This window comes from Rutidosis leptorrhynchoides, chromosome 2, assembly GCF_046630445.1.
Source record: "Rutidosis leptorrhynchoides isolate AG116_Rl617_1_P2 chromosome 2, CSIRO_AGI_Rlap_v1, whole genome shotgun sequence".
Classification (NCBI taxonomy): Eukaryota; Viridiplantae; Streptophyta; class Magnoliopsida; order Asterales; family Asteraceae; genus Rutidosis; species Rutidosis leptorrhynchoides.
Window position 1 is genome coordinate 70,012,030 of NC_092334.1, and position 72,089 is coordinate 70,084,118.

Genomic DNA, 72,089 nt, shown 5'->3' on the forward strand with positions numbered 1-72,089 from the left:
GCGAGGACGTTCGAAAATCCGGAACCGGGACTAGAGTCAACTCTTAACGCTCGACGCAACGGACTAAAAATTACAAGTTAACTATGTATATAAATATAATATAATATATAATTAATTATATTAATTATATATATATTATATATATATATATAAAACTGTCGGCAGCCAGAAACTCCAAGGGTGTGAATTGAAAATACCTCTCCGCGACTCGCGGAGTTTGAAGGGCTTTTTGCCGCGAGTCGCGGAGCCCCAAATTTCAATTCTGGCTATAAAGCCAACCGAATTCTGATCGAATTTAACATCTTTTTTTCATCTCTCTCTCAATATATACGAGTAATATATATTTATATTTATAATTTATATTTTAATTTTAATTATAATTCTAATAATAAGGGTATGTTAGCAAATGTTGTAAGGGTGTAAGTCGAAATTCTGTCCGTGTAACGCTACGCTATTTTTAATCATTGTAAGTTATGTTCAACCTTTTTATATTAATGTCTCGTAGCTAAGTTATTATTATGCTTATTTAAAACGAAGTAATCATGATGTTGGGCTAATTACTAAAATTGGGTAATTGGGCTTTGTACCATAATTGGGGTTTGGACAAAAGAACGACACTTGTGGAAACTAGGCTATGGGCTATTAATGGGCTTTATATTTGTTTAACTAAATGAAAGTTTGTTAATGTTAATATAAAGATTTACAATTGGGCGTCCCTATAAATTACCATATACACTCGATCGGACACGATGGGCGGGGTATTTATATGTACGAATAATCGTTCATTTAACCGGACACGGGAATGGATTAATAGCCACTAGAATAATTAAAACAGGGGTGAAATTACATTCAAGGGTAATTGGTGTAATTGTTAACAAAGTAGTAAAACCTTGGTTTACACGCAGTCGATAACCTGGTGTATTCATTAAACAAAGTATTAAAACCTTGTTACAATTCGAATCCCCAATTAGTTGGAATATTTATCTTCGGGTATAATAATAATTTGACAAGGACACTTGCAATTTATATTTATGACTGATGGACTGTTATGGACAAAAACCAGACGGACATATTGAATAATCCAGGACAAAGGACAATTAACCCATGGGCATAAAACTAAAATCAACACGTCAAACATCATGATTACGGAAGTTTAAATAAGCATAATTCTTTTATTTCATATTTAATTTCCTTTATTTTATATTTAATTGCACTTCTAATTATCGCACTTTTATTTATTGTTATCGCACTTTTAATTATCGTACTTTTTAATTATCGCAATTTTATTTTATCGCATTTTTATTATTCGCAATTTCATTATCGTTATTTACTTTACGCTTTAATTTAAGTCTTGTATTTATTTTATATTTACATTAGGTTTTAACTGCGACTAAAGTTTTAAAATCGACAAACCGGTCATTAAACGGTAAAAACCCCCCTTTATAATAATAATATCACTTATATATATATTTGTATTTTTATAAAAGTAAACTAATATAGCGTTGAGCTTTGTTTAAAGATTTCCCTGTGGAACGAACCGGACTTACTAAAAACTACACTACTGTACGATTAGGTACACTGCCTATAAGTGTTGTAGCAAGGTTTAAGTATATCCATTCTATAAATAAATAAATATCTTGTGTAAAATTGTATCGTATTTAATAGTATTTTCTGCGTAAAATATAAGCTATTTTATATACACCTCGTTCGACATCAGTTAGTTTCATAAAAAAATACTTATTAATACAAGCAATTTTTACATATATCATAAAGCATAAGAACACTATATTACATATATTACACCACACGAATACAACTATCTTATTCCGACTCGCTCGTTTCTTCTTCTTCGGTTTTGGTTCGTTTTGCCAAGTTTCTAGGGATATATGATGTTCCCCTAATACGAGCCGTCGTTGTCCACATTGGTTTAGAAAAACCTGGTGGTTTAGAGGTTCCCGGGTCATTGTTACAACTTAAGGACTTCGGGGGTTGACGATACATATAAAGTTCATCGGGGTTGGAATTAGATTTCTCTATTTTTATGCCCTTTCCCTTATTATTTTCTTTTGCCTTTTTAAATTCAGTTGGGGTAATTTCTATAACATCATCGGAATTCTCGTCGGAATCCGATTCATCGGAGAATTGGTAATCCTCCCAATATTTTGCTTCCTTGGCGGAAACACCATTGACCATAATTAACTTTGGTCGGTTGGTTGAGGATTTTCTTTTACTTAACCGTTTTATTATTTCCCCCACCGGTTCTATTTCTTCATCCGGTTCCGATTCTTCTTCCGGTTCCGATTCTTCTTCCGGTTCCGACTCTTCTTCCGGTTCCTCTTCGGGAACTTGTGAATCAGTCCACAAATCATTCCAATTTACATTTGACTCTTCATTATTATTAGGTGAGTCAATGGGACTTGTTCTAGAGGTAGACATCTATCACATAATATCAAACGCGTTAAGAGATTAATATATCACATAATATTCACATGTTAAAAATATATAGTTTCCAACAAAATTTGTTAAGCAATCATTTTTCAAGTAAACACGGTCGAAGTCCAGACTCACTAATGCATCCTAACAAACTCGATAAGACACACTAATGCAAAATTCTGGTTCTCTAAGACCAACGCTCGGATACCAACTGAAATGTCCCGTTCTTATTGATTAAAAACGTTCCATATTAATTGATTTCGTTGCGAGGTTTTGACCTCTATATGAGACGTTTTTCAAAGACTGCATTCATTTTTAAAACAAACCATAACCTTTATTTCATAAATAAAGGTTTAAAAAGCTTTACGTAGATTATCAAATAATGATAATCTAAAATATCCTGTTTACACACGACCATTACATAATGGTTTACAATACAAATATGTTACAACAAAATAAGTTTCTTGAATGCAGTTTTTACACAATATCATACAAGCATGGACTCCAAATCTCGTCCTTATTTAAGTATGCGACAGCGGAAGCTCTTAATAATCACCTGAGAATAAACATGCTTAAAACGTCAACAAAAATGTTGGTGAGTTATAGGTTTAACCTATATATATCAAATCGTAACAATAGACCACAAGATTTCATATTTCAATACACATCCCATACATAGAGATAAAAATCATTCATATGGTGAACACCTGGTAACCGACATTAACAAGATGCATATATAAGAATATCCCCATCATTCCGGGACACCCTTCGGATATGATATAAATTTCGAAGTACTAAAGCATCCGGTACTTTGGATGGGGTTTGTTAAGCCCAATAGATCTATCTTTAGGATTCGCGTCAATTAGGGTGTCTATTCCCTAATTCTTAGATTACCAGACTTAATAAAAAGGGGCATATTCGATTTCGATAATTCAACCATAGAATGTAGTTTCACGTACTTGTGTCTATTTTGTAAATCATTTATAAAACCTGCATGTATTCTCATCCCAAAAATATTAGATTTTAAAAGTGGGACTATAACTCACTTTCACAGATTTTTACTTCTTCGGGAAGTAAGACTTGGCCACTGGTTGATTCACGAACCTATAACAATATATACATATATATCAAAGTATGTTCAAAAATATATTTACAACACTTTTAATATATTTTGATGTTTTAAGTTTATTAAGTCAGCTGTCCTCGTTAGTAACCTACAACTAGTTGTCCACAGTTAGATGTACAGAAATAAATCGATAAATATTATCTTGAATCAATCCACAACCCAGTGTATACGTATCTCAGTATTGATCACAACTCAAACTATATATATTTTGGAATCAACCTCAACCCTGTATAGCTAACTCCAACATTCACATATAGAGTGTCTATGGTTGTTCCGAAATATATATAGATGTGTCGACATGATAGGTCGAAACATTGTATACGTGTCTATGGTATCTTAAGATTACATAATATAAAATACAAGTTGATTAAGTTATGGTTGGAATAGATTTGTTACCAATTTTCACGTAGCTAAAATGAGAAAAATTATCCAATCTTGTTTTACCCATAACTTCTTCATTTTAAATCCGTTTTGAGTGAATCAAATTGCTATGGTTTCATATTGAACTCTATTTTATGAATCTAAACAGAAAAGTATAGGTTTATAGTCGGAAAAATAAGTTACAAGTCGTTTTTGTAAAGGTAGTCATTTCAGTCGAAAGAACAACGTCTAGATGACCATTTTAGAAAACATACTTCCACTTTGAGTTTAACCATAATTTTTGGATATAGTTTCATGTTCATAATAAAAATCATTTTCTCAGAATAACAACTTTTAAATCAAAGTTTATCATAGTTTTTAATTAACTAACCCAAAACAGCCCTCGGTGTTACTACGACGGCGTAAATCCGGTTTTACGGTGTTTTTCGTGTTTTCAGGTTTTAAATCATTAAGTTAGCATATCATATAGATATAGAACATGTTTTTAGTTGATTTTAAAAGTCAAGTTAGAAGGATTAACTTTTGTTTGCGAACAAGTTTAGAATTAACTAAACTATGTTCTAGTGATTACAAGTTTAAACCTTCGAATAAGATAGCTTTATACGTATGAATCGAATGATGTTATGAACATCATTACTACCTTAATTTCCTTGGATAAACCTACTGTAAAAGAGAAAAATGGATCTAGCTTCAACGGATCCTTGGATGGCTCGAAGTTCTTGAAGCAGAATCATGACACGAAAACAAGTTCAAGTAAGATCATCACTTGAAATAAGATTGTTATAGTTATAGAAATTGAACCAAAGTTTGAATATGATTATTACCTTGTATTAGAATGATAACCTACTGTAAGAAACAAAGATTTCTTGAGGTTGGATGATCACCTTACAAGATTGGAAGTGAGCTAGCAAACTTGAAAGTATTCTTGATTTTATGAAACTAGAACTTTTGGAATTTATGAAGAACACTTAGAACTTGAAGATAGAACTTGAGAGAGATCAATTAGATGAAGAAAATTGAAGAATGAAAGTGTTTGTAGGTGTTTTTGGTCGTTGGTGTATGGATTAGATATAAAGGATATGTAATTTTGTTTTCATGTAAATAAGTCATGAATGATTACTCATATTTTTGTAATTTTATGAGATATTTCATGCTAGTTGCCAAATGATGGTTCCCACATGTGTTAGGTGACTCACATGGGCTGCTAAGAGCTGATCATTGGAGTGTATATACCAATAGTACATACATCTAAAAGCTGTGTATTGTACGAGTACGAATACGGGTGCATACGGGTAGAATTGTTGATGAAACTGAACGAGGATGTAATTGTAAGCATTTTTGTTAAGTAGAAGTATTTTGATAAGTGTATTGAAGTCTTTCAAAAGTGTATAAATACATATTAAAACACTACATGTATATACATTTTAACTGAGTCGTTAAGTCATCGTTAGTCGTTACATGTAAGTGTTGTTTTGAAACCTTTAGGTTAACGATCTTGTTAAATGTTGTTAACCCAATGTTTATAATATCAAATGAGATTTTAAATTATTATATTATCATGATATTATCATGTATGAATATCTCTTAATATGATATATATACATTAAATGTCTTTACAACGATAATCGTTACATATATGTCTCGTTTAAAAATCATTAAGTTAGTAGTCTTGTTTTTACATATGTAGTTCATTGTTAATATACTTTATGATATGTTTTCTTATCATAGTATCATGTTAACTATATATATATATATCCATATATATGTCATCATATAGTTTTTACAAGTTTTAACGTTCGTGAATCACCGATCAACTTGGGTGGTCAATTGTCTATATGAAACATATTTCAATTAATCAAGTCTTAACAAGTTTGATTGCTTAACATGTTGGAAACATTTAATCATGTAAATATCAATCTCAATTAATATATATAAACATGGAAAAGTTCGGGTCACTACAGCCTGGTCGGGTCATGAGTTACTGATTGTCCAGTATAGCATAGAAGGACGCATGTGTTGCGTCTGGACGGTTATACAGTGGAATCAGTAAAGCGGACTATCGGTAGACTGTAGCTTGATCAACTAAGTCGTGTGCTCGTATAAGCCGCCAATCCTCATATTGTCATTTATTGTTATATGCTAGTTCAGGACGTTAGCATAATTGTGATCCCTTGCATGTTCAGTTACTTATGCTTGGTCTGTTAGATAGTATCCATTCACTTAGCTGTGTGCTAATTCCCCCACATTTTCCACCCTTGCAGGTTTAGGTACTTCTGATTAGGATGGGTGTTACGGACGGACTGAAGACATGTTTGACTATTAGCTGAACTCTGATGTTGTCAGATTTTGAAATGTTTTACGTAACATCGTTGTTTTGCAAAGCTGTATTGAATATTAACTAAGTTGGTTCTTAACTATAGTTGTAATATTAACTAAGGGTATTTAGGTAAATTCAGTCTTCCGCTGTGATTTAAAAAAAAATCAGGGTGTTACAAGTTGGTATCAGAGCATAGGTTTGGCAGCAAATACATGCATGTATATTGTTCTCAAACCTTGTGACTAGTCAAACATGTCAGTAGGGTGGGGTTAAGTGAATGTAGGATACGTGTGTGTTAGTAAACGGTTATCCACTAAGCTTTTGTGTAAGCTGTTTTGTAGAACAGGTATGGCAGAACAAGATGGAAACTCAACTGACCCCAATGCCCCTAGAATGTCTCTAGCTTCAAATGAAGGACATGTGTTAAATAAAGGTCCGCAGGAACAAATATTGGAATTACAAAGTCAACTACAAAAGGCTCTAAATCGAATTCACAGATTGGAACAACAACAAGTTCAAGAGAACTCGAGTATTAGTGTTCCCAATCAGACTGCCCCGTCAGTGATGGATGGGTACTTCGGTTCACCAAACATGTATCAGCAAATCAGGAATGCTCTTCAACAGCCGATGTTACCACCACAATATTTCTTTTCGCAACAGAATCAAGTACTACCACAATTCAATTCACGGTTTCCTAATCAGTTGATATACGCTTGTCAGATGGTTTCTAGGAATAGTATGATAAGATATGATATGCTGCAGCAAAATCAAGAGGTGGGTCAGTCGAGCTCTAAGTCGAAGAAATTGCTGGGAAAGAATCGTAAGCGAAAGTCAAAGCGAAATAGATCTGGGTCGAGTAAGAATTTATGGTGTTATGGTTGTAAGGCATCACATAGCGAAATGTGCTCAAGCATAACTAAAAGATGTTTAAGATGTTGTATAGTGGGGCACGAGATCCAGATGTGTTCGTGAAGTGAGGATGTATGTTGGAGATGTCAACATGTAGGGCATAAATCCACACAGTGCTCGAGTGTAGAAAAAGGTATTAGTGGTCCGAGTGAATTAGGGTCCGGGTTAGGGCAAAATAAGTCTTTTCGACGTTGTAAATCCTTACATGATGGGTCATGCTCAGTAATGACAAAAAGGTGTTTGAGGTGTGGTGTGATCAGGCATGAGTCCCAAACATGCTCTTTTCTGGAAAATGTTTGTTGGGTCTGTCATCAGGTAGGTCACCGATCAAAACAATGTTCGTCTTCCAAAAGTGTGAGTTCTGGAGCAGGGGTGCAGTTGATGTCAATAAGAGAGTCCTCTGCTTCTGCAGTAGGACAGAAGAGAAAGGATCCCTCATTGTCTACAGCTGGAGGATATCAAATATGTGTAGCGATGGATGACGTATATGACGACTCAACTAACGGTACGTGTCTATTACATATTTATTTGCTATTACAGTTGGTAATTAGTAGTTGCGCATAGTAAGTCGTCAATGTGGAATTGCATGCTAGACATTTGTTGTTTAATGTAGTGGAAACTATTTATATGGCCTTAGATTAGTTTTCTACTTAGTAGTACATAGTGTCTTGATTATTGTAACAGGTTGCCATGCCAGTTGAGACACGTTATTTGTAATGCATGCCACCTGTTGACGTGACGTGTTAGTATTGTTGTAACAGTGCCATGCTTTAGGTATTAGATAGTTATTCTGAATGCGATTGGCCTGTTAGTCCAGACTTAGTTTATGATGCTTTGCAAGATCCGTTAGTGGGAACTAAGACTTGTCAGAAATCTTTCTTTTTCTTTATCATTGGTTGTTAACTGGCGAGACGCACGTAATTCCGCAGGGACTGTTTTAGGGTCATAGTTCCCTTATGCCTTGACCAGAGACTTGATCCTTAGTTAGGGGACTTTTGAGACATAGTCTGTATGGTTAATAGAAAATGATAGAACCAGTAGATGTGACTGGACCAGTAGTATCCTTGTATGACTAGACTTGTTGTGTAGGACCCGTAGGATTGTCATAAAGAACTGTCTTCCTTTCTTGGCCAGACGTGACCTTGTGTGTGGTACTTAGAATGTAAGTGCAGGCTGTTTCCTAGTATTGGTTTCTTGGGTAGGAAGAGACGGACTTCGACTGGACTGAGGATTGAGTTTTGGGTGTGAGTCGATCATAAGACTAGGGTGAGTGTCCGACAGTGAGTGAGGTTGTGGTTAGTATCACTTAAGAATGAATCGATGTAAGTTGCTAATACCATGTTCAGGGGGAGTATCATGACAATCAAGGACTTAGAAACAAGTGTTGGAAAATACTAGCAGGTTACAAAAGAAGGATTAATTGGGTACATTTGAGAAGTGAAAATATGCCAGGATAGTTGTAATCAGATAACAAATTTAGAAACCCTGAGTTTAGAATATATTTGTTAATTAGTGGATTATAACTCTCAGTGATCAGAGTATATAGACTGCGATTGATTAACAGATTCGATTAAGGTCTTGCTCCGAAATACCCGAAATGAAGATATGAATTGGGATGATGTATTACGCCTGGCCAACGAAATACATCATGGTAAATCATACAGTAGTTTCGGGAGTCAGAGGAGATATAGTAATTGATAGTCTGTTTTGAATTTCAGATGATTTTGACCAAAAGTTGACTTTTCTGACATGTTGCTGACAAATATAATGTACCTAGACTTTGTGTAATTATTAGTTTTATAAGTTTGGATTGAGGATTCTAATGAAATCTTAACCTAGTCATGACCTATGAGAAATAACTTTAGCGATGCTAAACAGAAGAATTAAGGTTATTTGAGGCAATTAACTCTTAGATAATTACTTCCGGTATAGGATGATGATTATTCTATACTCAGGATTCGTGAATTGTTGATTATATTTGACTTGGAACTGTGTTGGTAAGCGGTTCTACGCTGGATGAGTGGACCAGTAATGCATTTCAGTCATTAAATTAGTGAGTAGATATCGTCACAATTGAGCGAATTTTGATGAAATTCTTATTTATCAAGTTTGAAACAGGTATTAAATTATGAAATTTGGGTAATTTAGTGTAAACCGAGTTAACTTAGCGATATTGTAGTGATGAAATTAGCTAAGTTGTGTGCTCTGAGGTAAAAATAGCCATTAATCAGTGCTTAAATTGGGTTGATTTGGGAAATTCGATGATTGTGATTCGGGGATAACCACAATTCATGGTTGACAGATATCATATAGAGGGTCATTAGTGGTGACTCGACAGGTTAGTGTGTAAAACTTAGACTTGAGATGGAAATTTTATGGTAATTCGTAAGATTGATGACTGATCAAGTTTGGAATTCGGACGGAATTAAACTTATTCGGCATGTTTCAATATTGAATTACTTTTGTAGGTAGTATAGACAGAAGATAAACTAGATCTGTGTGTAAGGAACGTTTCAGATGTTGTATAGTGTATATAAAATTGTAGTTCAGTGTATAGCGGGTCTTAACCCTTACGGTAGTTTTAGTAGACGATATGTTTGACTTTGGGCCAGTGAGTTATCTTTTGATCTACGAGTAATGGATAGTGCTTTGCAAGGTATATGACCGTAAGACCAGTTTTGGTTTAGGTCTAGTTGTGACATGTTGTGGTGGTTCATGGTACTCATGACCTTTGTTGACCTTGACTGACCAGATTCCGAGGACGGAATCTCTTTAAGGGGGGTAGATTTGTAACATCCTCAGATCGGGCCTAGAAGTAAAATGACCTTTTCGCCCTTAGGCATAATTGTGTGGTTAATTATGCTTTTATTTTTTTATTATGATCAGTGTTATTTTATTATTTGGTTAAGACCAATTTGTGACAAGGGTCACAGAACAGGTTCGTTTATTTAATTTGGACTCCGTTAGGGTAGTCAAATTAAGTACGAAAGATATTAGATAACTGTTAAATACCCGTGTGTTGTGGGGTATGGGTTTCCATAAGTGTGATGAATCTGCCTTATGAGTTCATTTTCTAGAACTCACTCAAGAAAACAAGAACGTACCTACACTTTTACCATCTCAAAACCCTAATCAAATCCAAGCTTGAAATTGAAGCAAGTGGCTTTAAGGATTGATTCATATCATCTTTGTGATCATTAATCCAGGTTTGTGTGTTTGAATTCGTGGTTTAATTCTTAGAAATTGGGTTTGAGTGTAAAATGGGTTTTTGATGAAATTAAGCTTGAATCTTCATGTTTTGTGTTTGTGATGCTTAATTGATGTAAGTAATAGTTGCTATATAGTTTATATGATGTTTTTCAAGTGGTTTTGTGACCAGAACGAGCAAAAATCGATTTTTTAGGTCAAAAACGCAAAAATCTGCGTGCAGGAGCTGTTCTTTAGCTCCCACACGAGTGACCACACTTTTGAGGGTCAACCACGCGTGTGAGGGCTCACTCGCACGAGTGAGGCCTCAGTCATACGTGTGAGCACATGGTAAGGTTTGTGGAAACTTGTTTTGGTCATAACTTTTAAACCGTAACTCCGTTTTTGATGAATCAAGTATCGTTGGAATTGTAATGAAAAATCCTATAAAATGGTAAGATTTTTAGAAGCTATATAAAAATTTATTTGGGTCAGAAATAGAGGTATTAGCGTGTGGGTCTAGTGAGCATGTGTTAATATGTTATTATGGGTTGAATTCTTGATATAGGCTTATGAATGAAAGAATATATGATGAATATAGGTTGGAATATGTCATTACATGTTTTTATTGATGTTTCTTGTCACTCTCATGAGTGAGCCTTCACTCGCACGAGTGATTCTTCACTCGCACGAGTGAGCTTTCACTCGTACGGTTGAGGTGGTCAACCGTATGGATCTAATGTTGTTCAATTGAATATTTGGCCAAGGACTAAACGTACGAGTGAGGTGTCAACCGCACGGTTAATGTTTCTCAGACGTGCGGATTAGTGTTACTCGTACGGTTGACAGGTCAGATTGATTAAGTGTTCAAGTGCTTGTTTATTGATACTATTGTCTTCTTGTTGGGATGATATCAAGACATTATTACTGACTGTGTTATGTCCATTCTCAGGTGGAAAAGATAAGGAGAAAGCTCAGTAGTCAGAATCTGAGCTGTTGCTGGTAATTGGTGAGTGGGTCTATCTCCGGATAGAGTATTAAGTAGCTGCCACGCTACTTGTTCAGACTCTTTATATTATGTTTATGTTATGTATGATTACCATGCGTAGTTAGATATTGCCATGCTAGTTAGGACAATTGCATGACTGTTTATCTGTGATCTTATGTGCGCACTGTTAGTTTGACACCAACCGAGGCAGCAAGGTTGGGAACCCTCCGAGGCAGCAAGGTAGGGTTGATGTGAGGTCGACAGTGGTAGCCTGGTCGGGTCATGAGTTACTGATTGTTCAGTATAGCATAGAAGGACGCATGTGTTGCGTCTGGACGGTTATGCAGTGGAATCAGTAAAGCGGACTATCGGTAGACTGTAGCTTGATCAACTAAGTCGTGTGCTCGTACAAGCCGCCGATCCTCATATTGTCATTTATTGTTATATGCTAGTTCAGGACGTTAGCATAATTGTGATCCCTTGCATGTTCAGTTACTTATGCTTGGTCTGTTAGATAGTATCCATTCACTTAGCTGTGTGCTAATTCCCCCACATTTTCCACCCTTGCAGGTTTAGGTACTTCTGATCAGGATGGGCGTTACAGACGGGCTGAAGACATGTTTGACTATTAGCTGAACTCTGATGTTGTCAGATTTTGAAATGTTTTATGTAACACCGTTGTTTTGCAAAGCTGTATTGAATATTAACTAAGTTGGTTCTTAACTATAGTTGTAATATTAACTAAGGGTATTTAGGTTAATTCAGTCTTCCGCTGTGATTTAAAAAAAAATCAGGGTGTTACACCAAGTATTGCCTTGGTTTGCATATTGAGCATATGCCTAATGGTTTATTTGTACATCAAACAACTTATATAGAAAATATTTTAAAACGTTTTCAGTATGGACAATGCAAAAAGTACTCCTATAGTTGTTATATCACTTAATATTGACACTGATCCATTTCATCTCCGTGAAGATCATGAAGATCTTAACGGATCAGAAGTTCCATATCTTAGTGCAATTGGAGCTCTTATGTATCTTACAAATTGTACAAGACCTGACATTTCTTTTGCAGTTAATTTGTTGGCAAGGTTTAGCTCAACTCCTACCAAAAGACATTGGAATGGGATCAAACACATATTTCGATACCTTTGAGGAACTACTGATTTAGGATTATTTTATTCTAACGAATCAAAACAAGATTTGGTTGGTTATGCAGATGCAGGTTATTTATCTGATCCACATAAAGCTAAATCTCAAAATGGATATTTATTCCTAAACAGAGGTACCGCGATATCATGGCGTTCTAAAAAACAAACACTTGTTGCAACATCATCAAATCATGCCGAAGTGATTGCATTACATGAAGCTACTCGGAAATGTTTTTGGTTGAGATCAATGATACAACTCATTAGTGATTCTTATGGACTAGAACGCGATAAAAGTCCAACAACTATCTATGAAGATAATGCAGCTTGCATAGCACAGATGAAAGAAGGGTATATCAAAAGTGACCGAACAAAACACATACCTCCTAGATTCTTCTCATACACTCAAGCTCTCATTAAGGACAACCCGATTGAAATGAGATATGTTCAATCCAGCAAAAACTCTGCAGATCTTTTAACTAAAGCACTCACAACTGCTATTTTCAGAACGCGTGTTCACAATATTGGCATGAGGCATGTTCAAAAGATGTAACAACTCAGCAATGTCTACTTGAGGAGGAGACAACTCTATACTGCACTCTTTTTCCCTTAGCTAAATTTTTTTCCCACTGGGTTTTCTTTAGCAAAGTTTTTAACGAGGCAGTACTAGTTTTTTGCTATTAAAATTGTCATCCAAGGGGGAGTGTTATAATAATGCATCAATTATTGAAGGTGGCTAACAATTTTATATATAATTTATAAAAGTCAAATATGTAACACTCTTAATGTAGTATAAATAGGCATGTATGGTAGCCATTTAAAGATGTACCAATTCTCTTGAAATATCAATATACTCCTTGTAGAGTACTCTTTGTTATTTTCTTCTCTCTTTGTTCTTATATATAATCATAATAGTTTGGTGTTTTCAGCTACTAGATATCATTTTGGTACTAGAGGTAACCCTAAATCCGAATTCGTTATATTATTTGATTTTATTTTGGTGTTAGGGTTTGAGTTATTGGTGATAATAATCCCTTAAATCTTAAGGATTTGGGTTTAATGAGTCCAGTAATGGGGCATGAAACCCTTGAATGTGGGTTTTTGATGAAATGACGAATTTGAGGTAAATTGGTCATTGGGTTGGGTGTTGAATTGTTATATAACTTGTGTGTGTCAAAACTAATCGTGGAAGTAGTCCTCACTCACTTTGGAAGTAGTTAATTTAAGCAATCAAGCAAACTCTCTTTAGTTTTGGAAATTGGAGTTAAATTCTGTAACTTGTGAAGATTAAGGCTATTAAAATCTAATGTAATTCGCTAGATGTTATGGATATGATAAAAACCCAAATAGTAATACTTACATGGACACAAAAACAACAGAGATATTTATTACTGCAAATTAGTCCTTACTTACGAAGCAGTTAATTCAAGTAAGCAATCAAACAAACTGAAAACAATGAAGAATCATACTCTCTTTGCTGTGTAAACTTTTTGTGTTTTTCGCAGCTTGTAGTTGGTACTTTCTATCTTTGAGGACAATTTGTTCATGTGTTACTGGCTTGCTGCTTCTTCTTCTACACCAGCCAGTAGCAAATCTAATGATGAGGATATGCAAAAGGATCACATGTTTATATCATGTATCTCAAATCAGCTGCAATATTCTCATAGTTCAGTTATCTTCACATACAAGCTAAGTTTCTTGTTTTATTTTATCGTCTCAAAATCTACTTATGTGGTATTGGCTTTGCAACTGACACTTCCTGTCTTATTGAGTTTTATTGATGCGTTTTATGTAGATTGTGAACAAATCATCACATTGATAAAATGTCCAAAAATACAACACGCTAACAACAACTTGACTTTTACCTCTCAAGAATTAGATATGCTGAAAAGGGTAATACACCAAAACAACTTGACTTGTACTTCTCGCTATCAAATATGGTGAAAATGATCATTTAGAGATTGTAAATTATACCATATATATGTGGTAATACTTAAAATCACGTGGATATCTTAAACTCCTCATACCTAGATCTATCTTATTAAGAGTAAAACTAAAATAAAAGGTAAACTTAAAATCTTGATAGTCTAAATTCATCTAGAATATTAGAAATACCTTATAGCTTGAACTAAAAACCATCTTCTCAATTCTATGTAATACACTAACACAACTTAATTTCATTCAAATCCCAAGTTTATCAAAATTCACCTAAGTACCGTTTTCTCATTTGTATCAAAAGAATCACGTGCAGTGGCGAAACTATGTGGGGGCAGAGGGGGGCGCCCGCCCCCAGTGGATTTTTTTTCAGTGTAAAAATTTTGGATTTTTCGACTTTGCCCCCAGTGGATATTTTTTTTGCCCCAAAATTTACATATTTTGCCCTAAAACCTTCAAATTTTGCCCAAAATTTTCCAACTTTTGCCCCAAAAACCTTTAAATTTTGCCCCAAAACCTTCAAATATTGTCCCAAAAAAATTGCTACGGTTTTAATTTTTTTTCGCCCCCGGTAAAAAAAAATCCTAGTTCCGCCACTGATCACGTGCAATGTATCTCAAATCAAACTTTAAACTTTTTTTCATAGAGATTAAGTGTCTTGTTCCAGCCTATAAACTAAGAATAAGAAAAAAAGAACAATTTTGGAACTTAAAGATACAATTAAAATGAACATGTATGTCAGAAACATATAATTTGGTGCAAGTTGTATTTTAGCTTTATATATTTATAATGAACTACATTCAAATTAGTTATTTCAATATATATACTAACCCCTAGTCATTCAATTCAAATAGCTCCAATGCAGAAACTATTTGTCTTTGGTACGTAGGCGAATACACGATTCATCGCCACTTTTTTCACGAGTGTTACCGGTCTTGCTCAAATTAGACGCCACCTCATTCGCCCGGTAGTGTCTTGATGCAGTGGCGAAACTATGTGGGGGCAGAGGGGGGCGCCCGCCCTAGTGGATTTTTTTTTTCAGTGTAAAAATTTTGGGTTTTTCGACTTTGCCCCCAGTGGATATTTTTTTTTTTTTTTGCCCCAAAATTTACATATTTTGCCCTAAAACCTTCAAATTTTGCCCAAAATTTTCCAACTTTTGCCCCAAAAACCTTTAAATTTTGCCCCAAAACCTTCGGAATTACTACGGTTTTAATTTTTTTTTCGCCCCCGATAAAAAAAATTCTAGTTCCGCCATTGTCTTGATGTGACAAGCATCGACATGTATGAATTATGAAATCCCAAACCATGGGATGCTTGTCACATCAAGACATTACCGGGCGAATGGGGTGGCGTATAATTTTTGCAAAAGCGAGGTAACACTCGTGAAGAAGAGGGGATGATCGTGTGTTCGCCCTCGTACCGAAGACTAATAGTTTCTGCATTTGAGCTATTCAAAGTGCAGGACTAGAGATTAGTATATATATTGAAATAACTAATTTTAATGTAGTTCATTATATTATAATATATATATATATATATATATATATATATATATATATATATATATATATATATATATATATATATATATATATATATATATATATATATATATATATATATATATATATATATAAATGAAATACAACTTGCTCCAATTTACATGTTTTTATCATATATGTTCATTTTAATTGCATTTTTGAGTTATAACTTTGTTTTTTTGTTTTTTTTATTATTCTTAGTTTATAGGCTGCAACAAGACACTTGATCTCTATGGAAAGAAGATCGAAGTTGATAAGAAGTTTAAAATTTGATTTGAGATGCATTGCACGTGATCCTTTTGATAGAATTGAGAAAATGGTTATTAGTAGAATTTTGATAGACTTGTAATTTGAATGAAGTTAAGTTGTTTTGGTGTATTACATAGAATTGAGATAATGGTTTTTAGTTTAAGCTATAAGGTATTTCTAATGTTTTAGATGGATTTACACTATCAAGATTTTAAGATTACCTTTATTTTAGTCTTACTCATAATCTTAATAAGATGGATTAGACTATGAGGAGTTTAAGATATCTACATGATTTTAGGTATTACCACATAAATATGGCATAATTTGCAATTTCCAAATGGTCATTTTCACCAGAGGTAAAAGTCAAGTTGTTGGCGTGTTTTATTTTTAGACATTTCATCAATGTGATGATTTGTTCATAAATCCTTGTCTTTTCGTCAAAGAAAAAACTAAGACAAACCACCCGTCTCAAAATTAACCTCTTCACCATATTTAATTAGCCATGGAGATTTGATTGCAACTGCAAGACGTCGCAAACAAAATTAATTTCAATCAGCCCGAACTACGTTAGTCGCTCAAGAGCATCTAACTATCGTTCTGCATTATGCTATGACATAAAACGCATCAATTAAATTCAATAAGACGTGAAGTGTTAGTTGCAAGGCCAATACCTTATTAGTAGATTTTTCATAATTGTTACCATAAACAATCTTAAATTATAAAACAAATCACATGTAATTACATTTGAATCAAATTTCTATTATACTTAAGAAAATAAATATACATGGATGGAACACAATAATAATGACCAACAAAGCACAATAGTAAAAAGCCTATTGGTGATGGTGGTGATGGGCCAGCCCATTCAATTTTTAGTGTTGGAATCATGGATGTAAATACTAGCTAAGACAAGAAAAATGCAACATCATTGCATAACATTTAATGTTTAGTAAATTTATTTATAATCAAAAGAAACAATATTATTTCCTTTATTTAACACACAAGATGTCAATAACCATACAACAAACAGCACATGTACAAACGCATAAAGAGTGTTGATCAATCCATAATTAATGAGTTACTTAATTAAGGATTGAGATGGAGAATGAAATGTTTGATGATTATTTTGGGCCCCGATGATCGTCTTTCACTTTTCAATCAAGTGATCAACCATCCCGGCCCGCTCTTGATTGTTAACTAGCATGATTCACCTTAACTCGATGTAAATCTTCCTTGGACAAAGTCACAAGTGAAAATTACAAAGGTCTGGGCAAATGGCAGAGAATCAACAACCTATAAATGAGAGGCCAAGCTCTCTATTTATAGTATTCGAAGTATCCGCGGTCTGCGGACTGTTTAACTATCTGCGAAAACTTAGCGAAATGACCCGCACTCTTTTATTAACGCGGCAAATAATCCGCTATCTTTATTTTCAGCTAATATTCCAAGCCTTTCGAGTATACTTCGCGTTACTTCTGTTTTTAGCCTTTAGTAAATAAATATACATATACAATGCTATGTATATGATCAAGTCCCCCCAGTTTATTATGATACATTTCGCGAAGCAAATGTATCATGATAAACTCTAAAAAATAAGATATGCAACTTTAAAAAATATTTGCAACAACTTTTAATAATTTATTCACCACTAATTTATTACTGTTGATTTTAACAATTACAAAGCATAACAATAACGGTAACTCTGCAGAGCTGTCTAATCAGCAACGCTTTAACGGCTATAAAATTACCGCTAACGCGTTGCGGTAATTTTAGCCATTTAAAGTTAATCATTACCTTTACGACTTCCTCGCCCAGATTTTTATTATAAATAGCTTGACAATTTGCATTAACAACTTTACGCTTTCTTCTTTAATTTCTTAATCAATCAAACTTCCTTACCGAAACTCACACGCATCCCTTGCAATTTAGCGATTCAACTTTTAATATTCTTCAATTTATCATCAGATCTACTTATATTATTACAAATGGCATCTTCGTCATCTGTTAACACACCTAGCGCCTTCGTTTCATATATGATGGAGGCGAAAATCTAAACCCTACAACAATATTATCCGCTTCTTGCGCAATTCTCGCCCACCGCACCATCAGCGGAGGATAGGGCCAATGCCCCTCCCAAAGGCATGATTACGATTTATGAGGCCGCCATTTCACATGGCAATTTACGCCTGCCACTTACTCCATTCTTTCGTAGTGTATGCGAATATTATAAGGTTGCAGTTGCGCAACTGCACCCAAACGCGGTTAATAAAATTGTGCTTTTTGAGGTGTACTGCAAAGCACTTAATAAGCAACCATTACTTAACGCCTTTCGCGCTTTTAACACCCTTACACCTTATGATAAGGGGTGGTATTCATTCCGCGATCGCCATGGCGTGATGACTTCTCCCAAGGATTTTATTGGGAACTGGCGTAGCTCATTCTTCTTTATTAACAATACCGCCCACATCGATAGCAACATACCCAAAGCTTGGTGTACCGAGATGGATGCCACAGTGAATGACAAGGTCACCCCAGATGACCTTGAACAAGATATTCTGAAGATAATCAAGAATGCGGGCTTGATTATGCGAGCGTACTCAAACGTGTCGCTTTATATTGGCGGAGTATCTATGTATTGGCTATGGGGCGATTGCGATGCTCTTTTGGTCGACACAGCCAACAATGATACTCTCCTTTTATACAAAAAAGCATGATATATCACTCTTTATATTTGTTTAACTATTTTGCGGTACCATTTTGTAGAGATTAACCTTGATCTGGTGATGAGGTCAGCGGACGTCAGTAGGATTAGACTAGCGCATCGCTTAAAAGACGGCGCCGACGAAATCATACCTATTGATGAACCGATTCTCAACACGCTTTCCATCCCTGGTGGCGAAGACCGCGGAAAGCGTAAAGCAGCAGCAGAGGGGGCTACTACTCCTCGCAAAAGACGTATTTGCTCTTTATCTGAACAAGAAACAGGTTAGTAAATTTCCATCTGCATTATTGTTTATACTGCGCTAATATTCTTGTCTCATTAATTTGCTGTATTCGCTTATTTCTTTTTAGTTGTGCTTTCAGACTCTACAGGGGAGCCGGAACAGCTATACAACATTACTGGGGATATCCCCGATGATATTTTAGAAGAGCCTGGCAACGAAGATTTGAACCTCCCTTCTGACGCCGAAACATCAAACCGCGAAGAAGAAGATGCGGATGAGGCTGCAGAAGAGGAGCAAGCCAACAAACTCTACCGCAAACTTTGCAAGTTTGTACCACGAAATGTACAGCAACAATACCGCCAACTCTCATTCGCTCAGGCTGAAAGACAACGAATACACAACTGTTTCAACGCTATTTGCTTGACAGTTGACAATGTTGAGTGATTCAATGAGATGTCTGACGAATATGAAAAGCAAGTCAAAATTGCTAACACTCAGCACAGGAAAGTGCAGAAGCTTGAGGCACAACTGAAAAAATTTGCGGATGAAAATGCGACGCTCAAAAAGAGAGCGGAATACGCAGAGAAACAATTCTCCCAACTTGTCAGATATTTGCCTGAGCTCGGGGACAAGGTAATGGATTCGGCACCAGTGACCGAAAAATTTCAAGCTTACGCCCAAGCTGTCAAGCTCGCTACCCGCTGTGAGTGGCATGACTTACTTTGCAAGCTTGGCGATCTTAATCAACCGCTTCTCGCAGATATTGCTAGTGAAATATGTCCGACTGATGATGCACAAGAAGCGTTGAACATCGCGAAGAAAAAGGTTGAAAAGATCGCTATTCCAGCACTGGAGGAGCTTAGCCGGCGCGAAGGTGTTACTTTTGAAGATATTAAAGCTCTTAAGCTTTAAAATATCTGTGTGAATTGTAAATCTATAATTCGCAATTACATATTGCATTTTTGTAATTTTACGCGTCTCACATAGCGCGTTTATTAATGAAATATTTTTATTCCGCAGTTGCAACTTGACTTATTTATATAGCGCTTTATTTTAACATATATTCATAATTCAGACTTGTCCTTTGCAATTTCCATATTCATTATTGTGCACATAACAAACACGTAATTATGCGAAACAATATTTTATATATTATGAATCTTCTAAGTCTGACAAAACGATCCTTAGGTAATTTATTAGCATTGTGAAGCATCTAAGTATGGCAAGATCAAATACTTAGGAAATTTTATCCTTTCGCAACATTCATTATTTAACACAAGTGGGCAATTTCATCACTTGGTTTTAAAATCATTATTTCGCAATATACATCTGCATTAATATAGCATAAGCAGACTGCATCATCACTTAGCAAAACAATGACGTTTGTTTTAAATTTTCTGCGAACCCTTAGTCACATTTGCACAAACATTAATTCATTGTTTTGAAAATTAAGCAATTGTATTCTGCAAAATAATCACTATGCATGGCCACACGCAGTGTTTTTGCTTTGTATAGAAACAATCACTAACACACAAACTAATTTTGTCTTATTCCTTATTTATCTGCAATAACAGCACAGCTAATGAAAACAACATATTGATCATGATTAAGCATTCTATCGAAGCTCTTCTATTACAAATGTGTGCATTAGTCAGTGAGGATTGCATGGCCCTCAACATCCACACTTTCTCGCGTCATAATCATCGCACAAAATGGCTCAACCACTGCCGAATTCATCGTGCCAATACCCTTACAAGAAAAAACTTCACCATTCCATGCAGCGTGGATGGTATTGCGCCAAACATGCGCAAAGCAGTGCGCCCAAGAATCATGTTAAACTGTTGCGCCCAAGAATCATGTTAAACCTCGACTGGTTTCACATTACATAAAGATTTAACAAATCTTGGCGCCTTAGCGACTCATCGCGGTCATCTACTAGTTCAACTTGCAATTTCAACTGACCAATAGGCCAGGTTGATTCTCCTGAAAATCCAGCGAGCGAAACCCCAGTAGGTTTCATCAAAGCTTTAATGTTTGCAGGCAACTTGCTAAAACATTGCTCATACATTACATCTACATTATTACCAGTGTCAACATGCATCTTCATAATCACAATACCAGTATTCGCAATGCGACATGAAACCACCACTGGCTTATCATGATCCGCGCTCAAGTTTGCAGCAGGAAAAGTAATAGAGGGGCATTGCCAGTTCGCGATTTGTTCAGATATTTAGAATACTGACATTTCGCCTTGTACCTCTACCACATTAATGACCTGAATTCAGTGCAAATTCTCTTTTTTACTTACCATTTTTACTCCAAGATTCTTCACAGCGGGAGCTTTTCGATCAGCAGCATTTGGCACTTGCGGAGCATTAGACTCTGCAGGCAAGATAATCGCATTCGTAGTATTTGCAGCACCTTGCGCAATTAAATGGTCTAGCTTGCCTTGTTCATATGCTTCCGCGATTAGCTCTGCCAAATCTCTACAACGATTTGTATTATGACCATAGTCATCATGGAAAATACAAAACTTAGATTTGTCTCGCCTGCTGTTCTCCGCTAAAGGTTGAGGATCAGGAAAAGATCTCGCAACCCTTTCCTGTAAAAGAATTTCTTTTGGTGTTTTTGTTAACATCTGAATGATATTAAAAGACTCGTTCCATTTTCGCGAAGAATAGCGATCTCGGCGGTTATATCCATGATTATCATTTTGACCTTGATGTCTATCATTGCGCGGGTAGCCACCGCCGCCATTTCGCCTTGGATATCCAGAACCGCGATAGTTATCACTATTTCCATCACGAAAAGAATCATTATCATCTCGCCAACTTTTATCCTTACCCCACCCACATGCAGGGGTTATAGTACTATCTTCTCCACCTCTGAGATAATCATATGTTTCTTGTTGCACCTTAGCGAAAGTTGGCGGAACATCTCTCCACAGTCTACGCACAAGCGTTGGATGTCGCTGCGGATTAATAGCATGCAGAAACCCAGAAATTTTTTGGTCTTCATTCAGACTTGGTATCTTTTGACATTCATAAATGTACCGCGTAAGTAATGCACTCAAAGTTTCTTTGTTGCCCTGTTTAATATCATGACATTCTATACGCATCTTCTTATGCGGTAAAAGATTCTGAAACTGTAGTAAAAACATATCGCGAAGATCAATGAAGCCGATAATACTGCGAGCTTGCAAGCTATGGAACCACTCCCTTGCTAACCCTTGTAAAACCATAGGAAATACTCTACACGCAACCGGCTCATCCCAATTATAGGTGCTTACCACCCCTTCAAACCGCTGCAAAAAATCCAAGGGGTCAGTTATTCCTGAGTAAACTCCCAATGTTGCCGGCACAATGGGTGGTGTAACAATCGGTCAGTCAGAGATATGCTGGGCAAACTTGTCTGCAGCCGTGGTAATCTCAGTCGCCTTTTTTGTGCGAATATCAGTATTTTCAGTGCAAAATTTAGCTATCATATCTTGTAAAAAACTTGGTTGCTCAAACTTGTGTTGCATTGATTTAGGCGCAATGCTTTTAAAAGCATCCGCTAAGAAATTTTGAGCATTTTCTCTGCGCATAGCATCAGAAACTTCACCCTCATCCCCATGGCGAGGATAGGGTGTTGGTGGCCGACTGCGCTTAACATGTGGAATTTTTACAAATTCCTCCGCACTATCTGAATCATCAGAAAATTCACTTTCTTCTCTTGGCGCTTTCGCAGTTTTTGAATTATAAACAGAATTTAAAACGACACGTTCTTCCGCATCATCGCTATCGCTATCGCGATGTTCAACAACTAAGCGATCAACCTGCGATCCAGAATCATTCAACGGCCAAAGGTAAGTTCGCGGTATGCGAGATTCACGACCATCTTTTCTAGCTTGTTCAATAGCAGTGCCAAGGACTTTGTCTGCTTTCAAGCTTGTTTTTTCAGCCAAAATTCTTAATCGCTTGCCATCAACGACAGTTTCTTCACGGTGTTGCTGCAAATTCTACGCGCAACCATTTTTTCAGCAGCAACCTTTAGTTGCAGATCAGTGTTAGCGGTATTGCCATTAGGCACTTTAGCTAGCGGTTCTTGAACTGAACTACTCGCGGTAGCATTAACATTTGGCTGCATACTACTCGGCAAGGCATTTTGCCAATTGATCAATCCATAATTAATGAGTAACTTAATTAAGGATTGAGTGCACTAAGATTGAGATGGAAAATGGGATGTTTGATGATTATTTTGGGCCCTGATGATCGTCTTTCACTTTTCAATCAAGTGATAAACCACCACAACCCGGTCTTGATTGTTAACTAGCATGATTCACCTTAACTCGATGTAAATCTTCCTTGGGCAAAGTCACAAGTGAAAATTACAAAGGTCCGGGCAAATGGCAGAGAATCAACAACCTATAAATGAGAGGCCAAGCTCTCTATTTATAGTATTCGAAGTATCCGCGGTCTGCGGACTGTTTAACTATCCGCGAAAACTTAGCGAAATGACCCCAGTCTTTTATTAACGCGGCAAATAATCTGCTATCTTTATTTTCAGCGAATATTCCAAACCTTTCGAAAATACTTCGCGTTACTTCTATTTTTAGCCTTTAGTAAATAAAATATACATATACAATGCTATGTATATGATCAAGTGTCAAAGACCAAATGTATACAACACAAACGCACAAGGAGCGCGCAGAACCAGAGCAACTTAAATATCAGCTTATAATGCTAAAGAACAATGCCAGATCCCATCTCTATAAAGAGATCGTGGATTTGATCTACAATCATCGAAACTCTTATGAATCTCCAGCTGTCGATTTGACATCCACAAGAGTTTCGATGATTGGAGATCAAATCCACGATCTCTTTATAGAGATGAGATCTGACATTGTTCTTTAGCATTATAAGCTGGTGATTATATTTAAGTTGTTTTGTTTCTTCGCGCTCCTTGTGCATTTGTGTTGTATATGGTTGGCTTTTGCAATAAAATTCTAGCAGTTCCAAAATTTATTCATTTTTACAGAAGATTGAATGTTTAACTTATATATTAATTGTGAATGTTTAACTTATATATAAATAACTAGTGCACGGGTTTACTAAAAATATATATATAATAAACTATTTATAAGAGTCTTAGTATCACTTAAATTTGAATTAGAGTTTATAGCTACATGTTATTATCAAACGTTGACATTTAAGAAAGGAAAGCTCATTATATTATATTATACCTTATATCTAAAAGGCAAAGGCCACGTAAATAGCAACCCACAAGTTTCACAAATCACCCCCACTCTTTTACTTACTTCCATTTTAGTCCCAAACAAATATATAATATCTAACTTTATGGTTTTTACAAACTTATCACAAACTTTTAACATTTTATACTTTAACCATTAAACTCCTCATTCGTTATAAATCGACTACATACTTTATATACTACCTAATAGACAAAAAATAAATAATAGTCGCCAGTGGTGCTTTCGTTCTTTCACTTTTTTTCCCATTTTCCACCTTTTAAAAAAAAAAAAAAAACCCTCATAGTTTGTTCAAATATTAAAATCGACCCCCAAACAGGGAGTAAAGTGTCAAATACTCATTTTCATAAAAAAAATTTAAAAAAACTACACCCAAATCACCCCCACTCTTTTACTTACTTCCATTTTAGTCCCAAACAAATATAATATCTAACTTTATGGTTTTTACAAACTTATCACAAACTTTTAACATTTTATACTTTAACCATTAAACTCCTCATTCGTTATAAATCGACTACATACTTTATATACTACCTAATAGACAAAAAATAAATAATAGTCGCCGGTGGTGCTTTCGTTCTTTCACTTTTTTTCCCATTTTCCACCTTTTTAAAAAAAAAAAAAAAACCATCATAGTTTGTTCAAATATTAAAATCGACCCCCAAACAGGGAGTAAAGTGTCAAATACTCATTTTCATAAAAAAATTTAAAAAAACTACACCCAAATATTCAACGGGCCATATCTTCTCGCTCGCACCGAGTTAAATTTTTCTGAAACCATCGTTAAACTCGAAACAATTTTAGGAGCACACTGTCACTAACTATACGCAAATCAGACGCTTTTTAAAAAACGCTAAATATTTGAGGTACTTTTCATATACGTCGATTTTGCGTTAAATTTTTAAAAGTCGACAATTCCATAGTGAAACGCGGAGATGTACATATATTGTTGTTAATTTAAAATAACATTTAAATCTTTCACGGATTATACCTTTTAGTTCGACTCGAGTTGCGCTTCAACGATATCATCGTTAGCCACAAAATAATTTTACAAACTAAACGCAATATAATACATTGAAAACCGAACCCCGGCGCGAAGCGAGGGTTCGAACACTAGTTAATACTAAATCAAAATATCTACAACTATAAGTGAATTGATACAGATAAAATAAACCCAAACACGATCACATTAATAACATAACACTCATGCACCTCTATTATCTATGTACAATTTAAAACAAAATCACACGTCAATACATGATGCTCAAAGAAGTAGCTCCAAACAACAGCTACTAATATTCATTTTTCGAGCTCCACATAGTGTAATTAATTGTAGTGCCCTGCATCATTTGTTTGACCCATTCTGACAGCCATTCAGATTCAACCTGGAGCCTATATATCGAGCTTTAGCTACTATGCTTTCATTTCGATCCATTTGATAACAGTTCAGCCCACAATTCATTTTTACGGATTCACACCAATCTGGACATATTTAACTTGATTGCGTAAAAATTGGTATATATGATAAAAAAAATTTATAACTCTATCAATAAATAAAGTCACTATGTAAAAATCTAAGTGACTAAATGGTCATGAATATCATTATAACATTTTAAATATTTTAAATGACATTGTTAAGCTTATATGTTAAGTTCAGTATGCAAAATTTGAAAGTATGCAGGTCCTCGTGTTTGATACTTACGAAGTATCTCTACTTCCATATGAAGTAGAGCTACTTTCATTTGGTCTAATGTGGAGCTTCTTATTGTAGTAGTATTACTCCACGTGTTTCTGTATCACAGTGTTCCTAATTGTTTATATTGTATTGTAATTATATACAGTAGATTGAAGTGAACAATACCTTAACATTTTATATAGATTGAACTGAACATACATATCTTCATCATCTTCCGATCTTCAAATTCTACCAACAAAACCACCATCATAACTGCAACAAACACCAAGTAACATACCAGATAAAAATCTAAATCTCCCTTGACATAAATGAGCGAAGTATTAACAATGTCCACTTGTAACAACCTATTCATACTCATGTACAAAACATAACACCAACAGTGGGAATGTCAATTAGTAACATAACAACAACAATGCCCAATGTCAAAGAATGCAATTAGTGATTTAAAAACATATGTTACTTGTACTCCACTTAATATAAAAGTAATAGTGATAAGAGAAAAGCTAACTTGCTTAAGAATAATAATAAATCCACTAAGATTTTGGCATACCTGACTCATGATATCCCATAATTTTTGTTTCTACTAAAAGTGTAAATATGATTACTTGTAGCCGTTAATTTAATACAGTTGGTTTCAGTTTCCCTTTAGCGAAGACTTATAACTTAACAATCTTTACAAAATAGGGTTGACCCATTCCTAATTCTAGCAAAATATACATGAGTAGAATTTAGTAGCTTGAAATGATACCAAAAGATCAATTGGAAAAAAATAAAGAACAATAAAAAAATTTATTACCAGTTTGCATAAGAAACTTTCAAGAAAAAGGAAAACTTACAAATCCATTAAACATGCCAGTAGGTTCATTTGTTTCATGAGCACTTACCATTGTAATCAGCTCAAAACTCCTGCATCTATATGTCAATCTATCATAAACAATCTAAGCAAGAACGACAATTAGGATTACACACATACACATAGAAAATTGCAACCTGTAACTGTGAAGGTGGTTTAAATTTAGCCATCTTAAACCGTGTTACTCTTATTCCCACTTGAGAGCAATGCCGTCTCAAAGTACAAAATGTTATTGATAATATAATAACTAAATAAAAACATTATATGGGTCCAGATTGCCTTACAATGCTATATCTAAAGAAACATATTTAGAAAATTATAGTTAAAAAAGCAAATTTGAAAGGATTCCATAGGTAGGAAAATAAATAAATAAAAGGCTTCGCGGGTACGAAACAAATTTACAAAATGTGACGTAAGATGCAATGTGACCCAAATACATCATTAAATATTATTTAACCAGTTGCATTGCCTTGGCTACATCTTACAAATTGTTAAAATATTAATGTATTTCTAGAATTATCTACAAAATTATCTAGATATTTATATCAAAAATATCTAGATATTATTAACAAAATTATCTAGATAGTTCTAACAAAAATATCTAGATATCATTAACAAAAATATCTAGAAAATTCTATCAAAAAAATCTAGATATTTTTATCTACATTTGAGGCCTTTAAATAGGCATATGATCTTGCATTTGATGCAACAACAAAAAAACACACATTCACAACACAATTCTAAATCAATAAAATCATTTCTTTCTAAACAACAAATCTTCAATATTTCTCTTATAAACATCACCTCAAAACATTCAAACTTCAAAACTAATCAACACTTCTAATTAATCAAAACACTACAACTAATTCTAACAAGTGGTATCAGAGCCATTTTGGGCGTTCGTTCGAATACACCATGACTACCGTCGGTGCGTACAATATTCCCGTCCCCATCTTTGATGGTGATAACTACGATTTTTGGAGTATCCGAATGAAGACATATTTTCAAGCACAAAGCTTGTGGGATATTGTCGAAGTCGGGTTTACAACTCCGAAAGACGTCGGAACTCTGTCCGCGGAAGAACAAGAAAAATACAACAAAAATGTAGTCAGAAATGCTGCTGCTCTAGGCTACATTCAACAAGCCTTGACACCGTCCATCTTTCCACGAATCATGGGAGCTACGACAGCGAAAGAGGCGTGGAAGATTCTTCAAGAAGAATTTCAAGGAAATGCCAAGGTGAGATCCGTCAAACTACTTACTTTAAGACGAGATTTTGAAAATTTAAATATGAAAGAAACCGAGACCGTAAAAGATTACTATTCTAGAATTAAAGAAATAGTAAATCAAATGAGAGCCTATGGAGATAACATAACTGATAAGAGGATCGTAGAAAAAATACTTATCAGTATGACAGAAAAATATGATCATGTCATTACTGCTATCGAAGAGTCAAAAGACATCGAGACTCTGTCGGTACCAGAATTAATTGGCTCTCTTGAAGCATATGAGGCTAGACTGAGTCGGCGTAGTGAAAACTCACTTGAAAGTGCCTTTCAGTCTAAACTCAAAATAAGGTCTCAGAAATCTAATAATGAGGGGAAAAGAAATCTCGAAGAAAAGTCGAGAGGAGGAGAAAAATCCAGAACCGGGTTTGATCAGAGAAGAAAAAACTATCCTCCATGTGGTATCTGCGAAAAGACAAACCACTTGGAGAAAGATTGTTTCCACAAAGGGAAGCCACAATGCAATAATTGCAAAAGATTTGGGCATATAGAAAAAGATTGCCGATTAAAACAAAATCATCGAGCTAACTTCACGAAAGAAAGTGAAGATATTCCGGAGAACAAAAATCAGCTATTCTATGCCTGTCATGTCGCAAATAAACAAAGGGATGATACTTGGTTGATCGACAGTGGGTGCAGCAACCACATGACAGGAGATGAAAAGTTATTTGATAGTATCAACACCTCCGTAAAGTCCCGCGTCAAACTAGGGAATGGAGCGCTTGTTGACACTAAAGGCAAAGGTACGATAACTGTTCAAACTAATAACGTCACTCGATCTGTTAATGACGTTCTTTTAGTACCAAGCCTTGCAAGTAACTTGCTAAGTGTTGGACAAATGATGGAGCACGGATACTCTTTACTCTTCGAAGACAAATCATGCGTTATTCGTGACAAGAAAAATAACTATAAATTAATAGCCGAAGTGCCAATGGAGAACCGCAACTTTCCGCTTCGTTGGCAGTATATCCAAGACACAGCCATGAAAGTTCAAGTTGAAGAATCATGGCTATGGCATCGAAGATTTGGCCACTTTAACTTTCACGCACTAAAAATCCTCCAACAGAAGAATATGATGAGAGACTTGCCTAACATAGAAGAGATCACTGACACGTGTGAAAGCTGTATGATGGGCAAGCAACATCGAAAACCTTTCCCTCGTGATAAAGCTTGGAGAGCGAAAGGTATACTGGAGCTGGTGCACACTGACGTTTGTGGACCAATGAGGACCCCGTCTCTTAATCAAAACAGGTACTTTATTCTCTTCATCGATGATTATTCTAGAATGACGTGGGTGTATTTCATGCGTGAAAAATCGGAAGTATTTACGATATTCAAGAAGTTTAAGAACTTCGTAGAAAAAAGCAGTGGCCATTATATAAAAACGCTAAGGAGTGATAGAGGAAAAGAATACACCTCTACACAGTTTAACAAATTCTGTGAAGACGAAGGAGTTAAACGCCAACTTACTGTTGGTTATGCCCCTGAACAAAATGGCGTCTCTGAACGCAAAAACAGAACTGTAATGGAAATGGCCAAAACAATGATACATGAAAAAGGCCTTCCAAACAGTTTCTGGGCTGAAGCTGTATACACGGCTGTATATATATTAAATCGATGTCCAACGAAAGCCATACAAAACAAGACTCCAATTGAGGCATGGAGTGGAAGGAAACCATCAGCAAAACATCTGCGAGTATTTGGGTGTATTTGCTACATCCACATTCCAAAGGAGAAACGTCACAAGCTCCAAGAAAAATCAGAGAAGGGAATATTCTTGGGCTACAGCACACAGTCTAAAGGCTACCGAGTCTATAACCTGAAGACTAATAACATCGTGATCAGCCGAGACGTGGAGTTTGATGAAGACGCTTCTTGGAATTGGGAGAAAGACAAAGTTCAAAAACAAACATATCTGCCAAGGATATCTATGGAAACTCCAGCCCAACAACCACTACAAATGGAGCATTCTCAACAACAAGAAAGTACCGGAGAAACAAGTCCTACTACACCAACTTCTCCGTCGACAAGATTACCTTTGGCGCAAGACGAGTCAAGCCCAGAGTCCACACCTGGAAGAGTCAAAGCGTTAGCAGAGGTATACGAGGCATGTAACTTCACAACTATAGAACCTGAAAGCTATGAAGTTGCAGCTAAAGATGAAAAGTGGGTGGCTGCTATGAACGAAGAAATCAGAATGATCGAGAAAAACAACACATGGGAGTTAGTTGACCATCCCGAAGATAAAGAAATCATTGGAGTTAAATGGGTTTACAAAACAAAGCTCAACCCTGACGGTTCTATACAAAAACACAAAGCAAGGCTAGTAGCTAAAGGCTACTCACAACAACAAGGAGTCGACTACAACGAAACTTTTGCACCAGTAGCTCGACTAGACACTATAAGAGCACTTGTGGCATTAGCAGCTCAACGAAGGTGGAAGATTCACCAACTAGATGTAAAATCAGCCTTTCTAAATGGATTTCTCGAAGAAGAAATATACGTCGAGCAACCACAAGGGTTCATTCAGAAAGGAAAAGAAGACCAAGTCCTGAAGCTAAAGAAAGCTCTATATGGACTTAAACAAGCACCACGTGCTTGGTATAGCCGCATTGATAGCTACTTCACAAGTTCGGGATTCAGGAGGAGTCAAAGTGAGCCTACACTCTACATCAAAACCCAAGGTAACTCTGACACTCTCATTATTTCCTTGTATGTCGATGATCTAATATATACTGGAAACAATGAGAGAATGATACAAGAGTTTAAAGAAGACATGATGAAAACGTTCGAGATGAGCGACCTTGGATTGATGCGCTATTTTCTTGGCATCGAAATAAGTCAAGAAAATGAAGGCATCTTCATATGCCAAAAGAAATATACGGAAAATCTCCTGAAAAAGTTTAAACTATACGGTTGCAAAACCGTAGCCACGCCACTAGTTGCCAATGAGAAGATGAGACAAGAAGATGGATCGGAGAAAGCAGACGCTTCAAGATTCAGAAGTCTCATCGGAAGTCTACTTTATCTGACAGCAACAAGGCCAGATATTATGTACGCAACGAGTCTATTATCCAGGTACATGAAAAACCCTACTCAAATACATTACGGAGCTTCTAAAAGAATTTTAAGATACTTGCAAGGTACCATGGACTACGGAATATGGTACAAGCCCACTATAGACTCGAAGCTTCAGGGATACACAGATAGTGATTGGGCCGGATCGGTGGATGACATGAGAAGTACTTCCGGATACGCATTCACACTTGGATCTGGTGTATTCTCATGGACATCAAAGAAACAAGAAACGGTGGCACAATCGTCAGCTGAAGCCGAGTACGTCGCAGCCGCAAACTCAGCTAATCAAGCTATATGGCTAAGAAGAATACTAGAAGATATGGGCGAGAAACAAGACGAAGCTACAAAGATATATTGCGACAACAAGTCTGCAATCGCGATGGCAAAGAATCCAGTGTTCCATGGAAGAACAAAACATATTGACATCAAGTATCACTTTCTACGAGAAGTCTCCGCCAAGAAAGATATTGAATTAAAATACTGCAAGACCGAAGAGCAAATTGCAGACATTTTCACTAAAGCACTACCAAGACCCAAGTTCGAGTTCCTACGTAACATGCTCGGAGTAACATCGAAATACATTAAGGAGGAGTGTTAAAATATTAATGTATTTCTAGAATTATCTACAAAATTATCTAGATATTTATATCAAAAATATCTAGATATTATTAACAAAATTATCTAGATAGTTCTAACAAAAATATCTAGATATCATTAACAAAAATATCTAGAAAATTCTATCAAAAAAATCTAGATATTTTTATCTACATTTGAGGCCTATAAATAGGCATATGATCTTGCATTTGATGCAACAACAAAAAAACACACATTCACAACACAATTCTAAATCAATAAAATCATTTCTTTCTAAACAACAAATCTTCAATATTTCTCTTATAAACATCACCTCAAAACATTCAAACTTCAAAACTAATCAACACTTCTAATTAATCAAAACACTACAACTAATTCTAACACAAATATTAATTTTGCATATATTGATACATCTTACATATATGCTAAAGTATGGATTTGTTCAAATAAGGATTCATAACTATCATTTTGCAACACTTGAGAAGTTACTGCAAAAAACATGTTGGTTAGTATGCTACCGGATACTACGTATAAACAATACAAAACTTATCTACGCCAAAATAATATATAGCTTACTAACATGCATTACAAATGACTATAGTGTTTCCAAAAGTCTGTGAAGTGTAAAGATGGAAATAAAAATGATTATTGTATTAGTGTGATATAATTTATGTAATCAAAAGTAGTCTGAAGAGATAACTATATGTTATACTCATAACAATAACCCAACACAAACTTCAAATGTGGGATATTTATATATTGATGATACTTGAAAGTGCGTATAACTGAAGCCAAAAATAAACCCAGCATACACATTCATGGTTAACTGGCTTTATCCATACAACACCATAATTTTGGCACAATTTGTAACATAAATTACCTGATCTTGAATTTGATTTTTTGTATGACAACCTTTTGATGCTTTTCTCAGAATCCATTAGTCCTAGCTTGCGACCTTTAAGGCCTACCATGGCTTCCTGCTTCAACCATATAATTGTTAAAGAGGTAATAAAACCCAAAATTTGTAGTTTAAGACACTACTTTCCATCAATTAACAGAACAATGATCACCATTTAAGGATAAAAAAATCAAACCCGTTAAAGAAGATATTTGTGATGGTAAACAAATTTTAAAAATACTACAGGGAAAGCAAAACTAAAACAGCTAAGAAACCAAATTAAGCACACAAAAAAGCCTAAAAATGACTGTAATAACTTCAAATAGTAGAAACTAAAATATAAACCGAAGACAGTCATGATCTCATCATATTAGATTAGACAAAACCCCTAAAGTCCTTTCATCAATCAAACCTCCAACAAACAAACACCTAATATTTTTCATACAAAACCATACACTCACTTTAGTTGTATTATTCAATAGGTCACTTCACTTCCTGTAGGATATGATGCATAAAATTAGTCTCATATTGAGAACCCATATTAGTAAAATTAAAACAAATTCATTGAGGAATTTCATCGAACACATGGTAAGCACTACAAATCATTTTCTTGGTAAAATTAAAATTATCATATAGTACCACCAATAACAAAAGACAATCATAAACACTTAAGAAGTTACAAATCAAAACCACGAATGAGAAGATAGATATACCTTACGTTGGAAGAAAAATCTCATTTCCTTAACCATGAAATTGAAACTGTATAAAACCCTAACACCCAAAATCAAGTTATAATCGAAAAAAATAACATCTTTTCACAATGATAGGTATTACAGAATGTTTTGTTTACCTGTTGACGATGATTATTTACCTGTGGATGAAGCCAGATGAGAAGACGCTATAAAGAAGATGATTCAGATTCTAGATATTACTTACCTGTTAAAGATATCCAATTACAAAAGAGGCGTGCTTTAGTATGACTTACCTGGAGAAAAAATAAAACTTTTAATAGAATATCGTGATTTCCTCCGTAATTTAGGGTTTCATAGTGAATAATTTAAATTAAAATAATATTATTTTAAATTTGAGATTAATGTTTTTAAATTAAAATAATATTATTTATGACATCATTAACATGGCTTAAAAATTTTTCTTTTTATTTTTGAATTTCTTTTGTAAAAGAAAAAGTTTATTTATAATATCATCATTTTAAGAATATAATAGAATCTATAAATAAGATACGATGAATAATAATTAATTATATAAAAATTGTTACGTGTCTTTTGTTGTGAATTCATTTGTAACACGTGGCAAGTAAGTTAGTAATTTTCTCGAAAAACAAATAAATTAGAGAGAATCAATTTTTTTTTTTTTTGAAAAGTTATAATATAATACTAATAAAACATATAACAAATTAACGTCTAAAAACTTACGTCGATATCGATCCTAACAAAACAAATATGAAATATAAAGTAATACATACCTCAAATATCAATATTCGTCTTCTTCAATTCTCATTTACAACTAAAAATGGAGATTCGTAACAAAACTACTATTTTTTTAGCTTTTCATTTATATCAAAAACATTAGATCATTATAGATTTTGTAAAAATCCTTGCAAAATTAACGTACAAATGAGATGACCGAAACGGAAGAAAAGAATTGAAGGAAGTTCTCGGAAAAATGAGGTGACCGAAACGGAAAATTCGGTGTCCTCAATCTCGTTTGGAAATTAACCGAATAATAATACAGTACGTTTAGAGAAACTTTAAGATATTAATCATTTTCAATCTTAAAATCATCCATTAAATTCAGCTGCAATTAATTATAACAGATAATAAGTAGTTTCTATGATATAGATCGATAAATGACGGATGAAAACAGCTGTTAAAATAGAATATACGAAAAAATATTACAGAGTAAGTACCTGAATGTTGGGAGATATTCCAGTGAAGAAGAAGGGTTGTAGAGGACAATAGGAAATGTTGGGTATTGAGACTATCGTCAACTTTTACTTATATAATAAAGCGGTAAGAGAAGTTTGGTAAGAGAAGTTTGTTGCAGCAAAATACAGGTGGAATTATTTGATTAGCTGAGGGACCGTGCCATTTTAGCGGGCTAGTCACTCACCAGAGTGATATCGTACAAAAAAATATATACGAATCCGCTAAAATGTACAGGTTTTAGTGCATACTTTACAACTAATATCAAGTCACATAAGACGTCGTGCAGTTTGTATGGATACTTTACAAGAAATTATAAGTCTCACAAGTAATGTTATAAAACTAGGGTATATGATTATGATATGATCCGGTTATCGGTCCAACTTATTATTGCTATGACAATAAAACTCGAGACGAAACTGACCGAGTTAAGTTTGGTTCGATCGCGTATCATATACAATTTAATACCTTAGTTTTATAACACTACTTGTGAGACTTAAAATTTCTTGTAAAGTATCCTTAAAAACTGCGCGACGTCATGTGTGACTTAATATTAGTTGTAAAGTATGCATTAAAACCTCTACGTTTTAGCAAATTCGTATATATTTTATTGTACGATCGTATCACTCTGGTGACTGACTAGCCCGCTAAAATGGCACGGTCCCTCTGATAATCAAATAATTCCACCTCTATTTTGCTGCAACAAATTTCTCTTACCGCTTTACTATATAAGTAAAAGTTCACCCTAGTCTCAATACCAAACATTTCATGTTGTCCTCTGCAACCCTTCTTCTTCACTGGAATATCTCCCAACATTCAGGTACTTACTCTATAATATTTTTCGTATATTCTATTTTAGCGGCCGTTTTCATCCGTCATTTATCGATCTATATCGGAGAAACTACTTCTAATTTTATAATTAATTTCAGCTGAATTTAATGGATGATTTTAAGATTGAAAAGGATGAATATCTTTATATATATATATATATATATATATATATATATATATATATATATATATATATATATATATATATATATATATATATATATATATATATATATATAGTGTCTCTAAACGTACTGTATTATTATTTGGTTAATTTCCGGATGAGATTGACGACATGGGATTTTCCGTTTCGGTCACCTCATCTTTCCGGGAAGAACTTCCTTCAATTCTTTTCTTCATTTTCGGCTCTTTTCATTTGTACGTTATTTTGCAAGGATTTTTTCAAAATCTATAATTATCTAATGTTTTTGATATAAATGAAAAACTAAAAAAGTAGTTTTGTTATGAATCCCATTTTTAGTTGTAGATGAGAATTGAAGAAGACGAATATTGATATTTGGGTAACTTTTGTTATATGGGTAACAAATTAACCGAATCGAGTGATTAAAAAGTCAGTTTATATAGAGTAACTTTTAGAGTTCGCAGATATATAATTTTATAGTTTCATGCGCATTGACTGTTACATATGAACTGTAAATGATAAATTTGAGTTATTGTTGATATATCTATTTTGGACTTGCATAGGCACAATGTTTGCTAGATGGATGAGAGGTGTGATGCCCAATCATGTAAGACTTTTTTCGACTATAAAAGATTGCGGTGACTACTTAATCCGCAAAGCCAGCGGACCAATCAATATCGACGTAAGTTTTTAGATGTTAATTTGTTATATGTTTTGTTAGTATCTATCTATAATCTATAACCTATAATAATTCGTACGCATTTGCCACGTGGCTTCCCACTAATTACCCCTTAATCTTCAATAATTACTTTTGCAATTCTCTCACGTACTGCCATCTGTCAACCTTTCGTTCGTTAAAAAAAAAAAAAAAAACAAAAACAAACAAAACAAAAACCACGGAATGTGAACTGCAGAAATTACTTCATTCTTTCTCTTCTTCCTCATGTTCTAAATTAGGGTTAACAAAAAACCTTAATTAATCTTAACCATGTTTATGAATCGTAACCCTAAATCTGTATAAATAATTCGTCACACACTACAAATGATTAAGTTTTCCCATGTTTAATTATCTCAGATTCATCTGATTTGATTGAAGATAAATCTCAATATTCGATTACATGTAATCGTTTTCTAAAAACCGTTCATATTTAATCGTGTATCAGTTCATGATAAACCGCCGGTCTTCTCCAACAATCGCCTTTGAACAAACGGATCAAAGATCCTCTAGAGAAGTGATCAATCAGATATGTCTCTGTGCTTAGGTAATTATTTGATTATGATTTGTTGTTTTTCACTTTCAGTTTTTATCTAAGTTTAATTCATGAATGCTAAATCTAGATTGCACGCCAAGTGTTTGATTAATTGTTTGAGTGAATAAAGAAAATATACTTCATTGTTTTCGCAACCACACATTCCTGCACCATTCCTTTGTCTGTATTGTGAAATCTGGGATTTTTGGTTATCGATGAAAGTTGAATATATAAGTTTGACGACATCAGTTGGCCGTAACCATCCACTCTAAAACCGATGTGAGTTAAGTAGTTTACTATCTAATGTTTTAAACGGTTGTCAAGCTATTTTCACCATTGATCAAATTGGTTAATTAGTTTAATATGTAAATAGTTAATATGTTTTTTCATTGAATTTGTTACTTCGAGTGTTCCTATGCTAACTTTAGTAAACAATTGAAGCATGTTAGTTTTTGTATGGTTGATTTACAATCGTGCAGGCTTTTATAACTGTCCTATAGTTAATTTTCAATTGTATAGGTCTTTCTTAATAATATGAAAATACTCAAAAGTGTATATTGGCATGTGTTTATACGTTACAAAATGACAGGGTTTTAATTTGAGGGCATTGATCTTTGATGTCATGGAGATAGTAGGCAACGAATGAGTGGTCACCACCACATATGATATCAAGGTAATAAAATTACTTATAATTGATTGGTAATCAGAAAGCTTTTTATGAAGTCACTATTTTCCCCCTTTTAAGTGTTGAAATAGAGTTTGTTTTTTACAGATAGAACTAGAATAGAGATTTTTAATTCGATATTTATCAGGCAAAAACAACTTCTTTTTGCATATTATTAATTTGTTGAAATGCTTATTATTAAAGCACAATCATATTGTTTTTCTATTACATCAATCGAATAGTTGGAATTAAATGTGGCAAATTGGGCAGGTTTAGTAACAGGTCAAAACGACTTTGGGTAAGAAATGTTGAGCTTAGGTTCTGGTAAATATGGGTTCGGTTGGTTTGGTCTGACCCATAATTAATTTTTTTCAATCTCTTTTGTTATTCTACAAAGAATAGTTAAACCCTTTAGCTGAGAACAAATGACCCATTAAACAAGTAAAATCCATTTATATGTAATTTGTTAGTGGCACCTCCTTAATGTCTATACTCATTCAAATGAAATTTCTTTGTGTTTTTTGATGGTGTTAAGTTAAACATGAAATAGAGGAATCTGATGCAAAGCAATCTGACAGAGATGATCACAAACCGAAACACATAAACTATTCAAGACCATATAGATCTAAACATGTATTTGGATATGTAATTACAATTGATAGTAATATGGTGTGTTGTATTTAAGTAGGATTTGAAGTAAGTTTATTTGGAGCAAGGTTCAAATCCTACTTAAATCCTAAACCGGATAGGCGATGTAAGTGATATGGTAAGAGTAGTGATATAGTAGAAGTCGATGATTATGTATAGTGAATGAAGAACCAAGATTAGAGAAGGAAACATATGATTATATCTTGCAAATGGGTCAGGTTGGATTGGTTTGAGTAACGAGTCAAAATGGTTTTGTGTAGAAATGGGTCATGGGTCAAACTGATCATTTTTTGAACGGGACAAAAGGGGGTTGGGTCTGGTTGGGTAATGGGTTATTTTAGTTATTATTAGATATCATTATTTATCATTTATATTTATTATAGTGAGTCCGTTTATATTGTGTAGTGGTGTTATATGAAGTGGAATTGAGTTAATTCGGAGCTCGAAGAGAAGATGTTGATTTATAGTCTATCGGTGTATCACGAGTGGTTCGTAAAGACAATGACGGAATAACGAGGTAGAATTTTAACACCTAAAGAATGTTATCTACTTTTAGGCTTTAGCCACGAATCGTGCTTCCACATTGTATGAACTGTGAACTATTGCATTATGTATCCGTTTTCAGGCTTTGTTTGATTGATTGCTTTAGGCAAGAATCGTGCATCCACATTGTATGAAGTGTGGATTGATAAATGTTTTACAAGAAACTTTAGTGATAGAATTGAAATTTGACTTTTTACGTCGGAATTGGTCAATAAATATCATCTAAAGTGAATGTGCTTTGGACCCGTTTGGTATAACCCAATAACTACCATGGTATTATCTATACAATCTTATCTCTCAAATTAAAAGTTCTACATAATTTCATTGTGACTACTTTTAGTTGTGTTTTTTTGTTGTATATTATATATTATTATTACAAATACAGCGCTTGGTACAAAAACTCTTTATACACGTAATCTTTGATTGGGTTTCATATCAAAAGGTTCATTGAGGTAATACCCATATATATGAAGAGGCATGTTGTGTGTTATACTGTTCAAAATCTGAATACATATTTAATCTATTGTACATGTTTACATTGTAGGTTCAAGATTCCTGTTCGAGTGGAAAATGATAGTGGCACAGTCTCATTGACACTATTTAAAAGTCATGTTGTCCATTTATGAACTGCACATAGCAGCGGGGGAAGATCAAGATCAACCAGATGATCTTGATGAGCGTGTAGGCTAGCGGATGCTTTATAAGTTTAAGTTTGCTGGATTTAACCGTGACACCGGGTATTCAACTTACACAGTTAAATATGTGAAATTTGACTCGCATTGTTTGGCAATGTTAAATGAACAGTACGGTACGGTAAATTACATGAGCGATTTTGAATTTTAATTTTTGCGGTCAATTGGAAACGTTTACATGTATTTGATCTTCTTTTATCATTAAGCATGTAGATGTAACATGCGTGACTTAACATAACGTTTACATGTATTTGATCGTTTTATTTTATCATTAACCATGTAGATGTAACATGCGTGATTTATACAGATACAACATGTACTTAATGTATAACACATACAATATGTACAAATATTAACGTATTACTATCCTAACTTTTTTAGCCACCGTGCAACGCACGGGCTATTAAAGCTAGTTATATTATAATTTTGAAAAAAGGACTTGATTCTCTAATTTATTTGTTTTTCCATAAAATGACTAACGTCGGATTACTTGCCACGTGTTACAAATGAATTCACAAACAAAAGACGGGTAACATTTTTTATATAACTAGATTTATGAGTCCGTGCGTTGCACGGAGACTCATCCGCAAACATTTTTTGTTTTTAAACTTATATATGAAATAACGATATTATAGGAAAGATGTCAAAAGTACTTTTGTGGTTGAATTAGTATACTATGTTTTTGCAAACAACACACATTAGTATCAAACAAACTTGAAACTTACAATAGTATATCAATTAACGAAATGATAAAGACAGTATCACAAGTATTATGTTGGGTGAATTGTAGACATCATACTCACGGCCAGGTCGGTTCCCTCTCCAAATCCATCCTTAAGTTGCCATTCACACATTAGTTAAAAGTCATAAGCAGTAACAAAAGAATACGAATACACTAATAACAGAACGCAGATAATTCATAAGAGCCCGTGCGTTGCACGGAGACTCTTCAAGAAACAAACTTGAATCGTAAACTGTTATATCAATTAATGATATGATAAAGACAGTATCACAAGTCTTGTTGTGGGTGAATTGCTTAAGTATTTTTGTTTTACAACGAATTAGTAAACTAAATAGTATCGAAAACATTAGTATTGGTACCAATTAGTTGTATGATACAATTTTAAACTATTGGAAGTCCTAGGTAAGTAAAAGGGAAATTCCCGGAACTTGCGGGCATAGCCCAACGGTTCCACCCCATGTACTTTGTGTCATGGGATAGGGAGAGCTCATGAGTTCAATCCTTAGGGTTGAAATGATTTTCTTTAAATGAAAGAGCAAACTTACAATGGATGCATGTAGACATATAGCTAAAGGTTAAAATGTCATATGACTTGTAAATTTGTGTTCTTCTTAACTTATAGCATGTATTTAATGAAGCATAAATATCATTAAATGAGGTGCATGATATATAGCCATACAGATAAAGTTTCTAACGGGATTCCCTCAAATGGGAGTTTCGATTTTCCTTTCCCTAACTCAGCGACGTTGAAGGAATTTCCGATAAAACACGGTATTTGAACATAAGCCTCTGCGACAAAAAATAATTAGTACACAGTTTATAATACAACACACATCTCTATAAAATGGATATTTGATATGGATGTAGTAAATTTAACTCATTTACTTAAAAAGGCCTCAAGTTGGGTTCAATCTTGGTCAAGTGGGTTACAGAATTACAAGTCAAACACAAAAGGCTAAGGGAAAACTCATCATCTCGGTTTAAAGATATATGAAATTGATCGTAAATACATATCTCAATCACGAAATTTAGTTTGACTTGTAACTATATAATTTTAACACATTGAAAGGAAGTTGAAAAAAAGAATGCAATTGTATTTTACAATGCAGTACCAAAACAGTATAAACAAACAAAGTATCTTGATATAAATGAAATAACTTTAACTATACCTTTGTTAAGAAGGACGCCAAAATCACCCTTGATGTTCTTGCTTGATGAAGTCGCTTGCGAATTAACACTGACACTTTTTCCTGTAAGTACAATTGCAAATATTCTTAAAGTTAATAAGGTTTGACATTGACATTGATGAATGATTGTTCCAATCAACACTGTAAAGAAAAATCTTCATTTTAGACAATTAGTATATGGGAATGATTGATAAAGACTGACTAATATTCCGTAAATCCGTAAGTCGCTACACAGAATAAAGGATAGTTTACCCATATTGTTGAAAGATGCCACAACAACTGTTTGTGAAAATATCCAACTGCTTGGTGTAAGCATCTCTTACATATTTTTCAGCACAATAGATTTAACCTGCAGAACAAAAGATGTGATAGGACTTCAAGAATACATTTGTGTTAAGTATCAACTCCAAACAGTCAAATTGTTAAAATAGAAAACAAATAGAATAGGTTGAAATAGTTTATTTTTAATGCATATAACATCCCACATTCCCAGGTAGCTCTAATTTTATTAATTTTTTGAAACATTTTTTTGTGTACTACTGGTTTTTCAAATATGATAAAGTGATAACCAAATTCGACCCGTTTCTACCCATATCAAAAACTACAATTATGACCCGTTATGTAATGTATCAATTTTTACCCACTCCAATAAAAATATAATAGAGAATAAACCTCTTGGTTTGAGCCTGATTGATAATTTTGTTCAAATCTGTGCAAAATATCAACAAAAAATTAAGATATGGAACATATATTGTGTTTGACGAAAAAATAATGTTCTTCACATCTACACTATTGACCCATTCTTTAAGGCATCAATTTTTACCCACTCTAATAAAAATATAATTGAAAATCATGTTTTCACCTCTGTAACTTGAGAGCTTTTTTCTTCAACAAAGAAACACTTGACATCAAATGAAAAGACCATTCAACACTTGACATCAAGTAGAAGCATTTGTACCTATCACTCGCGTAGAAGCATGCTGTAACCTGATACAGTGTTTGCAAAACCTTTGTATAACCCCTTTCACAATGACTTTAGATCAATATTTCATCCCAGCAAAATTTCAAAAGCATCGAGTTCAAGACCTGTAAAAATAAAACCTAAAGAGTACATTTATCAAAAAACATGAATCAAAACTATATTACTTGAAAATTATTAAATACCCATTTAAAATTGGGCAAGACTCTAAAAAATTTGATAGTACTGAGTATTATTTTCATTCAGTACCAACCTTGCAATCAAATGAAGATTTACTTCCAGATTCTATGAAAATTGATCTCGGTAGCAAACGACAAAGCATTTGAGAATTAGGTTGTTTGTTGGATCAATGTTCAACTTAACAATTATATCGATGGGTATCGGTATGACTGATTCTCTCAACAGTAATCTCTCAACAGTCAATGCATAAGAAATTTGGACAAAAAGAAAATTCCATATAATCATACTATAATATTATTAAGAAACGTATTAAGCACGAAAGAAACTCTAACATGTATCGCCAACAACTGTTCGGCTGAAAGAAAATAGGAAACGAAGAAAGAAAACCATGACAGTTGGTATTGCCAGATATACTTACAAAGCATGTCAAATAAAACCATGAAAGTTGTTATTGACCGATGAAAAAGAACAAAGGTTGTAAGACAGTGCATTATAGGATAAATAATTTCTTATAATACGATTAGACAAAAGAGATTGAAACTCAAATTTGGTATAAAAAATGAAATACAAACTGTATAGAACAACCATGTACTGAAAGAAGATTAGTAAGAACCATGCCATAAGTTGAAAGTAGATATTACCTGAAGATAACCTGATAAAGCAATAATGGTTGAGACTTCATCAATTGGTATTGTTCACTGATGCAACCTATTAGTCAACTTTGTCATTCCTGATTAAAAATTCATTATTATCACATGTAAGCCAAAATTTGAGAACTTTATAGCCTAATAATCAGCTTTGTTTGCAGGTTTTTGAATATAGTCATCAAAGTGACATTAGTTTTGTATCCAAAGTGATGAAATTGAAACCTGATACAATATTACTTCTATATATTCATTCAAGCATTTAATCAAACACTTGTTGTGCAAACATAATAAAACTCAAACAATAAATCAACATTCCTCAAACATACCTGTAAGAAATCAAAACACGGGAATAAATGCTCAAATTTCGCAAATCAACAACGTTAATTCAACAATCTGATGACCAACGGCAATTGTAAACACACTTTCAACTGAAAATCTATACGTTTGAACTGATCTTCAGTTAGCAGTGAATGGTTAAACAAAAAAAACACAAAATCAAACAACAAACATTGAGGACGGACCTAAATTATTCGTCACTCGATTTGATGTCCTGGATAATATGTTGATATTAATGTTCGAACATACCTGATAAACGCCATTAGCAGTTCCAATGATTGTGACTATTTTTACATTGCAGATTCGATATATAGAGAAAATTTGATCGATCGGGGTTTTTAAATTTTAGGATTTGGAGTCATAAACGAAACAAATTAAGAATCGAGAATCGAGAATCTGTTACAACATATTTGATGATGAAAAAGGGTACGGTTATATAGAATGAAAAGGGTGTAATTAACCCTAATCCGAAATTTTGAATGTTTTTGTGGTTAATAAGGGACACGCGTCACTACAACATAATTAATGATTTTTTTAATTCAAAATTTTGAGAAAAAATTATTTGGTGAGGATGAATGTGAGTGTGACACACGTACTTACACTACCGGATTAGTAATATAGAGGATTAATTATTATTATTATTCATCTTATCTTATTTTTTATATAATTATTAAACAAATTCCATGTCTTAGCCCTTCAAAAATTAAGCATCGCCTCAACTTACAAATCCAGGTTCAATATGTGACAAAATTGATACTGCATATACAATTATATACTAGCCAACTACTTGATGCATATCAAACCCTGAACCCCTTAACAACATGCATGTTTCTATATGTTTCTATTTGATTGTGAGTACCTTCCTAATTATCCTTGATTGTTTTTTTTTTTTTTGATAAAAAGGGGACAAGCCCCCAGAAAAATAATCATATATCAAAACTAAGATTGTACAATTACATCCGGTATATCCGAGGAGATATTTTTGTGTACATCAAAACTTTCAAAAAAGATTAGCTCTAAACATATACAATGATATAAACAATAATTGCAATTACATTTATCAAAATACACCAAAAAATTCCATAGTGTCTATTTTTTCCAAGCCCATCTTTCACTTCTTGTTAGGCTCAAACAGGCCCATTAGGCCCAATACCATAAGCCAGATACCCATATCATCAACCACTCGATTCCTTGCATTTATACCACTATTAAAACAACCCTTTATACCCCATTCACACATCTAAAAAAAAACCATAAGAATATCCGTGTACCAAAATGCAGTTTGACTTCTAAGAGTCAACCTGTTCAAAAAACCACAAATTCTCTTTATCAAATCAAAAATAGAGAATATCACCATATGACTGGAACTCAAAACGCTTTCTATATTATACTTGATCCATGAAATATCATCACACCCATCCTCACATACGATCACATGATTCATACTGCACCAAAAAACAGATTGACTTTTAAAAGTCAAACAGCTCAAAATACCAATAACCATCTTTAGCAAATCAAAGACTAATGCCATCACCAAACATCTAAAACTCAAAATAGCATCCATATATCACTTAATCCATTTAATTTCTAACATTAATCAAATTCAAATCCTTTTTCCACCAAAATAAACCTACATAGTTTACCAAAAGTCAAAATTTGCACCAAAATACCACCGAATCCTGAATTTCCTGATCAGCAACATAAACCAAATCAAACTTATAGGCCATCCCAATCCTAGATCAGCAACATAAACCAAATCAAACTTATAGGCCATCCCAATCCTGTTAATAGCCTTTTGACCAAAAGATTCAACTAATAATCATCCTTGATTGTGTACTCCATGATCTCTAACTCTTAATCACCTGAAGCACAATCAAATTTCATTTGCACATCACACATAGAATAGAAAAAAATGATAATTTCTTAAAAAGAAACACTTATCAAGTAGCCATTTTTCAAACCCAAACAGATGAACATAAAAAGAGTTGTGCAATTGAAAAATAAACCCTAACCCTAACCCTATATTATTATATACCTTATAAAAGAAAGTAATCTTTTATATTTTAATTTTTTAGACTTCTATATTTATTTAAGATTGCCATGTACGGAGTAAACTGTATTATATAAAATATTAATCTTATCTTAATTTCTTATAAATTTAACAGTTGATGGTATAGTAACATTCCACCAATTAACCTTCACAATTCCTCCAAATAGGCGCCACATAAGAACCCTTTCTGTAACAAATTCGAGTGAGTAGGAATTCTGTTCATACTTAATCTCCAAATAAAGAAATTGACTTTAATGAGCAAACAAGGTAACCAACAAGTATATATAAACTGAACCTGGAGTAGGACTGGTATAATTCTGATCACGTAAAGCTGATAAATTTTTGACCGAAAATACACCTTTAGCACTAAGAGACCAACACCAATCTAATCTACAGAGTTTGAATCTATGACTAAACAAAATAAGACAGAAATCAATTTTCAAGTCCTTGCTTTTGTATTTCTCTTTGTTCATATATGTATCAATGGGAGTTGAGGTGTATTTCTCTTTGTGGCTTGGTGTTGTTTTTATAAATTCATAGCTTTTCAAAAAAAGAAATCAATTTTCATTCCTTTAAAACATTTTCAGACTCAGTCTTAAGTTTGTAAAACAAAACCTACCAAAACTAAGATTTGACATTAAGACAACCAGCATCCAAGATGTTCCACTAATCTTGGAACATCTGTTTGAGATCCATAGATGTATGTGATAATACTCGAAGACTTGTCGTTATGTCCTCATTTAAAATCGCCCTCCTTTTTTCTTGACTATAGCATGAACCCCTCCACTTTATTCCTCCATTTCCAAATAAGCCATAATAATATGTAACGTGTTGCTCGACATATTACATATTACACTTTATTTCTCGGATAGGGGAAGGATTGTCTACATCTCACCTCCCCCATACACCACCTAGGTGGTATTGGGGTTTGTTGTTGTTGTTGTGTTGCTAGACATAAAAGATTTACCGTCTTAGAACCCGAATTCCAGTAAGTCGAGCTAATAGGATTGGATACTCCATTGGGTGTGTTATTCAAATCCTTCCAACAACTGTTAAAGTTTCTCTCCATAAAGGAGGGGATAGTGTATCTACACTTTGTAAACAGGTGGTCCACATCCTCCAGATTTGATTGACACAATGGGCAGTTAAGCGAGTCCAAGTTTATTCCTCTTTTGGAAAGATTCGTGCGTTGGTAATCTATCTAAACTCAACCTCCATATAAACAAATTTATCTGTTTTGGTATCCATGAAATCCACTTAACAGTGGAGGTGTTAGCAAGCCTTTTAACAGTGACTTACCATTTGAGTTCGACGACCAACTCCAATCATCCGGTTTTGTGGATAACGGTTGTGCTTGTGTCAACATTTGCTCTTGTTGGACGGTAGCCTACCATTTTGACAAACATTTAATGCATGTGAAAATTGTGAAGTTGAAAGAAGAATAGTATGGCTATGTTTTGTGGTATGTTTTCATACATTGTGTTCACATGTACCTAATACATGTGTAAGATGCATTATAAATACATGGCTATGGAGAAGGTGAAGATCATCCACAAAATAAGATCACAAAAGAAAAAACACAGTTGATCGATAATATCAACGGAGAGTGTGTATTTGTGAGGTTGAGAGTTTTATTCTTGTAAGGAGTGTAAAAGAGTGTACGAGAAACTTAGATTTTATACTACAATCTAAGGGGCTTGAGTTTGGGTTTAACTCATAGTGTACTTTTTCTTGTACCGGGTTCTTTTATATTATAAGAATAAAGGAGACTTTTGGGGTGGACGTATGCAGGGTTTTGCCGAACCACGTTAAATCGTCGTGTTATCAGTTACCTTATTTGCTTTCTATTATTTCTCGCAAGTTTGTCTCAAACAAATTATATCCTCGCTTCCGCTGGTGTGGGTGCGCTAGGAAAATTGTCATAACAAGTGGTATCAGAGCGTATCCAGGTTTATCGGATATTTTTTGGTTTGAGATGGCGGGAAATAGCGGTATGCAGTTTAAGGTGGAGCCATTTGATGGAACCAGGAATTTCACCTTGTGGCAAGCAAGGGTGAAGGATGTCCTGGTTCAGCAGGGCTTGGCAAAGTCATTGAAGGGTAAAAAGGACGGCAAGCCAGAAAAGATGACGGATGACGATTGGAATGACATCGAGGAAAGATGTGTCAGTACCATTCGCCTATCCATCAGTGATAAGATCATTAATAATGTCAGTGGTGAGACAACCGCGACGGGGTTGTGGGTGGCCCTCGAGAAGTTATATCTCAGGAAGAATATGACCACAAAGCTGAACTTGAAGCGTGATCTTTATCGGTTGAAGATGGAGGAAGGCGGGAATATCATTGAACACATGAACGTGTTTAATGGTCTGGTGGATCAACTTGCAAAAGTTGAGGTTAATATTGAGGAAGAAGATAAGGCCTTATTCTTCTTACCTCTCTTCCCAGTTCGTATGATACTTTGGTTACTACTGTTCTTTACGGAAAGGCTACTGTAAAGATGGAGGAGGTAGTACCGGCACTCTTATCTCAGGATAAGAGACGAAGATCCGATGACCGTTTTGAGCATGAGTTTGCTATGGTTGGTCATGGAAGGGGAAGGTTTGCCGCGAAGAGATTTAGTGATAAGAGTAGGTCTAGATCAGGAGACGGCATGAAGGGTATCCAGTGCTTCAAATTTCAAGAGTGGGGTCACTACAAGAAGGATTGTCCACTCTGGAAGAATGGTGAAGATAAATCTGGGGGTTCATCGGCTGCGGTAGCAGTTAATGAATCGGTTAATTTGGGAGATGTTCTCACAGTCTCCAAAAGTTCTACTTCTGCTCAAGATGAATGGATTTTAGATTCTGGTTGTACGATGCATGTGTGTTCCAAGAAAGCTTATTTTGATAAGCTAATATTAAAGAAAGCGGGGGTGCTGACTTTAGGTGATGGTTCAACATGTGATGTTGAGGGTGTTGGCATTGTGAAAATAAAATTGTTTCACGGAGCTGCTTACACTTTTGGTGGTGTGGCGTACGCACCAAAGATGTGTAAGAATCTAATTTCCTTAAGCCAGTTAGATTCTCAAGGATACGGCTATTCGGCCGTAGGTGGAGTTATGAAAATCACACGTGGCAGGAAGGTCCTGATGAAGGAAGAGAAGTATGAGGTTTTATATCGTCTGGTGGCGAGTACCAAATGTACTCGTGTCTCGAAGGTTTGGAAAGTGTGCACACGGAAAATTGATCGGGAACATGTGACGACATGTTTGATCAAGTTAGACGATGGTGAGAAGGGAAATCCTACCGAGGGAGAGGTGATTCGAGACTCCTCTCCGGAGTTAACTATGTAAGTTGACAGGGTTAGCTGCACACGATTATTGGCCGTTTTATTTGAATCAGGGTTCAGGACTGAGGTGATTCAAGGTGTGTGCAGCGGGGATAATGGAGGCCAATGGTGAAAATACTTGGTGTTAGTATTTTTGGTGATGAAGAGAGTAAATGTTCGTCAAAGTGGAGATTGTTGGACGGTAGCCTACCATTTTGACAAACATTTAATGCATGTGAAAATTGTGAAGTTGAAAGAAGAATAGTATGGCTATGTTTTGTGGTATGTTTTCATACAATGTGTTCACATGTACCTAATACATGTGTAAGATGCATTATAAATACATGGTTATGGAGAAAGTGAAGATCATCCACAAAATAAGATCACAAAAGAAAAAACACAGTTGATCGATAATATCAACGGAGAGTGTGTATTTGTGAGGTTGAGAGTTTTATTCTTGTAAGGAGTGTAAAATAGTGTACGAGAAACTTAGATTTTATACTAAAATCTAAGGGGCTTGAGTTTGGGTTTAACTCATAGTGTACTTTTTCTTGTACCGGGTTCTTTTTATATTATAAGAATAAAGGAGACTTTTGGGGTGGACGTAGGCAGGGTTTTGCCGAACCACGTTAAATCGTCGTGTTATCAGTTACCTTATTTGCTTTCTATTATTTCTCGCAAGTTTGTCTCAAACAAATTATATCCTCGCTTCCGCTGGTGTGGATGCGCTAGGAAAATTGTCATAACAAGTGGTATCAGAGCATATCCAGGTTTATCGGATATTTTTTGGTTTGAGATGGCGAGAAATAGCGGTATGCAGTTTAAGGTGGAGCCATTTGATGGAACCAGGAATTTCACCTTGTGGCAAGCAAGGGTGAAGGATGTCCTGGTTCAGCAGGGCTTGGCAAAGTCGTTGAAGGGTAAAAAGGACGGCAAGCCAGAAAAGATGACGGATGACGATTGGAATGACATCGAGGAAAGATGTGTCAGTACCATTCGCCTATCCATCAGTGATAAGATCATTAATAATGTCAGTGGTGAGACAACCGTGACGGGGTTGTGGGTGGCCCTCGAGAAGTTATATCTCAGGAAGAATATGACCACAAAGCTGAACTTGAAGCGTGATCTTTATCGGTTGAAGATGGAGGAAGGCGGGAATATCATTGAACACATGAACGTGTTTAATGGTCTGGTGGATCAACTTGCAAAAGTTGAGGTTAATATTGAGGAAGAAGATAAGGCCTTATTCTTCTTACCTCTCTTCCCAGTTCGTATGATACTTTGGTTACTACTGTTCTTTACGGAAAGGCTACTGTAAAGATGGAGGAGGTAGTACCGGCACTCTTATCTCAGGATAAGAGACGAAGATCCGATGACCGTTTTGAGCATGAGTTTGCTATGGTTGGTCATGGAAGGGGAAGGTTTGCCGCGAAGAGATTTAGTGATAAGAGTAGGTCTAGATCAGGAGACGGCATGAAGGGTATCCAGTGCTTCAAATTTCAAGAGTGGGGTCACTACAAGAAGGATTGTCCACTCTGGAAGAATGGTGAAGATAAATCTGGGGGTTCATCGGCTGCGGTAGCAGTTAATGAATCGGTTAATTTGGGAGATGTTCTCACAGTCTCCAAAAGTTCTACTTCTGCTCAAGATGAATGGATTTTAGATTCTGGTTGTACGATGCATGTGTGTTCCAAGAAAGCTTATTTTGATAAGCTAATATTAAAGAAAGCGGGGGTGCTGACTTTAGGTGATGGTTCAACATGTGATGTTGAGGGTGTTGGCATTGTGAAAATAAAATTGTTTCACGGAGCTGCTTACACTTTTGGTGGTGTGGCGTACGCACCAAAGATGTGTAAGAATCTAATTTCCTTAAGCCAGTTAGATTCTCAAGGATACGGCTATTCGGCCGTAGGTGGAGTTATGAAAATCACACGTAGCAGGAAGGTCCTGATGAAGGAAGAGAAGTATGAGGGTTTATATCGTCTGGTGGCGAGTACCAAATGTACTCGTGTCTCGAAGGTTTGGAAAGTGTGCACACGGAAAATTGATCGGGAACATGTGACGACATGTTTGATCAAGTTAGACGATGGTGAGAAGGGAAATCCTACCGAGGGAGAGGTGATTCGAGACTCCTCTCAGGAGTTAACTATGTAAGTTGACAGGGTTAGCTGCACACGATTATTGGCCGTTTTATTTGAATCAGGGTTCAGGACTGAGGTGATTCAAGGTGTGTGCAGCGGGGATAATGGAGGCCAATGGTGAAAATACTTGGTGTTAGTATTTTCGGTGATGAAGAGAGTAAATGTTCGTCAAAGTGGAGATTGTTGGACGGTAGCCTACCATTTTGACAAACATTTAATGCATGTGAAAATTGTGAAGTTGAAAGAAGAATAGTATGGCTATGTTTTGTGGTATGTTTTCATACAATGTGTTCACATGTACCTAATACATGTGTAAGATGCATTATAAATACATGGTTATGGAGAAGGTGAAGATCATCCACAAAATAAGATCACAAAAGAAAAAACACAGTTGATCGATAATATCAACGGAGAGTGTGTATTTGTGAGGTTGAGAGTTTTATTCTTGTAAGGAGTGTAAAATAGTGTACGAGAAACTTAGATTTTATACTAAAATCTAAGGGGCTTGAGTTTGGGTTTAACTCATAGTGTACTTTTTCTTGTACCGGGTTCTTTTATATTATAAGAATAAAGGAGACTTTTGGGGTGGACGTAGGCAGGGTTTTGCCGAACCACGTTAAATCGTCGTGTTATCAGTTACCTTATTTGCTTTCTATTATTTCTCGCAAGTTTGTCTCAAACAAATTATATCCTCGCTTCCGCTGGTGTGGGTGCGCTAGGAAAATTATCATAACAGCTCAAGTTCCTCCTTTTCGTCTAGTGTTCTCCCTCTGATCGTAGGAAAACATTGTTAATTACCCGTTAATCCAACTTCATTGTTTTGAACCCGCTCGGAAACATTGCAATTCTTGTTCGGGTCTAACGCATGTATGTAGTCTGGGGAACTTATTTTTGAGATATTCATTTGAACCAGGAAGCCATTTATCGTTTCGAAAACATCGTTGAGTCTCCTGTCCCAATTTTTCGAACAAAAGAATTAAGAAAAGAGATGCCGAACTGATCACATAAAAAACCACATTTCCTGATCTCACTCCAAAGTCATTCTTCTAACAGTTCAACACAAAATTCAACTAGTTCCTGACAAAAGTGAAAACAAACATATAACCAATAGGATTATAACCAATTGTTATTAATCGTAATTATGAAACACTTCTTATATTTCTTATTTATTTAAAAGTTGGCTGTCCATTTAAGAAAAGCAGACAACAACAAACGTCACAGTGCACTATTGGTTGCGGTTGCCAAAAGCGACATTAGAAAGAATCAAAAACCTGTGATACTAGAGGGCAAGAGAGGACTTGTTGTCGACTTGCGTGTTGTTGACACATTTCGGAAGATTTTTGGTAATGGCAGCTATTTTAGCAATCAGGTAATTGATGTTTTAGAATTTAGTAAGTAGGATGCATACATGAATTTGGAACTATACTAATCGAATTTTTTGCACAGGACACTAGTGATGAGTGGGTCCCACCCGGGTTAGGTTTCCATGATGCATACCTGTCCATGCTCGTTACGAATAGGCATTTCAATGGTAACGGGGTGGCGACTAATCTCTGCAAGACAGGGGTAACCGTTGTGAAATACGAGGGCATGCAACGCGTGTTCACACATGTGCCAACAAGTAACAACTTCTGCATTAAGGCAATCAGGAAGGCAGGCCTAGAGGTAGTATTAGTTCAGTTTAATTAAATATATATAACTGAAATTGAAACACTTGTTTTTAACATATATTTTCGTTTTAATTGTATTCTTAGTTCTAACTTTGTTTTTTGTTTTAATTCTTAGTTTATTGGGTGTGAGAAGACAATTAATATCTATGGAATGAAGTTTGAAGGTGACAAGAAGTTTTAAAGTTGATGTGAGAAAAAACGTTTTAGTTTAAGATGTAATGGTATGGTATTTCTAAGCTTTGTTATTTTCTGTTGACGTCATTTCTTAATTTCAAATTCAATCTAGAAGAAAACTAGGGATTTTAAAATAGATTGTCAATTTGGGCTTGTAGTCTGTTGGTAGTGTTGATGATTTAGGGTTTTGAAATTTTGATTGAAACTTGTGATTTAGAAATATAATTTGTATAATGGGGCTATATGCATACCTGACCTGTTCATATAAACGAAATTAAGATGAATATGAAATTTTGATTGAAACTTGTGATTTAGAAATATGATTTCGTATGTATATGATGAATATAAAAGTTGAAGCAAGAAAAGAGAGCAGATGACGATGAGTTGGAAGTGGATTGTATAATGGGGTAAGTGAGGATTTATTTGTATAATGGAGTTGAAATGACTTGCTACATATATGTTACTCCGTATATTTTAATAAACTAGTTTATAAGTTACAGTTTGTTATGGAGTATTAATTAAATAAAATCAAACATTGTAATTATTTGATGTAAATTATTCCTAGGTTACTCATATAGTCATCTATATCCATCCTACCATCTATCTATATCTATATCTATATTCATATGAAACTTGATAGAAGAAAAAAAGAAGAAAAAAAGTAACATAGTGATACACGAGCTTTAAAATCTTAGATCTTAGAAGAGTGAGACACGAGCTTTAGTTTGAGTTTGTATACATAGTGATACATGAGCTTTATTTGTTTGGTTTAAAACCGTGATGCACCATAAACACCCAAAAAAATATCACTTACTCGTAAGGTACCTCGACAAAAATATATTTGACCGTGTTGACTAACTAGAGCTCGACTCATTACAAGGAGTAGTTCGCAAAATCCCGAATGTAATACAAGAATAGTTGTCATTCATAAGGACAAGCAGTTTTATATGTTACAATTTATTTATGTCCTATCACCAGGCAGATTTGAATACACAACAACTGCAAACAGAATAGCGCAAATAATTTCTATCAAACGGTACTTGTTATATTAAAGAAAACTTGGTGTATTATACTGTAAAACTTAAAAAGGGAAGATGATATCTTACATTGTTTCATTGAGGTCAGTGATAAAGCTTCTGTAACCATATATGAGTTACTTATTGCCTACTTGTAACATAAGATGTCGATAACTGCGTCTGTAGATGAACTAGGGACCTTAGATCAAACGTATTAACCTAGATTAACGGCGGAAACGATAACTAGGGCGAGTCGAATACTTAATTAACTATCGGGATCAATCTAACCAACAAATAGTTGATATAATCGATGCCTAGAGCCTTGTATTCGGTTGGGAATTGGTCTGGGACGATAAACACAGAATGATACGACGGCTAAAGGGTTTGTGGTGTGTAACCTTGCAATGAACCACAAAACCCGTATATATATATATATATATCTTCAGTGACCATCGGCCGGTGGTCTGTGACCTACGGCCGATGGTGAGAGTCCCTCGACCGATGGTCCCTACCATCGGTCGATGGTCTGAGCAGCCAACCAACTGCTCTTAACCAGTTCACGATATTATACTAAGCAATTCAAATACAAAGTATTAATGACGATGTTCATACATGACTGAAATACGAAATTCAAAACTAATAGAACTTATTACAAAATAGAACTCGGGATTATGCACCAACAAACTCCCCCTAAGACCTAGTTCTATTTCAAAAATCTTCAGTCATCATTTACTTCATTCGTACGGATCGATTACCATGTTGTTCAAGTAGCACAGCTTAGCTACTTTCACATACTCTTCAGCCTGTACCCTGTTCTCACGACGATAGAGCATACGGTTGTAATACAATGTGAAAATATCAGCCTCGGTACAGTTTCTTAACCAAATCGGATCCAACACACGAATGCAATCAATATCATCTTCTTTCAGCTTATCCAAAACAATCACAGCTTCTTCAGAACGATCATCACAAAACCACCATCTGAATCTCTGACTCCAATTCTGCGGCAACTTCCTTAAAGGTACCTTCTTCATAGTCTTTGCTCGCTTATACTTCACAATCCTTCGAGATTCACCAATTCTAGGATTAACTTTGAAACTAATCCTAGGAAATTGTGGTCTAAAACCTTCCCAATTCTTTAAATTAAAAGCAATTCGAATCTTCTTCACCAGCAACGAAGATCGATCACCAAATCCACAATATAAAATTCTTAACCTGGCAATCTGCATTAGCTCAAAATACGGCAGTGATTTGAATTCATGACCATGTTTAATATAATCAACACCAAACTCTCTCTTAATCGCAAACATGTTGAATTCTTCAATGTACACCCAGGCAAGAATTCTTCCTTTCGCACTCTTTCTCAAATTAATCATCTTCAAATACTTTGGCTCAAGCTTCGGTTTCTCACAGTACTTCCTGATTCTCAATATATCACGCCAATCAGCTTCTAACTTCTCGACAACTTCATCATTATACTTAACCGGCAAGAAACCTTTAGGCAAAACCTCTGTCCTTTCCTTCTCTTTACACATTCTATTCAAAATCTCATCATCAGTTCTAAACAACTCCTCAAAACCTGGAAGATCCTCATTCTCATCATTTTGATATGTAGGAAAATCTTCATGAGTAACATCCTCAACTAAATCATCAATATCCCGATCATCAAGATCTTCAGAAATCTCAGGCCCAAAGAATCATCCTCTGATGGAGGATCATCGGACTGTGCGTCAGCAGCTTTAGCTTCTTCTTGCTCTAGACGCACCATTTCGTCCAGCTCAGCTCTAGTGAAGTTGTGAGGAATCTCTCCCTCTTCTAAATCATCATAAACAACAGAATGCTTGAGCTCATCCTGTTTAGAAAAGAAATCACTAAAACTATAATCAATTTTAAGAGGAATTACTGACAGTGCTGTAGCTTTGGAGGAACCAGGTGCCTCCACCATTTAATTATCAGTCTCTCCCTCAGGCAATTCAATCAAATCAAACTTTTCTTCCCAAGCTGTAACCTTTGCTAGAGCAGATTCAGCCAACTTCCTAGCTTGAGAAGCCTCTCTTTTCGCATCAGTCAATAACAACGACTGATCACCAACCTTCTTCTGAAGCAATTCAACTTGCATACTTAACCGAGTAATGTCCTCGGACTTCACACGATTCTCTTCCTTCAAATTCTCAACCTTCTCATCCATTTCCTTTCTCAACCTCAAGTTGTCAGCCATTGCTTGAACATATAAATCATTCAAATTCTGAAGAGTAGATGAGCTAACACCTCCTTCTGCCCCTGTACGCGGTGGAGCACTAGGAATTGGAGTAGAAACCGTCTCTTGAGAAACCTGTTGAATCACGGGTGGTGACTGTTGCGTTGACGGACGTTGTTGTTGTGAAGTTTGTTGTCCTTGAGTCTGAGCGGGCGGTGTTCCTAGGGTAGCACCAGCAACAGATCTGCCAGCATCTTTATAAACCAACTTGAACCTTCTTTTCAATTTTAGCTTAGTTGAAACCTGAGAACTCTCATCTTCAACCATTCTTCTTTTTGATCCCCTTGTGGCTTCTTCACCAACATCAGGATTAATATCACCAATCTCATCAACTAAACCTTCTGTACCAGAACCACCTGCAGCTTGAGTATTCACAGGTTGATCAACTTCTTCATCACTGTTAGCTACCTCAAAATCAGGCTCTCGATCAGATAAACTGTTTTCGTTTCTCCACTTCTTTCCTGGTGGACACCGATAATCCTCTCGAGCAAGATGACACACCAGCTTGCCATCACTAGCACTTTTCATCTGATTCAATCGGTTGAACGTAAGATCTGTCATGTGTTTCAAATCAATGGCATCTTTCCTCAATCTTGGCAAATCAACAGTTTGCTGGTTGATCATAATTTGTAGGAACCTTGGATAAATCAGATATGACTTGCTCGTCACATTCTCCATCAGTAGATCAAAGATAACTCCTAATAAATTGAAATCAGCCTTCAAAACCAAAGCAGCAAACATTCCTTGATAGATCTCGCTCAGTTCATCAAACCCTCCTTGCAACGGACTTAAACACCTCAGCACAACAAGTGACAAATATCTATACGGTGGTGTGAATCCACTTCTCTTAATCGTTGCTCTCGTAATATCACCAGAATACTTACATCTTAACACACATCCAGTAATCTTTGTCTTTGACAACTTCTTCGGCATATTCTCATCGTCCTCAAACAAGAAAGTGTTTCGAATTGTATCTTCAGAAATCTGAATTTCCTGACCACAAACAGTACTTATAATTACCTTCCTGTCATCTACAGTCTCAACTCTTGCACGTTCCCAGAACTCTCTCTGATGTGAGTAATATACTGTACACGGCATAGAGATAGCTGCAAATACTCTTGAACGTTTCAGAAACTCAATTACCCCCTTGTACTTACCAGCATTAGGACCTTTCTCATTTAGACATGCAGTGAGATTAGAGCCACTGTTAGCTTTCAATCCTGGAAGATCAATAGAAAATGGACCTCCCGATGACTCAGTATCGGATTCATGTGCAATGTTTTCTGGATCAGCTTGAACACCTGACATTATGAAAATAACTGCAAACACAATTCAAATCATCATCACAAAGACAATATCACAAAATGATCATCACAGAAGATATTACATTATAAAGACTAATTGATCAGGATCTCAGTTACACGATTACATGTCCGAAGTAGAATTAATACAGACATAGAATAGTGTATTAATGCTAACAAGCTAGCATTATCAAATTACATAACAAGCTGAAAATAAACAAACACATAAACATAAATTCAGAATCATTCATCCCATAATGGAATCCTCTGGCACTAGCTTTTCCTCATGTTGAATTACACCAAGTTTCTCAAACAAGGTATATAGTAAAGCTGCGTATGGAAATGGTTCTTCCATCTCAAGAAAATCTTTCATCACATGAATGAGAAAATGGCCCATATTCACTTGAATACCTTCTAGCAGGCAATACAAAAACATAGCTTCAGTACCTGACAACAAATTATCTCCTTCTTTCCTAAAAGTCACATTCCTTTTGATGATTCTCAAGTGTATCTCATGTTGTTGTGATACCTCGTCATCACTAATTTCAACCCTACCTGCATTAACTACTTTTCCTGGCTTGCATAACCTTGCAACTATGTCAGATAGTCTAAATCTATTGGGAATCTTTCGAATATCTTTGCTAGGATACAAAATTTTAACCCCAGTGTACGGGACATTCAATAGGTTTGAAAATTCCTCCATAGTCCACTTAAACTGATGGTCAAATAGGCCTGAATGCACAAACTTCTTCTTACCATCTTCTAAGGCAACATTGGCATAAAATTCCCACAGTAATTCAGGACAAAAATAATCCCCAATGTCTAAGAACGCTTGACATCCAATTTGTTCCCAAAGACTATAGGTCTGTCGAGTAGCAATGACCTTTTGTTCCACTAAGATGGGTCGTCCTCTAGCTAGAATTCTCCTACGGTCAATGTTAAACATCCATTGCCCAACAAAGGATCCACCTGACATCCTAATATATACTACAAGCACTAGCATTAGAGAGACATAACAGCAAATACCAGAGACCAAAAATTCAATTAAATTCAATATAAAAATCTACCATCGGTTCAATCAAGTGACCATCGGTCGATGGACTGGACCATCAGTCCGATGGTCTAGACCTACGACAGTTGGTCTAAAGCACATCTACAAACCTATCAATTTAGGACCTACGGCCGAGTGAAGTGTCATCCGGCCGAGTGTGATACACCATCGGTCGATGGTCAAAGACCATCGGCCGGAGGTAGTTCATCAGATCTGTTTGATAAAAAATTGAATTCTATCAATCTGGAGTTTCTGGTTCAAAACCTGGTCACAGTAGATGCTAAAGGGACCGATAAACACATATATATCACCAATTATAACAGATAGCAACCAAAAATCATTCGATTGAAAGTTTAGACTACGAGCACAAAATTAACGATTAAAACTGAATGAAAAAGAGTTAGGGTACCTCGATTACGGCGCTGGAATCACAAAAGAAAGATGCACAAAGTAGTCGGACAAAAACTCTTTTCACTTTCACTTGAAAATCTAGGGTAAAATCGCTCAAAATTGCACAATGAGACTGACCCGTTCGACTCTGGGTCCTTTTATATCCTGTCAGTGACCATCGGCCGATGGTCTAATCCTTCGGCCCGAAGGTCTTGACACTCAGTCGAGTGTCTTTGTCCATCAGCCGGATGTAATTACAGTCGGCCGGTGGTCTGGGCTTTTGAAAAACTTTAAAACTTAACCCTTTTCATATTCAGACAATACTTCTTTTATCACATTTACTCCCCCTGGGCCTGATCTCCACAGTATAAATCAGACACGCTTTGTTCCTTTAAGCTCTAAACAACTTGTTTTCAAATTTAATGAAAAACATTGGATTCCTTTCACAGTAAACCTTTCCGAGAACTGAGTTGTTTAGCTTAAACCATAAACAGAAATGCTCATGCAACTAATCTATAAATGCAAACTATCTCAGATATGCATGCTCATGCAAATACACAAAGCAAATAACTGTACAAGACCCAATGTGTCATGATTAGCAATATTATAACAGACGTAATCAGTAACATTTAACCTTTTATATCTGTAGTGAATTAACTTCTAACATCAGTTTCATTAAACATTACCATTAACAAATGCATGATGTTATCGACATAAGAACAAGAAAAACTGCTTATCATGAATCACACTTCTGAAATGTCCCGTTCTTATTGTTTAAAAACGTTCCATATTAATTGATTTCGTTGCGAGGTTTTGACCTCTATATGAGACGTTTTTCAAAGACTGCATTCATTTTTAAAACAAACCATAACCTTTATTTCATAAATAAAGGTTTAAAAAGCTTTACGTAGATTATCAAATAATGATAATCTAAAATATCCTGTTTACACACGACCATTACATAATGGTTTACAATACAAATATGTTACATCGAAATCAGTTTCTTGAATGCAGTTTTTACACAATATCATACAAACATGGACTCCAAATCTCGTCCTTATTTAAGTATGAGACAGCGGAAGCTCTTAATAATCACCTGAGAATAAGCATGCTTAAAACGTCAACAAAAATGTTGGTGAGTTATAGGTTTAACCTATATATTATCAAATCATAATAATAGACCACAAGATTTCATATTTCAATACACATCCCATACATAGAGATAAAAATCATTCATATGGTGAACACCTGGTAACCGACATTAACAAGATGCATATATAAGAATATCCCCATCATTCCGGGACACCCTTCGGATATGATATAAATTTCGAAGTACTAAAGCATCCGGTACTTTGGATGGGGTTTGTTAGGCCCAATAGATCTATCTTTAGGATTCGCGTCAATTAGGGTGTCTGTTCCCTAATTCTTAGATTACCAGACTTAATAAAAAGGGGCATATTCGATTTCGATAATTCAACCATAGAATGTAGTTTCACGTACTTGTGTCTATTTTGTAAATCATTTATAAAACCTGCATGTATTCTCATCCCAAAAATATTAGATTTTAAAAGTGGGACTATAACTCACTTTCACAGATTTTTACTTCGTCGGGAAGTAAGACTTGGCCACTGGTTGATTCACGAACCTATAACAATATATACATATATATCAAAGTATGTTCAAAATATATTTACAACACTTTTAATATATTTTGATGTTTTAAGTTTATTAAGTCAGCTGTCCTCGTTAGTAACCTACAACTAGTTGTCCACAGTTAGATGTACAGAAATAAATCGATAAATATTATCTTGAATCAATCCACGACCCAGTGTATACGTATCTCAGTATTGATCACAACTCAAACTATATATATTTTGGAATCAACCTCAACCCTGTATAGCTAACTCCAACATTCACATATAGAGTGTCTATGGTTGTTCCGAAATATATATAGATGTGTCGACATGATAGGTCGAAACATTGTATACGTGTCTATGGTATCTCAAGATTACATAATATACAATACAAGTTGATTAAGTTATGGTTGGAATAGATTTGTTACCAATTTTCACGTAGCTAAAATGAGAAAAATTATCCAATCTTGTTTTACCCATAACTTCTTCATTTTAAATCCGTTTTGAGTGAATCAAATTGCTATGGTTTCATATTGAACTCTATTTTATGAATCTAAACAGAAAAGTATATGTTTATAGTCGGAAAAAATAAGTTACAAGTCGTTTTTGTAAAGGTAGTCATTTCAGTCGAAAGAACGACGTCTAGATGACCATTTTAGAAAACATACTTTCACTTTGAGTTTAACCATAATTTTTGGATATAGTTTCATGTTCATAATAAAAATCATTTTCTCAGAATAACAACTTTTAAATCAAAGTTTATCATAGTTTTTAATTAACTAACCCAAAACAGCCCGCGGTGTTACTACGACGGCGTAAATCCGGTTTTACGGTGTTTTTCGTGTTTCCAGGTTTTAAATCATTAAGTTAGCATATCATATAGATATAGAACATGTGTTTAGTTGATTTTAAAAGTCAAGTTAGAAGGATTAACTTTTGTTTGCGAACAAGTTTAGAATTAACTAAACTATGTTCTAGTGATTACAAGTTTAAACCTTCGAATAAGATAGCTTTATATGTATGAATCGAATGATGTTATGAACATCATTACTACCTTAAGTTCCTTGGATGAACCTACTGGAAAAGAGAAAAATGGATCTAGCTTCAATGGATCCTTGGATGGCTCAAAGTTCTTGAAGCAAAATCATGACACGAAAACAAGTTCAAGTAAGATCATCACTTGAAATAAGATTGTTATAGTTATAGAAATTGAACCAAAGTTTGAATATGATTATTACCTTGTATTAGAATGATAACATACTATAAGAAACAAAGATTTCTTGAGGTTGGATGATCACCTTACAAGATTGGAAGTGAGCTAGCAAACTTGAAAGTATTCTTGATTTTATGAAACTAGAACTTTTGGAATTTATGAAGAACACTTAGAACTTGAAGATAGAACTTGAGAGAGTTCAATTAGATGAAGAAAATTGAAGAATGAAAGTGTTTGTAGGTGTTTTTGGTCGTTGGTGTATGGATTAGATATAAAGGATATGTAATTTTGTTTTCATGTAAATAAGTCATGAATGATTACTCATATTTTTGTAATCTTATGAGATATTTCATGCTAGTTGCCAAATGATGGTTCCCACATGTGTTATGTGACTCACATGGGCTGCTAAGAGCTGATCATTGGAGTGTATATACCAATAGTACATACATCTAAAAGCTGTGTATTGTACGAGTACGAATACGGGTGCATACGAGTAGAATTGTTGATGAAACTGAACGAGGATGTAATTGTAAGCATTTTTGTTAAGTAGAAGTATTTTGATAAGTGTCTTGAAGTCTTTCAAAAGTGTATGAATACATATTAAAACACTACATGTATATACATTTTAACTGAGTCGTTAAGTCATCGTTAGTCGTTACATGTAAATGTTGTTTTGAAACCTTTAGGTTAACGATCTTGTTAAATGTTGTTAACCCAATGTTTATAATATCAAAAGAGATTTTAAATTATTATATTATCATAATATTATGATGTACGAATATCTCTTAATATGATATATATACATTAAATGTCGTTACAACGATAATCGTTACATATATGTCTCGTTTCAAAATCATTAAGTTAGTAGTCTTGTTTTTACATATGTAGTTCATTGTTAATATACTTAATGATATGTTTACATATCATAATATCATGTTAACTATATATATAACCATATATATGTCATCATATAGTTTTTACAAGTTTTAACGTTCGTGAATCACCGGTCAACTTGGGTGGTCAATTGTCTATATGAAACCTATTTCAATTAATCAAGTCTTAACAAGTTTGATTGCTTAACATGTTGGAAACATTTAATCATGTAAATATCAATCTCAATTAATATATATAAACATGGAAAAGTTCGGGTCACTACAACTTCAAGGAGTATAGCACATCTTTTTGTGAGTTGATATATCAAATTGATTAAATCTTTTGATTCGGGGATCAGAACTGAACTACATTGACATGTTTTTCACAGTTCATTAACTTATTTGATAAAGCATATACAGAACAACTTTCAAATATATCAGTAAACATTTATCAACTCTCACCCCAGACTTCGATGATCACGATATATTAATTACCTTAACACTTTTCAATGTTAGACTTTGATCACGAAGTCAGTCCTCATTTGAGATCGCACGATGTTTCAGGTAGAACAATTGAGCACAACATGTTGACGCTGTCCTCTTATCACATCAATATACTTTCAATTTGATTGAACAGAACCATCTCACGATGTTTCTAGCAACCCTGTCAGCCATGAGCTTCTACCTTAAACTTACACTTTTCGTTTCAGATAACCTTGTGAATCTCAAATTTATTTCATACTTTGAAAGGACGCATACCGACCGCTATAAACCCCATACTTAAACGGAAATCGTATGATGTATGATGTTGGATGGATGGTAGTGATACATATATTTGAGTGATGGAACGCTAAGATATCCTCCAGAAGATATTATCTCTATCCAGGCCAATAGGCACAATCCCATACCACAGACAAAAGAAGTACAGATCACCAAATGTAAGTTGAACTGAATGATTTAAGTTCTCTATATCTGATGATCTGATAAATTCTCCCCCTCGGATGTAGATACCTAAAATGTTCATAATAAGACTCCGATTGGAATATATGTTGTCGCAGACATAGAAAACCGAGGAATCTCTGAAGCTTTGTTCAATTCTTGATACATGATGCTCTTGCAGCTAGGTGGCGCATTAAATTATTTACAACCTTAAATGAATAAACATAAACAAACCATAACTTGCAATTTTTATTTTTTTTTTGGATTTTCTGATGTTGCCTTTCCTCCATAAATAAAACAAACAAAATAAATAAGTAAATACAACTATACATGATGATGATGCACTACTGTCTTTGACGTTAGTAGTAACTGCACGGAAAACCAATCTTCTGATATTGAAATCTAGAACCCGATGACATTGCAATATACACATCATTCTATGTCTGTGATACAAGACTGCACTTCTCAACCCTTCAAGATAAAACACCTCCCTTTGGGTATCCGATATGTACGTTGTTGGATTTCGGTCCAAGTAATAAAGGTAAATAGAAACAAGTATGCATCCTAGACAAAGTATGTTCACCTTGGGGACTCACAAAATTATCCTTTTGCTACCAAGTATAAATCGTAGTAGGGGAGACCTCAACCGTCTGTTGAGTTTCTGAACAACCATTTCTCAGTACATATTCAGTGATAAGTAGGTGACTACCCTCAACCGCTGTAAACCTTTCCATGATTTCCTTGTCATGATATTTACGCTTTGTTCGTGTGATCATCTCTATCTAGAATTAGGCCAATAAAGTCTACTAACACATTATCAAACATTCTATATTACTTTTATTTCATAACTTACATGTCAGTTCAGTATTGCAATCACTTCCCACAAACATAACAAGCAACTCATTTTCAGGTTTTTCAAAAAAAAAAAAAATTTATGGATTTTCCATTTTTCAATTTTTATATGTTTTTCTGGTTTTTTTAATTTTTATGGCTTTTTGATTTTCTCTGTACAAAAGCATAACTTTATCTAAAAACATAAGCGAACATGAAGAAATATTAGGAAAAAAACTAATCTATCATTCAAATGAAAAGTAAACATGCAAATGATCTACAAACTACCATGCAATGCTACACATACTATACAAGATGTTGCAAACCCTTCACAACTCAGTCTCTTGGTTTGGCTCCTCTGTGTTAGGAACCTCCGTTTCAGGAATCACATCAGAAAGCAATTTAATACCTATTTCGTTTAACAAGTAATTAAAACGCGGTTTATCGAAAACTTATGTGAAGAGATCAGCCCTTTGGGCTGTAGTGTCTATTTGCACTACATCTATCAACTTTTTCTCATAGCAATCTCTAATGAAATGGTATTTAATCCCTATGTGTTTCGTTTTAGAATGATTTACGGGATTCTTAGTGACAGCTATGGCCGCAGTATTATCAACATAAATAGGAGTGTTAGAAATTTGCAAACCGTAGTCACGTAGTTGCTGTTGGATCCAGATGACCTGCGATGTACAGCTGGCTGCGGCAATATATTCTGCTTCACACGTTGACTGAGCCACCGCTGTCTGCTTCTTACACTGCCATGTAACTAGTTTGCTTTCCAGAAACTGACAACCTCCTGATGTTGACTTAAAATCTTTCTTACATCCTCCATAGTCTGAATCACTGTATGTTGTAAGATCAAAACCATCCTCACACGGATACCATAACCCTAAGCTGGGAGTATCTTTCAGATACCTCAGAATCTTCTTAACCACGAACATATGATGAACATTAGGATTCGCCTGATAACGAGCACACCGGCAAACCGCAAACATAATATCTGGTCGAGAAGCTGTAAGATACATTAGAGAACCTATGATCGCCCTATACAAAGTAGGATCTACTGGAGCACCCTCACAATCGGGTGAGATCCCATGATTAACCGACAACGGAGTCTTAGCTGGTCTCTCTGTATCTGCCTGAAAGCGCTTTAGGATATCAGCAACATACTTAGTCTGATGCAAGAAGATGCCTTTATCCATTTGAGCTACCTGCAAACCTAAGAAAAACTTTATAGTTCCCATGGAACTCATTTTAAACTTCCGTTGCATAACCTTCTCAAATTCATCAACCATACTCTGATCTGTAGACCCGAAGATAATATCATCAACATAGACCTGCACTAACATAAGGTGTTGTCCCTTCTTTTTGATGAAAAGTGTCTGATCAATGACACCTCTCCGAAAACCATTATCTATCATGTAATTGGACAACGTAGCATACCATGCTCTAGGAGCTTGGTGAAGACCATACAGTGCCTTTTCTAGTCGATAAACCTTTTCTGGAAAATGCGGATCTTCAAAACCAGGTGGTTGTTCAACAAACACTCTTTCATTGATCTCGCCATACAGAAATGCACTTTTAACATCCATCTAAAAAACTTTAGACCCCATGAACGATGCAAAAGCCAAGAAAATCCTGATTGCTTCCAGTCGTGCAACTGGAGCAAAAACCTCATCATAGTCAATTTCAGGGATCTGTTGATATCCCTTTACCACCAATCTAGCTTTGTTTCTGATAACGATACCCTGTTCATCCTTCTTGTTCTTCAAAACCCATCGAAGACCATAGGGTACACAACCATGTGGTGGATTGACTAGCTTCCAAACCTTTAAGTGTTTGAATTGTAACAGCTCCTCTTGCATTGAACTAACCCACTCGTCAAACTTCAATGCCTCATAAGCATCTTTAGGTTCAATTTGACACACATAATATGAGTGAGCATGCACAAATATTCTTCCTGTCTTATTCAATGTTGAATAAAAAGTTGTTGCCATATTCGCACTCTCTGTCTGAACATCTTCCGCTACTGTTGAACTTATACTAGTCACGGGAACCTCTGATGTAGTTGGAACTTCAGATGTAGAGGATGCATTAGACTTCCCTAGAGGAATACTAATGTGAGGAATGCCTCTTGAATCCACATAATAATCATCAAGTCATTTAGGTGGCAGAATCACACGATTGGATCTGCGTACACCTCCTGCTTCAGTTGGCGGTTCAGTCACTGTTACAGTTGGTGGTTGATTATATAGAGGATTAAGATGTTCCTCAGTCAGTTGTGTTCGACTAACTTCTTCGTCATCTTCAAGCTCACTATCTTCATCTGTATATACTACCCCATCCTCATTTGAATCAAAATCACCTCTAACACTCTGCGGACCTGGTTGCAAGCTAGAAACCGGATTCTGAACCTGCACTGGAGTAGGGATAACATTTTCAGAAGTGTTTTGAGAATCAAACAATATCTGAGTCAGAACTTCTTCATCTGTAGCATCTGGCGGAAGATTGAAGGAATCAAATAACTTATCATATTCAAACTGCCACGCGAATCCTTTACTGACATGAGGTGGAGCATTGCGTTGAATATCAACCTCATAACGTTCTTCCACACACTTGGACTCAGTATTATACACCCGTTTGTTCGGATTCCCATATCCCAAGAAGATACCAGAGATCACCTTTGAATTAAATTTTCCTCCAGCGTCTCGTACCAGAATAGTACAAGGTGCACCAAAGGGTTCAAAATGTTTAATGTTTGGCTTTCTCTTGTGTAACAGTTCATAACATGTTTTACCATGTCTCTTCACCACTAGAACTCTGTTCATCACGTAGCATGCAGTACTCACGGCTTCACCCCAGAAAACAATTGGAAGACACGAATCTGCTAGCATTGTTCTTGCTGTCTCAATTAGAGTCCTGTTCTTTCTTTCAGCAACACCGTTTGATTGAGGTGTATAAGCAGGACTGAACTATTATTGTATCCCCTTCTCATTACAGAACAGCAGCATCTGATTGTTCTTAAATTCCGTACCATTATCAGTACGAATCTTTCTAACCTTTAACTTATACAAACTTTCGAGCTTCAGAATCAAAACTTTAATATGATCGAAAGTATCTGACTTGTGTTTCAACATTACGACCCACGAAAACCGGGAATACTCATCTGTAACCACCAAGCAGTAAGACTCTCCGGTGAGAGTTTTACAGTTAACTGGACCAAAGAGATCCATGTGTAACAGTTCCAAAGGAATATTAACAGAATGATGCTTTTTGGTAGTATGTGACTTTCTAGTCTGCTTCCCCTGTTTACACGGAATACATACTTCAGGAATATGAAAACTCTTAACATTCACACCATCAACTAATCCATTGTGGACTAGATTATTCATCTTCCTTAGACTCAGATGACCCATACGCTTGTGCCAAATAATCGACTCCTGTTCAGTAGCTTTAGAGACAAAGGCCTGATGGCCTGTAGCTGCCTTAACATGAGCCTTACGCATATCAAGGATATAGAGATCCTTGCACCTCAGAGCATTCATCAGAATCATGTCCTCCGAAATTACGAACTCTTTTCTCAAAATATAACAAAACTTATCATCAAAAGCAACAGTATATTTCTTATCAGCAACTTGTGAAACAGAAAGCAGATTGTTCGACATCTGCTCTACATAGTTAACTTTATCAAAGCTGACATTCTCATTAGCAATAATACCCTGAGCAGTAATAAATCCTCCTTCACTACCTGCAAAAGAAACTGGTCCTCCATCTACTGTTTTCACATTAGACAGCAAAGACAAGTTCCCTGTCATGTGCCTGGACGCCCCACTATCAACAATCCAAGTACTGCAGCATGGATTGTAGGCGACCTGCACATTAAAGTAAGAGGATTAGTTAGAAAGGGCCACCCATGCCCTAATGGCAGTGGGTTTCCCATCAACACCAACAACTGGCAACTCCACCCATTGTCCTTTAGATCCAGAAGGACCTTCAGGATGTTGAACACTCTTAACTTCTGATTTAGGTTTCCAAACTGTGTTATTCGGTAATGGTTTTCTATAATAATCATTAGTTTGAAAAACCTTTTTATCATTTGTTTGCACTGAAAAAGAATTAAACACTGGCGAAGGTGATCTCCTATTAAAGAACCGATTTGGACTAAGATCAACCTTCCTACTTGGTGTCTGTCGAATGGGTCTACAATTCATAGCCCTGTGTCCCAACCTCCCACAATTGAAGCAGTTAACATTATCAAAATCATGTGAATTAAACACTTTGCGTCTAATTGGTGAAAACTGTCTCCTAGGTGGTTCAGTATGTTGTCTGGTCGTAGGGGATGACGAGACTTGTTGCTTAACAGTCTGTCGACGACCAGGCGGAACATACTTGGACACACTCCCAGATTTGGAACTTGCCTCTGTTGGTGATTGTTCTACCTTAGGACCTGATTTATCTATCCTGCCCTTACTGACAAACTTAGGTGACACTCCCTGGGTGTTCTTCTTCTTATTCTGTTTGGGAGTCACAGTTTTCTTAGGCTGAGCCTTTTGACTCTCAGTCATCTTACTAGCATTAACTGGATTTTTCAGAATGGTAACTGGTTTAGTGACAAGCTCAAATGGTTTGCTGTCTTTCTCAGTGTCGATATCAGTATCTGACTCTGTTTCATAGACAACATCTAAAGGTTTTTTTGACTCAACTATCTTAACAGTACTCTCAACAGGTGCTTCTTTAGGCTTACCATATTCTAGTTCTACAACAGGACCCTTACTTTTCTCAACTGGTTTGTTAATATACTCACCTAAAAGTGGTGGGGCAACCTGGTTGTAACCTAAACCCTGCTGTTTAGGAGGATTCAAAGTCTGTTTCACATAAGACATCCTCTGCCGATTGTCGATCCTAGCTTTTTCAGACTCGTATTTCAACTTAAATGAATCCCTTTCAGCCTTAAGAGTCTCTATCTGTCCCAAATACATAGTAATCACTTTTCCATCATCTATAACCGTTGATTTTAAGTGACCCACCTGATTTTCTAAAGACTTAATCACATCAACATAGTCTTTCTGTTTATTAAGGTAGAAAAGCGCATCATCATAGTTCTTTTTATTAGTCTGATTCTCCAAACTTAAATTCTTAAGGTCAACTCTAAGCTTAGGAAAAGTCTCACATGTAACAGATATCTCATAAAGCTTCGTGATAACACATTCAAGCCTCTCAATTTCCTGTTCATAACCAATGCATTTAGAACAATTAAAAACTGAGTCAATACATACCTTATTATTTCCGGGCGTGTTAGCCATGAATGCATAGTCATTTCTTCCAACCTGAGAATCTGCATCTGATTCTGACTCTGACTCTGAGCTCGTACTATCCGAGTAATCAGCCTCATAACCACCTCTACTCTCACCTTGATCTCCACAAACTAGACTCTGAACAGTAACAATTGTCTCATCATCACTCTTAAGATCACAGTTGAGCAAATGTTCCAGCTCCTCTCTGAACCAAGTACCAACATGACAACTCGTCCCTTCTTCTTCATCAGACGAGTCAGTAGTGAACTCAAAATCTGATAAGTCCTGAGCTTTGCAAAACTTATCATACAACCTATCCTTAATCCTCTTCCTGAAGCAAAGTTTCATCAGCTCTTCTGCTCTCTTCAACCTAGCATCACATTTGCACACATAGCATGTGCAATTCGGATTATCCTTACCCGTACAACATGCATTTCTCCTAGCAATTCTTTCTTCTTCAATTTCAGCTTCAGATTTACCCACAAACACAACATTAGCTTTATGTGTATCTGCCGTGATGGACCAGTCACACACTTCATCAGCATACGTGGTCGTCAAGGCCTTAGATTGAATAGATCCCGAAGATTCTTTCTCAACAATAACATGTTGTGGAGTAACTGAAATGGTTGTATTGTGAAAAGGATCAGAAAAACCAGTCTTGGGTGGCCTCGTGCAAGTCTTCTTAAAATGACCAAGCTCATCACAATTGAAGCACCTAACCTTTGACATATCAAAACCAAACTTAGAATCTCGATTCAAACTCAAAGATCTTTGTCCTGTTTTCTTCAAGTACTTTCTAGCACGTCTCACAATGCTACCCATACAGTAAAGTATATCCATTCTCTCAAGCTCGTCCTCATCAAACTGATCATAGTCTTCATTTTCAAGATGACTATTAAGCACCTGTCTACCAATCATATCGTTGTATGAGTTAACAACAATAGCTGCTAATGCCATATCTTCCTGAATAGATTCCCGAGATCTCTTCTTGATATTCTCAGTGTGAAACACAGGAGTTTGAGTCTGAGTCTGAGTTTGTTGAATCGGAGAATCCTCAATCATCTTAATTGTAGAATTTTGAGCTTGTAATTTAGCATTAAAGTAGCCCGACTGAGACGATGGTGCAGACATTTGTGATGCATTGACTGATATGTATGCTGTCTGTAGTGGAGCATGAGTACCAGAAGACGAAGCTAAAGATAATGCAGCAGCTGCTACAGAACCAAGTCTCTTTCTCTTTGCTTCATCTTGAATGTCCTTCTCCATCAATTTCGACGTAGAAGCTGTTAGTGTCAACGGACGACCTGATGAGCTGTACCTGTTCTGAATCTTTTCAATCTCATGATCCCACTTTTCTGGAAGACCATCTTTCAACACCCTTACTGCCTTTTCATCAGGCACCTCAATTCCATAATCTGCCATCTCTGCAACCAATAATCGATATCTTTCCAAAGTCTGTCCTAGAGATTCTGAGGGAAGAGCCGCAAACACCCTCCATTCATCCTTCAAAACCTTACCCTTAGTCGCACGATAAGTAGCTGTACCCTCTGTTGCTGATTGAAGAGCCAACCAGATAGTATATGATGTTTTGTTCCGGTTCTTAAATTGCTGAAAAATCTCCTTAGACAATGCTTGGGTTAGCTGAGCATAACATCTACACTCAAGATTGTACTCTTCACGCTCTGTGGGACTAAACTGTGAAGTTTCTTTGGGTTCACCATCTGCTCCGCATGGCCATACATACGGATTCTCAATACATTCCCAAAGTCTAGAGTCAACTCCGTTTAAGTAAATAACAAACCTAACTTTCCAGTCCAAGAAATTTTTAAGGTTGTCAAGTCTAGGTACTTTATTCGCTGATCCAGATTCACTTTCATTAAGTAACAGTTTTTGTAGTCCAGGAGCAATTACTAACGCGCTGTATTCATTTGTCATTTGTTCATTAGTGTCAGACATTTTGGCTGATTAAGATTGATTAAGAATACTTAAGTGCAATTAAAAGATTCTGTCTCAAAAGTGGATCGGCCGAAGGACGAGACGATCGGTCGGAGGACTGTGACAATCGGTCAGAGGTCTAAGACTGACGGCCGATGGTGAAAACTCAGTAGCTCAATCTTAGCGTAAGGACCTTCGGTCGATGGACGAGTCAGTCGGCCGATGATAACAGACGATCGGCCGATGGACAAAAGACGAACGACCGATGGTTAAGACAAACGGTTCTAAGTTATGAAAGACTGTCCTCCGGTTCACTGCTAGACGATCGGTCGATTGTGTCTGACGTACGGTCGAGGGTCGTGACGAACGGTCGATGGTCGAGGACGATCGGCCGAGGGTAGTTCTTACGAATT

General features: G+C 35.4%; 2 long non-coding RNA genes across 7 annotated transcripts; one reads left to right on the forward strand and one right to left on the reverse strand.

The window, feature by feature from the left end:
• Positions 1-25,561: 25,561 nt before the first annotated feature.
• LOC139890992 (uncharacterized) lies at positions 25,562-32,906 on the reverse strand. Of its 2 annotated transcripts, XR_011773492.1 has the most exons (3): positions 32,799-32,906; positions 26,273-27,019; positions 25,562-25,893 (listed from the first exon to the last, which is right to left on the reverse strand). It is a non-coding gene; the product is annotated as an uncharacterized lncRNA (long non-coding RNA). The 2 variants fall into 2 exon arrangements; XR_011773491.1 differs by lacking the exon at positions 32,799-32,906 and having other exon boundaries at positions 26,273-27,317.
• A 3,777-nt stretch (positions 32,907-36,683) lies between these two features.
• LOC139890993 (uncharacterized) lies at positions 36,684-39,375 on the forward strand. Of its 5 annotated transcripts, none has more exons than XR_011773494.1 (4): positions 36,684-36,994; positions 37,572-37,655; positions 38,182-38,279; positions 38,700-39,375. It is a non-coding gene; the product is annotated as an uncharacterized lncRNA (long non-coding RNA). The 5 variants fall into 5 exon arrangements; XR_011773495.1 differs by lacking the exon at positions 38,182-38,279 and adding an exon at positions 38,335-38,412 and having other exon boundaries at positions 38,715-39,375; XR_011773496.1 differs by lacking the exon at positions 36,684-36,994 and adding an exon at positions 37,042-37,261.
• The last annotated feature ends 32,714 nt before the right edge of the window (positions 39,376-72,089 follow it).